Source organism: Triticum urartu, chromosome 3A (assembly GCF_056163025.1).
Source record: "Triticum urartu cultivar PI428250 chromosome 3A, HENAU_Tu73, whole genome shotgun sequence".
Lineage (NCBI taxonomy): Eukaryota > Viridiplantae > Streptophyta > Magnoliopsida > Poales > Poaceae > Triticum > Triticum urartu.
The window spans coordinates 627,913,701-627,985,789 of record NC_141875.1 but is presented as its reverse complement, the minus strand read 5'-3'; the positions used below and the strand labels follow the sequence as shown (position 1 = coordinate 627,985,789).

General features: G+C 44.9%; 2 protein-coding genes across 3 annotated transcripts; both read right to left on the bottom strand.

Moving 5' to 3' along the window:
* Positions 1-31,806: 31,806 nt before the first annotated feature.
* LOC125545551 (G-type lectin S-receptor-like serine/threonine-protein kinase At2g19130) lies at positions 31,807-35,058 on the bottom strand. 2 transcript variants are annotated; one of them, XM_048709544.2, is made up of 2 exons: positions 34,437-35,058; positions 31,807-34,314 (listed from the first exon to the last, which is right to left on the bottom strand). In XM_048709544.2, exons 1-2 carry the CDS (start codon positions 34,621-34,623, stop codon positions 32,006-32,008), a joined length of 2,496 nt encoding a protein of 831 aa, XP_048565501.2. In that variant the 5' UTR covers positions 34,624-35,058; the 3' UTR covers positions 31,807-32,005. The 2 variants fall into 2 exon arrangements, with proteins under 2 accessions (XP_048565501.2, XP_048565502.2); XM_048709545.2 differs by having other exon boundaries at positions 31,807-34,311; positions 34,437-35,056.
* Positions 35,059-53,904: 18,846 nt separating this feature from the next.
* Positions 53,905-56,615, bottom strand: LOC147980904 (uncharacterized). Its single transcript, XM_087515790.1, has 2 exons — positions 55,988-56,615; positions 53,905-53,915 (listed from the first exon to the last, which is right to left on the bottom strand). The coding sequence occupies exons 1-2, from the start codon at positions 56,610-56,612 to the stop codon at positions 53,905-53,907; spliced, it is 636 nt and encodes a 211-aa protein (XP_087371916.1). The 5' UTR covers positions 56,613-56,615.
* Positions 56,616-72,089: the final 15,474 nt, after the last annotated feature.

Sequence of the window (72,089 nt, the reverse complement as noted above, 5' to 3'; positions counted from 1 at the left end):
CATACTAGTGACACTCTGTTTGTCTATGTATTCACACATGTATTATGTTTCCGGTTAATACAATTCTAGCATGAATAATAAACATTTATCATGATATAAGGAAATAAATAATAACTTTATTATTGCCTCTAGGGCATATTTCCTTCAGTAACACTATTATCAATGTTCGTCTTCCTCTTGAAGATCCATTTAATCTCAATGGCTCGCCGATCTTTGGGCAAGTCAATCAAAGTCCATACTTTGTTCTTATACATGGATGTCATCTCAGATTTCATGGCCTCAAGCCATTTCACGGAATCTGGGCTCATCATCGCTTCCTCATAGTTCGTAGGTTCGTCGTGGTCAAGTAACATGACCTCCAGAACAGGATTACCGTACCACTCTGGGGCGGATCTCACTCTGGTTTACCTACGAGGTTCGGTAGTAACTTGATCTGAAGTTACATGATCATCATCATTAGCTTCCTCACTAATTGGTGTAGTGGTCACAGGAACATATTTCTGTGATGAACTAGTTTCCAATAAGAGAGCAGGTACAGTTACCTCATCAAGTTCTACTTTCCTCCCACTCACTTCTTTGAGAGAAACTCCTTCTCTAGAAGATTCCGAATTTAGCAACAAAAGTCTTTCCTTCAGATTTGTGATAGAAGGTGTACCCAACATTTTCTTTTGGGTATCCTATGAAGACGCACTTCTCCGATTTGGGTTTGAGCTTATCAGGTTGAAACTTTTTCACATAAGCATTGCAACCTCAAACTTTATGAAACGACAGCTTAGGTTTCTTGCCAAACCATAGTTCATACGGTGTCGTCTCAACGGATTTAGATGGTGCCCTATTTAACGTGAATGTAGCTGTCTCTAATGCATAACCCCAAAACGATAGTGGTAAATTGGTAAGAGACATCATAGATCGCACCATATCTAATAAAGTATGGTTACGACGTTCGGACACACCATTACACTGTGGTGTTCTAGGTGGCGTGAGTAGTGAAACTATTTCACATTGTTTTAACTAAAGGCCAAACTCGTAACTCAAATATTTTACTTCTGCGATCATATCGTAGAAACTTTTATTTTTTTTACGATGATTCTCCACTTCACTCTGAAATTCTTTGAACTTTTCAAATGTTTCAGACCTGTGTTTCATCAAGTAGATATACTCATATCTGCTCAAATCATCTGTGAAGATCAGAAAATAATGATACCTGGCGCGAGCCTCAATATTCATCGGACCACATACATCAGTATGTATGATTTCCAACAAATCTGTTGCTTGCTCCATTGTTCCGGAGAACGGAGTCTTAGTCATCTTGCCCATGAAGCATGGTTCGCAAGCATCAACTGATTCATAATAAAGTGATTCCAAAAGCCCATCAACATGGATTTTCTTCATGTGCTTTACACCAATATGACATAAACGGCAGTGCCACAAATAAGTTGCACTATCATTAACTTTGCATCTTTTGGCTTCAATATTATGAAAATGCGTATCACCACGATTGAGATCCAACAAACCATTTTCATTGGGTGTATGACCATAGAAGGTTTTATTCATGTAAACAGAACAACAATTATTCTCTAACTTACATGAATAACCGTATTGCAATAAACTTGATCCAATCATATTCATGCTCAACGCAAACACTAAATAACATTTATTTTAGGTTTAACACTAACCTTGAAAGTATAGGGAGTGTGCGATGATGATCATATCAATCTTGGAACCATTTCCAATACACATCGTCACTTCATCCTTAACTAGTCTCTGTTCATTCTGCAACCCCCGTTTTGAGTTACTATTCTTAGCAACTGAACTAGTATCAAATACTGAGGGGTTGCTATAAACACCAGTAAAGTACACATCAATAACATGTATATCAAATATACCTATGTTCACTTTGCCATCCTTCTTATCCGCCAATTACTTGGGGTAGTTCCGCTTCTAGTGACCAGTCCCTTTGCAGTAGAAGCACTCAGTTTCAGGCTTAGGTCCAGACTTGGGTTTTTTCACTTGAGTAGCAGCTTGCTTGCCGTTCTTCTTGAAGTTCCCCTTTTCTTCCCTTTGTCACTTTAATTGAAACTAGTGGTTTTGTTTACCATCCAGCTGAGTGTTGAGGGAGAGTTTCGCCAGCACGACGACGTGGTGACGATGATGATGTTTTACCGACGCAGGGCTTCGCCTAAGCACCGCTACAGTATTATCAAGGTGGACTATGGTGGAGGGGGCACCGCACATGGCTAAAAGATCAAAAGATCAATTATTGTGTCTATGGGGTGCCTCCTGGCCACGTATATAAAGGAGTGGAGGAGGGGAGGGGCCGGCCCTCTCTATGGCGCACCCTAGGGGAGTCCTACTCCCACCGGGAGTAGGATTCCCCCTTTCCTAGTAGAACTAGGAGCCCTTCCAAGTAGTAGGAGTAGGAGAGAAGGAAAGGGAAAAGAGAAGAGAAGGAAGGAGGGGGTGCAGCCCTTCCCCCTAGTCCAATTCGGACTAGGCCTTGGGGGCGCGGCCTGCCTCTCTCTCTTTCCCCTAAAGCCTAATAAGGCCCATACACTCCCCGGCGAATTCCAGTAACTCCCCGGTACTCCGATAAATACCCGAATCACTCGGAACCTTTCCGATGTCCGAATATAGTCGTCCAATATATCGATCTTTACATCTCGACCATTTCGAGACTCCTCGTCATGTCCCCGATCTCATCCGGGACTTCGAACTACCTTCGGTACATCAAAACTCATAAACTCATAATATAACCGTCATCGAACTTTAAGCTGCGGACCCTACGGGTTCGAGAACTATGTAGACATGACCGAGACACGTCTCCAGTCAATAACCAATAGCGGAACCTGGATGCTCATATTGGCTCCTACATATTCTACGAAGATCTTTATCGGTCAAACCGCATAACAACATACGTTGTTCCTTTTGTCATCGGCATGTTACTTGCCCGAGATTCGATCGTCGGTATATTCAATATCTAGTTCAATCTTGTTACCGGCAAGTCTCTTTACTTGTTCCGTAATACATCACCCGACAACTAACTCATTAGTTGTAATGCTTGCAAGGCTTATAGTGATGTGCATTACCGAGTGGGCCCAGAGATACCTTCATAACCCACAAGTATAGGGGATCGCAACAGTTTTTGAGGGTAAAGTATTCAACCCAAATTTATTGATTCGACACAAGGGGAGCCAAAGAATACTCTCAAGTATTAGCAGCTGAGTTGTCAATTCAACCACACCTGGAAACTTAATATCTGCAGCAAAGTGTTTAGTAGCAAAGTAATATGATAGTAGTGGTAACAGTAGCAAAAGGTAACAGTAGTAAAAGTGATGTTTTTGGTATTTTGTAGTGATGTTGCAAAATGGATCTGTTTATCATAAAGAGATTCATTGTTCCTGACCCTGCTTCACCTTAATTGTTATTTGAACAAAAAGATCACAATAAACTTTTGGTAAAAGTTCTATCTTGGTCGGAGTGGGGATAGCAATAGCAACGGAAAAGTAAATAAGTGAAGAATAATATATGGAAAGCTCGTAGGCAATGGATCAGTGATGGAGAATTATGCCGGATGCGGTTCATCATGTAACAGTCATAACCTAGGGTGACACAGAACTAGGTCCAGCTCATCAATGTAATGTAGGCATGTATTCCGAATATAATCATACGTGCTTATGGAGAAGAAGTTGCATGATATCTTTTGTCCTACCCTCCCGTGGCACCGGGGTCCTTACGGAAACTAAGGGATATTAAGGCCTCCTTTTAATAGAGTACCGAAACAAAGCATTAACACATAGTGAATACATGAACTCCTCAAACTACGGTCATCACCGGCAAGTATCCTGATTATTATCACTTCGGGGTTAACGGATCATAACACATAATAGGTGACTATAGACTTGCAAGATAGGATCAAGAACTCTCATATATTGATGAAAACATAATAGGTTCAGATCTGAAATCATGGCACTCGGGTCCTAGTGATAAGCATTAAGCATAGCAAAGTCATAGCAACATCAATCTCATAACATAGTGCATACTAGGGATCAAACCCTAACAAAACTAACTCGGTTACATGATAGATCTCATCCAACCCATCACCGTCCAGCAAGCCTACAATGGAATTACTCACGCACGGCAGTGAGCATCATGAAATTGGTGATGGAGGATGGTTGATGATGATGATGGTGACGGACTCCCCTCTCCGGAGCCCCGAACGGACTCCAAATTAGCCCTCCCGAGAGGTTTTAGGGCTTGGCGGCGGCTCCGTCTCGTAAAACACGGTGAATTATTCTCCCTGATTTTTTTCTCCCCGAAACACAATATATAGAGTTGGAGTCAGAGGAGCTCCAGGGGGCCCACGAGGTAGGGGGCGCGCCCCCACCCTCGTGGACAGTTGGTGGGCCCCCTGGCTTTCATCTTTTGCAGGTATTTTTTTATATTTTCCAAAAGTTGCTCCGTGAAGTTTCAGGTCATTCCGAGAACATTTGTTTCTGCACATAAATAACACCATGGTAATTCTGCTGAAAACAGCGTCAATCCGGCTTAGTTCCATTCGAATCATGCAAGTTAGAGTCCAAAACATGGGCAAAAGTGTTTGGAAAAGTAGATACGACGGAGACATATCAACTCCCCCAAGCTTAAACCTTTGCTTGTCCTCAAGCAATTCAGTTGATAAACTGAAAGTGATAAAGAAAAACTTTTACAAACTCTGTTTGCTCTTGTTGTTGTAAATATGTAAAGCCAGCATTCAAGTTTTCAGCAAAGATTATAACTAACCATATTCGCAATAACGCTTAGGTCTCAAGTTCACTCATATCAATAGCATAATCAACTAGCGAGCAATAATAATAAATCTCGGATGACAACACTTTCTCAAAACAATCATAATATGATATAACAAGATGGTATCTCGCTAGCCCTTTCTGAGACCGCAAAACATAAATGCAGAGCACCTTTAAAGACCAATGACTGACTAAATATTGTAATTCATGGTAAAAGAGATCCAGTCAAGTCATACTCAATGTAAACTAATAGTAATGAATGCAAATGACAGCGGTGCTCTCCAACTGGTGCTTTTTAATAAGAGGATGATGACTCGGCATAAAAGTAAATAGATAGGCCCTTCCCATAGGGAAGCAGGGATTTGTAGAGGTGCCAGAGCTCGGTTTTGAAATAGAGATGAATAATATTTTGAGCGGTATACTTTCATTGTCAACATAACAACCAAGAGATGGCACTATCTTCCATGCTACACACATTAGGCGGTTCCCAAACAGAACGGTAAAGTTTATACTCCCCCTTCCACCAACAAGCATCAATCCATGGCTTGCTCGAAACAACTGTAAGTGCATCTAGTGCCACCCCTAGTTGGTTTTGGAGTATTGACGACAAACCTGGTTGAGGGACTAATGTGTTTGTGAGAATTGTGGGATAACATAGGTAGAAGTCCCTCATTGATTCGGTTTTCCTACCGGAGATGACCCCTAAAAATGTATGAAGACATTGAAGTCAAAGGTGGTATGTGAAGACATTCACATTGAAGACTATGACAAGAGAAGACATCACGTGAAGACTATGGAGCGCGAAGACTTAGCACTTTCGCCGTTCTGTGTTTTTCCTTGTTGAGTCATAGGAACCACCGTACTGTTAAGCAGGGTCCAAGTGAACCAGTCAGAATGATTGAAGTGATGCTTAACCAAAATCCTATGTCTTCGAGTGAAGACTATGAGAGCAAATCTTGTCCAGAGTTGGATAAGTCAGCTTTGCTTGTAGCTCAAGTAAAGTCGCCGTGTGTGTTTGAAATCTGACCATTGGAACACGTGTCAGTTCCTTAGTGACCAAGGGTCATTTCGGACAAATCAAGTCGGGTTGCCTAGTGGCTATAAATAGCCCACCCCCTACAACCATAAACAGTTGGCTGCTCAGAGTTAGTGCATGGCTTTTGTCGTTTGAGAGCAACCCACCTCGAAGCCTTTGAGAGAGAATTCCTTGCGAGGATAAAGCCCTAAACACCCAGAGCCAAAGAGTGTTAGGCATCACTTAAGTCTTCCTGTCTGTGTGATCTGAAGACTTATTACACTTGAGGACTATGAATCCTCCAGCCGGTTAGGCATCATGTTCTGAGCATCCAAGAGTCATTGTGGATCGCCGGTGAACGAAGTCTGTGAAGGTTTGGAAGTCTACCTTGAAGACTTACCAGAGTGATTGGGCGAGGACTGGGTGTCCTTAGCTCAAGGGGAATAAGGTGAAGACGAGGTCTTCTGAGTTGAATCTCAGCCTCCCTAACTAGACGTACAGTTGTCACAACAACTGGAACTAGTCCAACAAATCATTGTCTTCAACGAGTCACTAGTTTCATCCTTCCCTTCCCTTTACTTACTATTGGTCCTTGTGAAGTCATTATATGATTGCTTTATCTTTTGTCTTCACTGAGTGACTGCTTGTTCTGATTGGCTTCACAATATCTTCCTACCTGATCTTTACTGCCTAGCTGCTATTAGTCATTGTGCTTTCACTCCATTAACTACTTGGCTATGGTTTGCCTAGTGTAGTCTACCTTCCGCTGCATGGTAATAGGTTTATTTCTATCGTTTGTCTTTGAAACGTCCATGTTTTGAAGACTTTCATAAAAATCGCCTATTCACCCCCCTCTAGTCGATCACTAGCACTTTCAATTGGTATCAGAGCAAGGTACTCCCTTGTTCTGTGTGATTCGGTTTAACCACCTAGAGTTTTAGCTATGTCGACTGCAGGGATAATTAAAGTCTCCGCTGCGTGCCCCGTCTTCGATGGAACTGAATATCCCTACTGGAAGAATAAGATGTACATGCATCTTGGAGCCATTGAGGTCGACCTATGGTATGTCGTCAAGAATGGCGTTCCCAAGGCTGGTGAAGGTGTCACCGCTGCTGATGTCAAGAAGTTTGTTCAACTGGACTCCACTGCCAAGAACATCATCTGTGGTCATCTGACCAAAGGACAGTATGGACGTGTGAGTGTTTTTGAAACATCTAAGCTAGTCTGGGACTGGCTCTCCAAGGTCAGCGAAGGCATCTCAACCCAGAGAGATCAGAGAATCAGTGTCCTTCGCAACCTCTTCAACCACTTCAAGAGAAATGACAATGAGAATGTCCAGCTCACGTTTGATCGACTCACTGACATCACAAATGAGCTTCAAGCCCTCGGCGCTACTGAGATCACCAAGCATGAAGTCGTCAAGACACTCCTGAGATCACTTGACATCTCGTTTGACACCCTAGCCCTGATGATTCAAGAACGTCCTGACTTCAAGACACTCGATCCATCTGACATACTTGAGAGGCTCAACACACATGAGTTTCAGCTTTCTGAGAAAAGAGATATCTACGGTCCCAACTATGGGCGAACTCGTGCCTTGAAGGCAAAAGCTGTCTCCTCATCTGAAGAAGAATCTGACAGCAGTTCTGATGATCCTGAAGACATTGGAAAGGAGCTTGTTATGCTTGTGAAGAAGTTCCAAAAATTCACCAAGAAGAAAGGCTTCATAAAGTCCTCAAGATCAAGCTCAAGGAATGATGAAGCTTCTGCTCATGACTACAAGAAGAGAACATGCCACAAGTGCAAGAAACCTGGCCACTACATCTCTGAGGTTCCGCAGTGGGACAATGAGAACAAGAAGAAAAAGAAGAGTAAGGAGTATGATTCTGACGACAAGAAGAAGAAATACTCAAAGTCTTCTTCCAAGTCTTCCTCAAAGTCTTCATCACACAAGAAGAGCTCATCTGGCAAGGCTCGTGCGTTTGTTGGCAAGGAAATGGATTCGGAGGAGGAGTCCGCTTCTAAGGAGGCGGGGGTGGAGTCTGAGGAGGAGTCCGATTCTGGTGTGGCAAGTCTGGCTACAGCCTACGTTGCCAAGTCCATCTTCAACACTGAAGACAATGTCACCAACGCCGATGCTAATGACAAGGACGACTCCACTCCCACCTACTGCTTCATGGCACGCGGTGCCAAGGTAAACTCACGCGCCACTCACTATCAAACATCAAGTGAAGATGACTCTAATTGTGGTTCCAAACCCAGCTACAAAACACTTGCTAAAATTGCAACTGAACAACAGAAAGCTATGGAACATATTCAAAAACTATTAGACAAAAGCAATGACCTGTTGGACGCTGAAATGACTCGATCTCAGTCCTTAATTGACGACATAAAAATCTTCATGTTAAGTATGAGGAACTTGAAAGTCGTCATGAAACGCTCTCAACATCTCATGAAAAGCTTTCTATGATTATCTTCAAAGGAAGCAAGACCTTGAAAAATTGAGAGCGGCTCATGAAGATCTTCAAAAGGAAAACGAGTCACTTCATGCCAAACAGATCAGTTCCGCTCAGGAAGGTTTTGAACCACCATGTCTTAAATGCATTGAGCGTGATAACGCTACTTCTGTTGTTGAATGTTCTACTGCTGCTACTGTTGCAATATCTTCAACTGTTGATGTGATAACTAACCCCTCTGTTGAGGATGCCACTGCTATTGCTGATGAGAATGCTAGGTTGAAGACATTTCTTGAAACAGGGATGTTCAAAAGTCTCAAGGGGCATCAGACACTATGTGATGTCCTCAAAAGGCAGATCCTGAACCGAAACCCTAGGAAAGAGGGTGTTGGGTTCGAAAGGAAAATGAATGCTGATGGCTCTTACTGGAAACCTGAGCAGTACCCCAAAACCACATGGGTTGCTGCAAAGGGACCTTTAGTGGATCCATCCACCCTATCTAGCTTCACTTGTGCTAGTCCCATTGTTATTGATGAACCCTTTGATGCAAACTATAAACTGTTTAAGAATCAGAATGGTGAAGTGTTTGCCAGGTATATTGGTACTAACTGCAGGAATGGGCTGCCTATGAAGAAGGTCTGGGTGTCGAAAAGGTGTTTGGAGAATCTTCCTGTGAATGTCATCATGACACCACAGGTGAAGAAGAAAAACCCTAGACCACAGGCTTCATACGGTCCAAAGGCTTCATATAGACAGAGGACTCACCTAAGTCGCACTAACGCAAATGTTTTGCAGGGAAGCCATACTCAGGCATGTGAATATGAGTGCGTTTCATCAAACCGCCATGTTCATAAGACCAAGAACTATTCTACTTATTCTTATGAGTACTATTGTCCACCTACAAGACTTTTTGCTAGGGCTCCAAAGCTAAAGTTCTCAGATGCTGCACTTAGACTCATTGCTTCGAAGCCACCCTTGAAGATGTAGGTGGCTAAGAAAGCTTAACTCTCTTTTGCAGGGAAAGGTCTCCAGCCGAAAACCAAAATTGTCTGAAGCTATTGCTGGGGACCTTAAACATCTTGTAGGGCGCAAGATCAAATGCCCAAATGGTCTTATTGTGTACTTTGTTCCTGAGTCGCTTGCTACTTGCCCTATCAGTCCTAATCTCGATCTAAGCTTTCATAATCCACTGCCTCGTCAAATGTTTTTGCTTCACAATTCTCTTCGTGAAGCCTATCCCCCTAACTGCACTGTAGGGTACGACATCAGCTGCTTCAGAATGGATTATTGATAGTGGGTGTACCAATCACATGAGTGGCAAGCAAAGCCTTCTTATGGACTCAACCTTACGTCAATCTGACAAAAGTCATATCACATTTGTTGATACTGGTAAAAGTAAGGTATTGGGTCTAGGTAGAGTTGCAATCTCAAAGGATCAACACATGGATAAAGTCATGCTTGTTGAATCCCTTAGTTTCAACTTAATGTCTGTCTCAATGCTTTGCAATTTAAACATGATTGTGATGTTTGGAAAATATCGTTGCCTTGTTCTAATGGAATCTGACAAGTCTCTAGTGTTTGAAGGGTATCGGAAAGATGATTTGTACGTGGTAGATTTCTCAGCAGGACCATAGCTTGTCGTATGTCTTCTAGCAAAAGCTTCAGAATGCTGGCTCTGGCATCGGAGGCTAGGGCATGCTGGCATGAGGAACTTGCACACTCTTGCAAGAAAGAAGCATGTCATAGGCATAGAGGGTGTCAAGTTCAAGAAGGATCACTTATGCGGTGCCTGTGAAGCAGGAAAGATGACGAGGGCCAAGCATCTCTCGAAGACAATCATGACAATGACTCAACCCTTCGAACTGCTCCACATGGATCTTTTCGGTCCCACTCATTACTCAACTCTTACTACTACTGCTTGTCTCTATGGCTTTGTCATTGTTGATGATTATTCAAGATATACTTGGGTGCATATAATCCTCTACAAGACTGAAGTGCAGGATGTCTTCAGACGCTTCGCCAATCGAGCAATGAACAACTATGGCGTCAAGATAAAGCACATCAGAAGTGACAATGGCACTGAATTCAAGAACACTGGCCTAGATACATATCTTGATACTTTGGGCATCACACATGAATTCTCAGCTCCGTACACGCCACAGCAGAATGGCGTCATCGAACGCAAGAACAGAACACTTATTGAGATGGCTCGGACGATGCTTGATGAATACAAGACTCCAAGAAAATTCTGGCCTGAAGCCATTGATACTGCATGCCATATCATCAACCGTGTTTATCTTCACAAGCTTCTGAACAAGACATCCTATGAGCTCCTTACTGGCAAGAAGCCAAATGTCAGTTACTTCAGAGTTTTGGTGCCAGGTGCTGGATCAAGGATCCACATCACACTTCAAAATTTGCACCAAAAGCACATGAAAGTTTTATGCTTGGATATGGAAAGGATTCGCACTCCTACAGAGTCTTCAACCTCTTTCACTATAAAGTGGTTGAAACTGTGGATGTGCGGTTCGATGAGACTAACGGCTCGCAAAGAGAGCACCTGCCAAATGTGCTAGATGAAGTTCCATCCAGTGAATCAATCAAACTTATGGGAACTGCAGAAATCATACCTTCTGAAGCTCAGCCTGAAGAGGAACTTATCATCTCCGCACCTGATCAACCTGAAGACAATGATCAACCTAAAGACAATGCTCAGCCTGAAGACAATCCTTCTAACGATGACAATGATCAACAAGAGCAAAATCTTCATCCTGTACATCCTCGTGTTGCAAATGAAGTACAGATTGAGAGAATAATTGATAGCATCAATGCACCAGGTCCACTCACTCGTTCAAGGGCAACACAGCTAGAAAATTTCTGTGGGCACTTCGCATTTGTCTCAATATCTGAACCCAAGAAAGTTGATGAAGCCTTCATGGAACCTGAATGGATTCAAGCTATGCAAGAAGAGCTTCAACAGTTTGAGCTGAATAATGTATGGGAACTCGTTAAGCGTCCTGATCCTCGCAAGCACAATATAATAGGCACCAAATGGATATACCGCAACAAGCAAGATGAGCATGGTCAAGTTATCGGAAACAAAGCTCGTCTCGTTGCTCAAGGATACACTCAAGTTGAAGGGATTGACTTCGATGAGACATTTGCTCCTGTGGCTAGGCTTGAAGCCATACACATACTGCTGGCCTATGGAAATCATCATAACATTCTTCTGCATCAAATGGATGTGAAGAGCGCTTTTCTCAATGGCAAGATTGATGAAGAGGTGTATGTTGCACAACCGCCTGGCTTTGAAGATCCAAAACATCCTGACATGGTGTACAAGCTCAACAAGGCACTGTAGGCCTCAAACAAGCCCCTAGGGCTTGGTATGACACACTCAAAGACTTCCTGAAGAGCAAAGGCTTCAAACCTGGTTCCCTCGACCCCACTCTAAGACATATGATGGTGAACTGTTTGTGTGCCAAATATATGTGGATGACATTATCTTCGGCTGCACCAATCAGAAATACACTGATGAGTTTGGATATATGATGCAAGAGCAATATCAGATGTCCATGATGGGAGAGCTGAAGTTCTTCATTGGTCTTCAAATACGTCAGCAACGCAACGGCATCTTTATATCTCAAGAGAAATACCTCAAAGATTGCCTGAAGAAATTTGGAATGCAAGATTGCAAAGGCTACACGACGCCAATGCCAGCCAAACATCATCTGGGTCCCGACGACAATGGTAAAGAGTTCGATCAAAAGGTATATCACTCCATGATTGGTTCCTTACTTTATTTATGTGCATCTAGGCCAGATATCATGCTTAGTGTTTGCATGTGTGCCCGGTTCCAAGCGGCACCAAAGGAATCGCATCACTTAGCTGTGAAGCGAATTCTCAGATATTTGGCTCACACCCCAACACTAGGATTATGGTATCCAAAGGGCTCAGAGTTTGATCGAGTTGGATTCTCAGATGCTGATTATGCTGGTGACAAGGTGGATCACAAGTCTACATCAGGCACATGTCATTTTCTGGGACGATCACTTGTATGTTGGTCTTCAAAGAAGCAGAACTGTGTATCTCTCTCCACTGCTGAATCTGAATACATTGCTGCTGGATCTTGCTGCGCTCAGCTTCTATGGATGAAGCAAACACTCAAAGACTATGGCATTCACCTAAAGCAAGTGCCACTCTACTGCGACAACGAAAGCGCCATCAAGATTGCCAACAACCCAGTTCAGCACTCGAAGACAAAGCACATTGAAATTCATCATCACTTTCTCAGAGATCATGTTGTGAAGGAAGACATTGATATCATACACGTCAACACTGAAGAGCAATTGGCAGATATCTTCACCAAGCCCTTGGATGAGAAGAGGTTTTGCAAGCTACGGTGTGAGCTAAATATCTTGGAATCCTCAAATGTCCTGTGATCAGGCACACATCCTGACACTTATGCATATTGATGACTTAGATGTGCAACACATGAAGTAAAGTATATCTTCAATCAATCAAGACTTACATTCTGAGTGTGTATACATTAACATAGAATTTGACTTCGGAGCGCCACGATAATTGTGCGCCGTGTCTGGGTCTAATACTTCCTATACGGTGGGTAACGCCACCACCAAATTCTTCTGTTTGAAGTGTTTTACCCATGGCGTTACATGTGCTATGTATTCACATTTTGTTTGTCTTCATTTTCAACTTGTCTTCATGATTATCTTCACTATGTTGACTTGATTGTCTTCTGATATATACATACTAGTGTTCTGTCCTCTACAACATTCACTTATAGCCACGTCTTCCTTGTTGAATCTTTTGAACTAAGTGAATGTGATCGGACCCTAATCTCTCTATGCTTTCTATCTCAAACTCTATCTGTCCAAATCATATGCATTCTATTGAAACTGTCGAATGTCTTCTCTGCGTCCTAGTCAGCAGAAGATACAGAGACAAACATTAAGTCTGTTTTCGATGCTAATTCCTTCACCTGAAACACGGAGAAGTGGGAACGACCACCCGACAATCCAGGTGTGCGTGGGAACGTGGAACAACCTCCGATATGTTGCATGATGGCCACGTGTCCTTCAGATGTGAATCGCCAGGGGCACCTGTGTAATAACACTGTGCCGTCCCTGTCCCTATAAATACACGCCTCACCACAGTCATTATCCTTTCTTCCACTCTCGCACAAACCCTAGCGCCACCGCTAGCCCTCGACGACACCAGCGACGAAGCGCTTAGCTGCCGCGACCTCACCGACGCCGTCTTCATGCCGGCCGCGGACATCGTCTTCTCCGCCGTCGCGTAGGTGTCCTCCGTCGCCAAGTTAGGGCACGGACGATCGAACTGCTCGGCCTCCTCTCCCACTCCGTCTAGCAGTTCTTCGTGTGGTAAATAAAACTTTCTTTTTACGGCCCCTTTGATCCTATAGATTCATCACTTTCTACCACAAGCAGTTTCTGTTCACACAAGTTGGACCTATTTCATACTGCATCTCATAATATGCCTAGTATGTTCACTTATGCTTCACAAAGTAGTTAGATTCCTCACGTGTACTGATCCGTGGATTCATACAAATCTGGAACCAACTCTCTATCTATGAGTGAATGTCTTCGCACTATGAGGTCAATGTCTTCTAAACTGATTTGTCTTCAAAATCTTTTGAGAATGCATATGACCTCTTCCCCTTCCCTTGCACCTTAATGCTGTCACAGGTACATGTCCGTGGGAGAATCCCTTGGTTCTCATAGTCTGCATTCATTTGCAGAATTCTTACAACATCATATAAATTCTCCCGAAGCCAGTTCCTGTTTGACCCGCAGGCGGAAGCCTTTGAAACCTTTGAACGTGTTGAAGCCATTCAGTTTGAAGTTCATGGCTACAGAGAAATCTACAAGGAAGGGAGGCAGACAGCGCCGTGGAAACACTGCTAAGGACCTGCCACCAGATCTCTATGAGCTATACAAGTCAGATCCAGAAGAAACCTATGGAGAACGCAAGAACCGAATCCAATGGATTCGAAGACATTGGGCAGAGGAATGGTTCAAGTATAGATTCGTCACCGACGAATATGCTAAGAAGAGTGCCATCAAGGGCCCATGGGGAGATATCATATACAAAGGTCTTCAGCCTAAATCACAGTCCGAAGCTATTGCTCAAGGCTTTTACCCCTGCATGCTTCGTGGACCTCAGCCTGCTAATGCCGACCCATCCTCTCTATTATGGTGTCGCGAAGACAATCTCTTCAAGCGCAACTATCAGTTTGCACAGAACTCTGCCAAGGAAAACAAGAAGTCATTGGGATTAGACTTCAACCCAGGCCCCTTTGCGCCACGTGCTGATGGCACACGAGAAGCTGAACCCAATCTGGTTGGGCCCTTCTACAACCTAGAAGGTCTCATCACTCATATTATGGTTCAAGGGGCAGTCGTGGATCAACCTGCAGATGATGCTGAATCTGACGAAGCACCTGCACCACCGAAGCCAACGAAGCTGAAGAAGCCTAAAGCTTCAAAGTCTGCCTCAGCACCAAAAATCTTACGGGTGAAGCCACTGGCTACTGCACCTCCTGAAGACAGTGTGCAGTCTGAAGATCTATCACGTATCTCCAAGAAGACTGAGATGAGAAAGAATATTGATCAAGAACTGACTGCTGCTGCTATTCTGCGCAACGACGCCATTGATCTTTCCAGCGATGAAGATCTTCCAGATGACGCTCTTGAGTAACTGATCAAGAGCAAAGAAGAAGCAGAAATCTTCAATGAGTTGCCTCTCTTTGACGTAGCAATCCTTCACAACTTCATTGATGAGTGGTTTGAAACCCCCAATCTCAGCTTTGATGATCTGCAACTTCCAATTGGCCTCAGCGTCGCTTTCACTGGTGCCATTGCTTCTGAGCTAGATCTAGCTCAGCGCATCGTTGAACTGAAGCAAAAGATCAACTATGAGAAAGCTTAGTTCAAGAAGCACATGGCCAAGCTCAGCATGCAAGATGTGAAAAACTTCAAGATTATGCTACACGAGCTCAAGGAAGCCTTTCTTAAGAAACGTGAAGAAGATAAAGGGTCTCGTGAGCGCATGAAGAGTCTGGCTGACAAGTGCGTGCAAGCCTACAATGAAGCTGAGAAGCGCAAGGCTCTTGGGCGTCCTGGCATTGACCCCAGAATGGCTGCAAAGAAGAAGAAGCCATCGACTGACACATCTGCACCTTCAAGGCAGGAAGAACCCAACATTGTCTTCCCAAGCAGCATGTCCGGCTCGAAGCCAAAGGTCACTTCCACTGCTTCAGACCTGAAGAAGACAAGGGCTGCCGAGGCTGAAGCCAGAAAGAGGAAAAATCATGATGCTTCTGATGTCGCCCCCCCCAAGAAGAAGCGCAAAACCAAGAAAGATCGGGCTGCTCCCATAGAGCCCCTTGTTGTCGAGCCCATCTCGGTTGCTCGTCCTAAATCTTTGCATCAAGAACGACGGATGATAGTTCATGAGCCTGCTTCCACAGAGGCTCCTGAAGCTGAAGACATTCCAGCAGTTGACCCCACCGCTGCTGAAGACATTGGTCACCATGACAATGTTGAAGATGATGAAGTCCTTCCTCAGATCGAGCACCAATTGGTATCATCGCCTGTGCTTACGCACAGCGAACTCATCAGCATTGGTCGTCCTCTGACGCCAACTGCTCAGAATGCATCGTGGGCTGATCACCCACAGAGACAAGACACTCCAAGCTCTCCCCAACCGCAAGCAACCCCATCAGTGCAAGAAGAGGATGACTTTGAGGCCCAGCCAACTCCATCTTCACAGGCGTCGCACGTCAGGTGTTCCCCGAAGCCACTCCTACTGTGAACGTTTCCGAGTCTGAAGCTAAAGTTGCTGAAGACAATCCGACTGCATCAGCCGAATAAAAACAAGCAGAAGAACGTGTCCCTACTTCCCCCATCACTGAAGAAGTTGTTCCTGAAGTGAACGTGTCAGTGCCCGACCCTCCAGCTCCTCAAGTGGAGGTTGAGAATCCTGAGGCTGCCACCACTAACACCACTGAAGCCAATGATGTGGTCATGGATGAAGACACTGTGGAGCCTGCACCTAACACTGTGCCAGAGGCCAATGAAGTCAATGATGCACCTGCAACAGATGTGCAGCCTAACGCCTCTGTTGATGCCACTGCTCCTGTTCCGCCACCAAGGCCACATACTATTGAGCAAGCATACAACTATGGTCAGCTCATCACTGTCAAATGGCCTCTTCTTGTTCCTCCACCTGCTGCTGGTCCCCAATTTGACTATCACGTCGAGCGCAGGCCTCAGGTTCAGAAGCCAATGCCAAGGCTGCCTAGGTTTCCAGGCACTGCATCTGCACCCGGATCGTTCAATATCAATGGCTTCAAAGCACACAACACCTTCTTCAATAGCGCCAAGAACCCCTACTCAAAGGCAAGAATATCTTCTGATCAGTTCTGGAGCTATTAGCAGCGCAATTATTACTCATGCATCTTGTACAATCAAGGTCGCATTTTTCCCCATATGCGTCTTGACATTGAAGCCATAACTGGTCTGCCCTGTTTGGAAGAAGTGCTGGATTGCTTCAGAGAATCTGGTTTGTTGCAGTTCGTCACTAACAAGGAGCACTGGAACGAAGAATTGCTGCTTCAATTCTATGCCACTCTTCATATTCGTGGCTACAACAGGGATCCGAAGACTTGGGTCCTTGAATGGATGACAGGCAATGTTCATCACGAAGCCAAAGCCTTTGATATCATTGAGCTCACTAGCCTGCCCACTCCAGGAGATCTTTATGAACCTGGTTGTCAGCTTCACAGTGCTGCTATGGAAAGCATTTTTCACAAGCCTGAACCCAACATGAGTCAGATGCTTAGCATGATGAAGCCTTTGCCTCTAGATGCTGAATATCCTAAGGAGTTCTTTGTTGAAGACCTTGAGTATCTTCCACACACTATCTATCACATCATAAGGCGAACTCTCTGGTCCATCAAAGGACATTCTGCACATGCAAAGCTGGAAGGTGCAATGAAGACTTTGGTCTTCCATATTCTTCACGGCAAAAGCTTCAATGCACAAGACTTCTTCATCCGCCAACTTGCTGCATCCGGATCTGATCTCTTTGGCTTGAAGTTTTACGCCCCATGGATTATGCGTCTGATCAAACTACACTCAGCTGTCACCTATCAGCCCTCTGCTCGCAATCATCGGATTTTTCTGCCTGACGTCGACATGTCAATTGAAGCCATCTATCCAGAGCCTGCCAAGGAGCACCTTAGTCTTCAGAATGCTGATAAGCAAAGTTTCTCTCAACACATTAAAGGCGACCCAGCAGTCACTCGTGTTTATCCTCTGGCTGGTACTACCCGTGCACCTCATTGTGCCCTCACTGAAGCCACTGAAAGCACCATTGCACAACGGCCCAAGAAGCGATCCCGTGTTCTCAATGACCGAGAGCTTCTGGTTGCCCTTCATCAGAAACATGATAAACATCATGACTGGCTGAAGCGCCAAATGCAAAGCCTCTTGGTGGACGTAAACAGGATTCGCAATCTTGCCACCAAGAATGCCTTTGTCGCCCATGAAACTTGTCGACGTACATGGAAAGGGCTGACTCTTATGTGTTCTGAAGATGATCTTCAAGAGGATGGTTTCTCTGAACGCTTCAAGTTTGACTCAACACCTCCAAGAAGGACCTTGTTGCAGCGTACTCCGTCTCTTGAAGACTCTGAGTTCTCCTCCTCTGCTACTTCACCACCTTCAGCGCGAATCACCACTGCACCGAGTTCGTCTACACCGCCAACCAACTTCGACGACCCTGCTGCTTCACCAACTCCTCATGGGAACGAGTAGGTGCTCTATGTCTTCAAACCTTTTTGGTCCTTACTGACAAAAGGGGGAGAAGCATATGAGTTTGATAGTCTTCAAGCGGGTCCATATGGGCGGTGGTTTTATATTTTGCCTAGTGTTTACAACTCTCGCATTTTGATACATTTGGTTCTTTGAGTTGTAACACTCAAACTCGATGGTCGTCTGCTACTTATTTGCTTTTCTGTGATGCAATGATAAATTCCGCATGTGCGACGCACTTAGATCATTTTGCATACGTCCATTTTTCATTATGCATGTCATTATCTTCACATACTTTTCATGCATGATGAATTGTCATCATAAGTTGAAGAGGATCTCCACAAGTACAACCTGCCATGTGCATTTGCATACCAAAAGCAAATTATTTATATGCACATCTTCAGGGGGAGCCTTTGCCACTTATGAAGACAATAACCTATCCTTTACAATTTCACATATTTTATTCCCCATTGAAAACTTCAACCAGTTTGTCATCAATCACCAAAAAGGGGGAGATTGTAAGTGCATCTAGTGCCACCCCTAGTTGGTTTTGGAGTATTGACGACAAACCTGGTTGAGGGACTAATGTGTTTGTGAGAATTGCAGGATAACACAGGTAGAAGTCCCTCATTGATTCGGTTTTCCTACCAGAGATGACCCCTAAAAATGTATGAAGACAATGAAGTCAAAGGTGGTATGTGAAGACATTCACATTGAAGACTATGACAAGAGAAGACATCGCGTGAAGATTATGGAGCGCGAAGACTTAGCAGTTTCGTCGTTCTGTGTTTTTCCTTGTTGAGTCATAGGAACCACCGTACTGTTAAGTGGGGTCCAAGTGAACCAGTCAGAATGACTGAAGTGATGCTTAACCAAAATCCTATGTCTTCGAGTGAAGACTATGAGAGCAAATCTTGTCCAGAGTTGGATAAGTCAGCTTTGCTTGTAGCTCAAGTAAAGTTGCCGTGTGTGTTTGAAATCTGACCGTTGGAACACGTGTCAGTTCCTTAGTGACCAAGGGTCATTTCGGACAAATCAGGTCGGGTTGCCTAGTGGCTATAAATAGCCCACCCCTACAACCATAAACGGTTGGCTGCTTAGAGTTAGTGCACGGCTTTTGTCGTTTGAGAGCAGCCCACCTCGAAGCCTTTGAGAGAGAATTCCTTGCGAGGATAAAGCCCTAAACACCCAAAGCCAAAGAGTGTTAGGCATCACTTAAGTCTTCCTATCTGTGTGATCTGAAGACTTATTACACTTGAGGACTGTGAATCCTCCAGCCGGTTAGGCATCGCGTTCTGAGCATCCAAGAGCCATTGTGGATCGCCGGTGAACGAAGTCTGTGAAGGTTTGGAAGTCTACCTTGAAGACTTACCAGAGTGATTGGGCGAGAACTGGGTGTCCTTACCTCAAGGGGAATAAGGTGAAGATGAGGTCTTCTGAGTTGAATCTCAGCCTCCCTAACCAGACGTACAGTTGTCACAGCAACTGGAACTGGTCCAACAAATCATTGTCTTCAACGAGTCACTGGTTTCATCCTTCCCTTCCCTTTACCTACTGTTGGTCCTTGTGAAGTCATTGTATGATTGCTTTATCTTTTGTCTTCACTAAGTGACTGCTTGTTCTGATTGGCTTCACAATATCTTCCTACCTGATCTTTACTGCCTAGCTGCTATTAGTCATTGTGCTTTCACTTCATTGACTACTTGACTATGGTTTGCCTAGTGTAGTCTACCTTCCGCTGCATGGTAATAGGTTTATTTCTATCGTTTGTCGTCGAAACTTCCATGTTTTGAAGACTTTCATAAAAATCGCCTATTCACCCCCCCCCCCTCTAGTCGATCACTAGCACTTTCAACAACGAGTGCCTCCAACTAATAAGAGTCCCAGGGGGAGTTTTGTTTGCAATTATTTTGATTTAGTTTGCATAAAGCATGGGACTGGGCATCCCAGTGACCAGCCATTTATCTCATGAGTGAGGAGCGGAGTCCACTCCTCTTGAGAATAACCCGCCTAACATGGAAGATACGGACAACCCTAGTTGATACATGAGCTATTCGAACATACAAAACAGGATATTTATTTGAAGGTTTAGAGTTTGGCACATACAAATTTACTTGGAACGGCAGGTAAATACCGTATATAGGTAGGTATAGTGGACTCATGTGGAATAACTTTGGGGTTTATGGAGTTTGGATGCACAAGCAGTATTCCCGCTTAGTACAGGTGAAGGCTAGCAAAAGGCTGGGAAGCGACCAGCTAGAGAGCGACAACAGTCATGAACATGCATTAAAATTAATCAACACCGATTGCGAGCATGAGTAGGATATAATCCACCATGAACGTAAATATCATGAAGGCTATGTTGATTTTGTTTCAACTACATGCGTGAACATGCGCCAAGTCAAGTCACTTAAATCATTCAGAGGAGGATACCACCCTATCATACCACATCACAACCATTTTAATAGCATGTTGGCACGCAAGGTAAACCATTATAACTCATAGCTAATCAAGCATGGCACAAGAAACTATGATCTCTAGTTGTCATTGCAAACATGTTTATTCATAATAGGCTGAATCAGGAACGATGAACTAATCATATTAACAAAAACAAAAGAGGTCGAGTTCATACCAGCTTTTCTCATCTCAGTCAGTCCATCATATATCGTCATAATTGCCTTTCACTTGCACGACCGAGTGATGTGAATAATAATAATAGTGCACGTGCATTGGACTAAGCTAGAATCTGCAAGCATTCAATAAACAGGAGAAGACAAGGCAATATGGGCTCTTTTGCCAGATCAATAAGTATGCATACAAGAGCCACTTCAACAATTTAATTATGGTCTTCTCCTATCGACCCCCAAAGAAAAGAAAAGAAAAAAAACTATTTACACGGGAGAGCTCCCAACAAGTAAAAGAAGAACATGAAATCTTTTTGGGTTTTCTTTTCAATTACTACTACAAGCATGGAAATTAAAACTAGCTAAAAGATACAACTAATATTTTTTGTTTTTTCCTAAGGTTTATCAAACACATAAGAAGAAAGCATAAAAAGGAAATTAAACTAGCATAGATGATACAATGAAAAAGTATGAGCACCGACATCTAGCAATGAGTGTGTGAACATAAATGTAATGTCGGTGGGAAATACGTACTCCCCCAAGCTTAGGCTTTTGGCCTAAGTTGGTCTATGGCCACGGCTGGCCTGGCGGATATCCATAATAATAGCTGGGGTCGTACTAAGATGCAGCGGCTATCGCCTCCTGAGCTGCAGCGTGGCGACGAGCGACCTCCGCTCTCCTCTCGTACTCATCTGCCTCCTCTCTGGTAATAACATATCTTCCTCTGGCCTGATAATCAAAGAAGGTAGGAGCAGGAAGAGTAATATGGACATCACGGCGTCTGTCAAAGATTAAGCAATACTGGAGAGCTGATTCATTCCTCTCGACAAACTGGTGGTGAACCATAGCATTAAAGTCTAGGTAAGCAGGTGGTAATTCAATATCATCTTCGCGTATGGCTACACCAAGAAAATTAGCTATGCGGGTTGCATAAATGCCTCCAAAGAAATCTCCATTAAATCTATTAAGATGCAACCTACGTGCAACAATGGCTCCCAAATTATAAGATTTATCTCCTAACACAGCACTCCTAAGAATACCGAGGTCAGGGACACACATATAACATGCCTCATCTTTACCATTAATGCATCTACCCATGAAGAGAGCAAAATAACGTATAGCAGGAAAGTGAATGCTCCCTATGGTAGCTTGTGTAATATCTCTAGATTCTCCCACAGTTATACTAGCAAGAAAATCTCTAAATTCAGATTTGCGAGGATCCCTTATACTACCCCATTGTGGAAGTTTGCAAGCAGTGGTAAAATCCTCTAAGTCCATAGTGTAAGAATTTTCATAAAGATCAAACAGGACAGTTGGAGAATTACGTGAAGATGAAAATTCAAACCTCCTCACAAAGGTACTAGTGAGATTGTGATACTGGCTGCACTTCTCTTCCTCGAAGCTCACAAGATCAGCATTACGCAAATATGCGTTGAATTCTTCCTTAATTCCCGCTCGATCCATAAAATTTTCAGAAGGCCACTCGCAAGGACGCATTGGAGCCTCTCTTGGTGGCTCATCATCAGCATCATGCAATGCAAGCCTGGGTCCTTGCTTCCTTGAAGAACCACCCTGTAACATTTTCCTAAGCATATTTCTTCCTCTGAAAAATTCTGATTTTTTTAGTAACTTCAAAATAAAAGTGAACCAAACTCAATAATATTGATAGCAACTACTGCTACAAGTGCCTAGGGCCTATATCATGCATCAAAACTACTTGGAAACCATATAAATTTGACATGCAAGCTCAAGAACAGGGTCACCTAAGCAGCAAAAAATTGCAATGAATAAAGCACTAGAACAAAAACTAATTGGACCAATGGAGGAGTCACATACCAAGGAACAATCTCCCCAAGCAGTTTTGTGATAGGTGCTTTGAGCAAGGAGATCGAAAATGGCAGCAAAACGAGCTTGGACTCGGGTTTGAGCTGGTTATTCGTGTTTGGGGGAGGAAGAAGGAGTGTGGGTGAAAGGATAAGTGGAGGAGGGCCACTGTGGGCCCACAAGGCAGGGGGCGCGCCCAGGGGGGTAGGTCCCGCCCTCCGCCCTTGTGGGACGTGGTTGACCCCCCTGCTGTGTTCTCAGTGCCAAATATTCTCAAATGTTCCAGAAAAAATCATATTTAAATTTTAGGGCATTTGGAAAACTTTTATTTTCGAGGTATTTTTATATTGCACAGATAATCAGATAACAAACAGAAAAATACTATTTTTATTTTATTTAATATAAATAATAGAAAGTAAAAGGAGGGTACGGCAGGTTGTGCCTTCTAGTTTCATCCATCTCATGATCATCAAAAGGAATCCACTAACAAGGTTCATCAAGTCTTGTTAACAAACTCATTCCGATTAACATGGAATCGGAGAAATTTTGAATAACACTATGTTACCTCAACGGGGATATGCACATCCCCAATAATAAGAATATCATATTTCTTCTTGACGATAGGAAGAGGAAATTCAAAACCTCCAAATATAATCGATGGAATTTTTCCAATAGAGTTGATACTATGAACTTGAGGTTGTTTCCTCGGAAAGTGTACCGTATGCTCATTACCATTAACATGAAAAGTGACATTGCCTTTAGTGCAATCAATAATAGCCCCTGCAGTATTCAAAAAGGGTCTTCCAAGAATAATAGACATACTATCGTCCTCGGGAATATCAAGAATAACAAAGTCCGTTAAAATAGTAACGTTTGCAACTACAACAGGCACATCCTCACAAATACCGACAGGTATAGCAGTTGATTTATCAGCCATTTGCAAAGATATTTCAGTAGGTGTCAACTTATTCAAATCAAGTCTACAATATAAAGAGAGAGGCATAACACTAACACCGGCTCCAAGATCACATAAAGCAGTTTTAACATAGTTTCTCTTAATGGAGCATGGTATAGTGGGTACTCCTGGATCTCCAAGTTTCTTTGGTATTCCACCCTTAAAAGTATAATTAGCAAGCAAGGTGAAAATTTCAGCTTCTAGTATCTTTCTTTTATTTGTAACAATATCTTTCATATACTTAGCATATGTATTCATTTTGAGCATATCAGTTAATCGCATACGCAAAAATATAGGTCTAATCATTTCAGCAAAGCGCTCAAAATCCCCATCATCCTTTTTCTTGGATGGTTTGGGAGGAAAAGGCATGGGTTTCTGAACCCATGGTTCTCTTTCTTTACCATGTTTCCTAGCAACAAATTCTTTCTTATCATAACGTTGATTCTTTGATTGTGGGTTATCAAGATGAACAACAGGTTCAATTTCTATATCATTATCATTAATAGGTTGAGTATCATCATGAACATTATCATTAATCTTATCACTAGTTTCAGGTTCATTACCAGATTGAGTTTCAGCATCAGAAATAGAAATATCATTTGGATTCTTAGGTGTTTCAATAATAGGTTCACTAGAAGCATGCAAGGTCCTATCATTTTTCTTTTTCTTCCTTCTAGAAGGACTAGGTGCATCTATATTATTTCTCTGAGAATCTTGCTCAATTCTCTTAGGGTGGCCTTCAGGATACAAAGGTTCCTGAGTCATTTTACCACCTCTAGTCATAACTCTAATAGCATTATCATTATTCTTACTATCCAATTCATTGAGCAAATCATTTTGAGCTTTAAGTACTTGTTCTACTTGAGTGGTAACCATAGAAGCATGTTTACTAATAAGTTTAAGTTCACCTTTGACATTAGCCATATAATCACCCAAGTGTTCAAGCATATTTGAATTGTATTTCAATTGTCTACCAAAATAAGCATTAAAGTCTTCTTGCTTAACCATAAATTTATCAAACTCATCTAATCATGGGCTAGCAAACTTAGTAAATGGGATTTCAGCATTATCATATCTATAGAGAGAATTTACATTTACTACCTGTGTCGGGTTATCAAGACCATGAGTTTCTTCAATAGGTAATGGATAAAGATCATATGTTTCTTCAATAGGCGGTAAGTTAAGACCATGTATTTCTTCAATAGGAGGTAAATTCTTAACATCTTCAGCTTTAATACCTTTTTCTTTCATAGATTTCTTTGCCTCTTGCATATCTTCAGGAATGAGAAATAGAATACCCCTCTTGTTCGGAGTTGGTTTAGGAATAGGCTCAGGAATTGGCTCCGGAGGTGTTCAATAGAATTTCAGCTTCATCTGGTGTTCTTTCCCTAAAAACAAAACCAGCACAACTATCCACTGGAGGCATCGGTTAGTCCATTATAAAAGATATCAAGTATTTCATTTTCCTTAAGAGGATGATCAGGCAAAGCATTAAGTAATTGGAGAAGCCTCCCCCAAGCTTGTGGGAGACTCTCTTCTTCAATTTGCACAAAATTATATATATCCCTTAAAGCATCTTGTTTCTTATGAGCAGGGAAATATTTAGCAGAGAAGTAATAAATCATATCCTGGGGACTATGCACACAACCAGGATCAAGAGAATTAAACCATATCTTAGCATCACCCTTTAATGAGAACGGAAATATTTTAAGGATATAAAAATAACGAGTTCTCTCATCAGTAGTGAACAGGGTGGCTATATCATTTAAATTTGTAAGATGTGCCACAACAGTTTCAGATTCATAGCCATGAAAAGGATCAGATTCAACCAAAGTAATTATATCAGGATCAACAGAGAATTCATAATCCTTATCAGTAACACAGATAGGTGAAGTAGCAAAAGCAGGGCCAGGTTTCATTCTAGCATTTAGAGATTGCTTATTCCATTTATCTAATAACCTCTTAAGTTTGTATCTATCTTTGCAAGCTAAAATAGCTAAAGAAGCTTCTTTATCAAAAACATAACCCTCGAGAATAACAGGCAAGTCTTCATCATCAATTTCATCAGTATTATCAAATTCAATATTTTCAATCTCTCTAGCCCTAGCAAGTTGTTCATCAAGAAATTCACCAAGTGGCGCAGTAGTATCAAGCATAGAAGTAGTTTCATCATAAGTATCATGTATAGCAGAAGTGGCATCATCAATAGCATGCGACATATCAGAACGAATAGCAGAAGCAGGTTTAGGTGTCGCAAGCTTACTTAAAACAAAAGGTGAATCAAGTGCAGAGCTAGATGGCAGTTCCTTACCTCCCCTCGTAGTTGAGGGATAAATATTGTTTCTTGGATCTTTCAAGTTCTTCATAATGATAAGCAGATATAAATCCCAAGTGACTCAAAGAATAGAGCTATGCTCCCCGGCAACGGCGCCAGAAAATAGTCTTGATAGCCCACAAGTATAGGGGATCGCAACAGTTTTCGAGGGTAAAGTATTCAACCCAAATTTATTGATTCGACACAAGGGGAGCCAAAGAATACTCTCAAGTATTAGCAGCTGAGTTGTCAATTCAACCACACCTGGAAACTTAATATCTGCAGCAAAGTGTTTAGTAGAAAAGTAATATGATAGTAGTGGTAACGGTAGCAAAAGGTAACAATAGTAAAAGTAATGTTTTTGGTATTTTGTAGTGATGATAGCAATAGCAACGGAAAAGTAAATAAGCGAAGAAAAATATATGGAAAGCTCGTAGGCAATGGATCAGTGATGGAGAATTATGCCAGATGCGGTTCATCATGTAACAGTCATAACCTAGGGTGACACAGAACTAGCTCCGGCTCATCAATGTAATGTAGGCATGTATTCCGAATATAGTCATACGTGCTTATGGAAAAGAACTTGCATGACATCTTTTGTCCTACCCTCCCGTGGCAGCGGGGTCCTTACGGAAACTAAGGGATATTAAGGCCGCCTTTTAATAGTGTACCGGAACAAAGTATTAACACATAGTAAATACATGAACTCCTCAAACTACGGTCATCACCGGTAAGTATCCCGATTATTGTCACTTCGGGGTTAACGGATCATAACACATAATAGGTGACTATAGACTTGCAAGATAGGATCAAGAACTCTCATATATTGATTAAAACATAATAGGTTCAGATCTGAAATCATGGCACTCGGGCCCTAGTGACAAGCATTAAGTAGAGCAAAGTCATAGCAACTTCAATCTCAGAACATAGTGGATACTAGGGATCAAACCCTAACAAAACTAACTCGATTACATGATAGATCTCATCCAACCCATCACCGTCCAGCAAGCCTACGATGGAATTACTCACGCACAGCGGTGAGCATCATGAAATTGGTGACGGAGGATGGTTGATGATGACGATGGCGACGGATTCCCCTCTCCAGAGCCCTGAACGGACTCCAGATCAGCCCTCCCGAGAGATTTTAGGGCTTGGCGGCGGCTCCATATTGTAAAACGCGATGAATTATTCTCCCTGATTTTTTCCTCCCCAAAACACAATATATAGAGTTGGAGTTGGAGTCGGAGGAGCTCCAGGGGGCCCACGAGGTAGGGGGCGCACCCTGGGGGGCAGGCGCGCGCCCCCACCCTCGTGGACAGGTGGTGGGCCCCTGGCCTTCATCTTTTGCAGGTATTTTTTATATTTTCCAAAAAGTTGCTCTGTGAAGTTTCAGGTCATTCCGAGAACGTTTGTTTCTGCATATAAATAACACCATGGTAATTCTGCTGAAAACAGCGTCAGTTCAGATTAGTTCCATTCAAATCATGCAAGTTAGAGTCCAAACAAGGGCAAAAGTGTTTGAAAAAGTAGATACGATGGAGACGTATCATACCTCTCTGACAATCGGAGTGACAAATCCTAATCTCGAAATACGCCAACCCAACAAGTACCTTCGGAGACACCTGTGGAGCACCTTTATAATCACCCAGTTATGTTGTGACGTTTGGTGGCACACAAAGTGTTCCTCCGGTAAACGGGAGTTGCATAATCTCAGTCATAGGAACATGTATAAGTCATGAAGAAAGCAACAGCAACAAACTAAACGATAAAGTGCTAAACTAATGGAATGGGTCAAGTCAATCACATCCTTCTCCTAATGATGTGATCCTGTTAATCAAATGACAACTCATGTCTATGGTTAGGAAACATAACCATCTTTGATCAACGAGCTAGTCAAGTAGAGGCATACTAGTGACACTCTGTTGGTCTATGTATTCACACATGTATTATGTTTCCGGTTAATACAATTCTAGCATGAATAAGAAACATTTATCATGATATAAGGAAATAAATAATAACTTTATTATTGCCTCTAGGGATTATTTCCTTCACCCCCCCCCCCCCCCCACACACACACACATTCATCTTCGGTTACTCAAAGGTGTATTCTAGAATGAAATAATCCTGGTCACCTACTTCGGTTAAGGAATCAATCTATATATGGAGTATCATATACTCAAAGGTGTACCTGTAATATATTGGAAATTAAACCTTAAATAAGGCATAAAATATACTCCCTCCGTCCCAAAATAAATGTCTCAACTTTGTACTAACTTTAGTACGAAATTGTACTAAGCTTGAGACACTTATTTTGGGACGGAGGGAGTAATATAGAAGGCATGTATCAGCTATTAGAAGACAAACTTCAGCAGGTCTGTGCAAGACACCACATCACTTTTACATGCAACGAAACAATAAACATTAGTAAAATCGTGAATCATAATCACCGGGAGTGGCATTTTCTTCTTAGGTGGCAAACAAAATATCAAGACTTAGTACTCTGTAACAGATTTCGTACTTCAAAGAAAATGCCAAGATTTAGTAATCGTGTACGTGCAAATGCATGTATCAAATATTGTACAAAATTTTATTGTCTGTAAAATAAAAAATGCACATAGTCAATTTTCAAGCTAATAATATTGTGTAGAGATCATAATAAAACAAGTATATCCTATTTGAAACTGTTACTGCACGCCGAAACGTCAAAGCAAAAGACATGTTTTCATTTATCGTCTATGTTTGGACACACCATGTTTAATACATGCTGCAAAAATATATTTCAAGGCAAGAAATTCAAATTTTGTGTGTGTATACAGCTTCATCCATACTGCAAAATCATCGATGTCTTCACTTGATTCCATGTAAACAACAACTACAAGAAAATAGTTACATTGTCTTGTGAAAGCATGTGAAATTAATCTAGTTGTATGAAGAAAACAGGTACCAATAATAAACTACATAGGTGCAAGTTTTCAGGGGAAACTACAACACAAATAGTTATTTCTTTTGCTAGTAGCAACATGAATCAAAGCTGAGAAGACCGCAAAAATCAAATGACCTCACTGTGATTCAAAAAGTCAGTGCATTGTATATCACCTTTTCAATATTTGCAACTAAAAGGTGAGAGCATTTCTCAAATGCAGCTCCCATATGCTTCTGTACAAAGGACAAGTAAATTTTTTGATCCCAAACAATATTTGAAAACAAAGGCAGGACATCAGAGAATGATAATAAAGTTTCAAGCATCCCATATAGCATGAGAAAAAAGATAGGGTGCTGCTTAACCTGATTTTCCATTAATATGTTTTTTGTCCCCATGATGTTATATCCAAAGTGTGCTCCTGAGACGCAAAATGGTAACCCCTGTTATCATGTATTGTGAACACATAAAAGTTCCATCCATGTATAACTCCGAGCAAAAGCAGTTTGTATGACAGGAAATGACATGTTTGGACAAAGCTCTAACAAGCACCGCATGCACAACATTCTAAGCCGGTGAGACAACAGAACGAAATCAACTTACCCATTAAATAGATAGAGTAGGTCGTCCGCACTGTATAGACTTAACAAATCAACTTAACAACTTACGAAATCAACACCACGCTTTGAGGACCATCTGCCCTGTATGGACAGCTTTGGCGCATGTCGTCCAATACACATAGCTTCGGCCCAAGTTGTCTATAAATATATGTAAAAACAGCCCTGATCACCGTTGATACAAGATTCTTAATTAGATCCATCTGAATTATCTTGCTCAGTAGTTCTTAGATTAGAAGACACCTATAATAAAACAAGTAGTACTCTTAGTTCCTTTAGTGATTTGAATCCTCACGAGTTGCAGAGATCCGATTTAGAAAAGTAGCATTGAGGAAGGAGCTGCAGCGTTCCCACGTCCAGGCTGGGAAGAGCCAAAAAACAGAAATCAAAGATTACTTGCAATAAGAACAACATTATCCAACGCCACACATACATCACAAATCACAAGCTAAATAATAGACGGATACGCCTGCTTACCCTCTAGACGGTGGTCTCAATCGGTGTTTAACTTTCATGAGCGGAAACTGGTCGTACCCTTGGATCTCTGTGAGCCACGCATAACCACATCCACCGCGGTCGCGCCATCACCAGACGACGGGGACGCACCGGTTGAGGCAACAACTACAACAAACAAGGTCGGCCGGCCGCAGTGGTGAATTCGGCATGGCGTCTCTGCTCACCTGAACATCGGGGCAGCGGCATGGACCAGGGCGAAGCAGCCGCGCATCAGCAGGAGAGCGGAGGAGGGAACTTACTGGCTTGTCGGGAGGCGTCGGCGTACCTGCGGCAGCAGAGGAGGAGAGGCAGGCGCACGACGGGCGGCGGCTCTCCCGTGGGAAAGGGTGGCGACCTGTGGCGGCTCTCCCCCGGCGCGCGACGTGCTGCGATTTGCCGGCGACTCCCGCAACGAAGGGTGGCGGCTCCGCTCTCCCGCAGCGAAGGGCAGCGACCTGCGACGGGGCTCCCCCGGCGCGCGACGGGCGGCGGCTTCGACTTTCCCGCGGCGAAGGGCGGCGACTTGCGGTGGGGCTCCCCCGGCGCGCGACGGGCGGTGGCTCCGGCGGGGCTCCGGGCGCGGGAGGTGGCTCCGGGCGCGGCGGGGCGGCTCATGCGGCTAAGGCGGCGCGAGGCTGTGGGAGTAACGGCGGGGGGCGGGGGGGGGGGGGGGGGGGGAGGGGAGAAGAGGGGCGAGAGAGCCGGAGAGGTCGTGCGGTCGTGTGCGGGCAGCGGATATTTTTAATCGACGGGGCAGATTAGCGATCGATAGATTCTAGTGGCGTAATGCGTGGTTGGTAGCGTTAAACACCGGATGATTAAAAGCCATTAGATGTTGATGATGAATGGATGTGATTGTTTGAATCCGCCCCTCTCTTTTTTTTATAGTGATAGTAGATAGTAGATTTACCATCAGTTTTACTATTTTTCATGTGCCTGAAAATAGGTTTTGTATCAGTCGAATTTCTTTTTTCTTCTAGCGTGTACCAGAACACGTGAAAAAGGCTTGGTTTTGTTTAACTTGTTTTTTCTCTAACCCGCAGAAGCCCACGTAAAAAGTGTACTGGCTGGCTGGAGCAGCCCAACGTCCACGTACCAAAATGTATCATCGATTATCCATTAATAAATTACTCTCTCTAAACAAAGTAGTGATCTAAATGGTCTTATATTTGTTTATACAGGGAGTATAAAAGAAAGCGGATCGCGTGGACATGTGCGCTTGCGTGGATGAATGTGTGTGTGCCTGTGTTGTGTGCGTTTCATGACATAATTCTTTTTTTGTCCTTGTTTGAACACAAAGTATAACAAGAAAGTGTATATATGAAGGTTACACTACTATATAATTATTCTTTTTTTTGTATGCAACTTTTTGTCATCATTTGCTTTTATGTTTTTCCTTCTTTTAGGTAACACAAATGCCCTACATTCATGTTACCTCAGGAAAAAATGTTTTGGTTTTTATTTTGTTTTATTAGATCTTAGTTATGTCCATTCCCTTTTCTGCCATTGGATATTCTTATATATTTCTGTATGCAACGGTGTGTTTAATGTTTGCAATCTTGTGACACTATTAATTTTGCTTAATTATTAGGTACTTCAAATGAAAACATTTTTTTTCATTTTTGTACTTAAATCAAAATAATTGTAACGCTTGTTTACATTTGTTTTTGCACGGTACATAATAGTACATGTTTTGAGTGATTTGTGTGCCAATTTTAGTTGTTCCAATTCTACGTACAAGATAAGAGTTTGACGACAGGTATTCATGATTGTTCATGTTAGTCATAGTTATACAATATTAATTCATTTTTTCTTTTTCATTTTTTTAGGGTTAAACCCCTCAGTGCTAATAACCGATTTTGCTTGCATGTATGTTACTTGACAAAGACTTGGTTAAATCTCAGTCGACTGAGACTAGCCACACCCTTACTTATATGTCCTATGAAAAATACGTGAATTTACTATATCTGTAAGACTGCATACACTAATTCTTGCCTAGTTCAGTACAACACATATACGACTAGGACACACCACTACAGTTGAAGAAGACCACCCTATATATACACAACTAGGCATGACATGAGTAGGTCATGTCGCTGATGACAAGGCTAAGCTAAGTACGTTTTGCTGCGTGAGCGATTTCACGTCGACGGCAACCCTGAAAAGAACTTGACGTAGTTGGCTGGATCCCCGAGCACTTTGAGCATTCTCGGGACAGGCGGCATGCCGACATCGACGAGCCCCTCGAGCGCCTGCACCACCGTCCCCATGCTCGGCCGCGCGCCCTCCTCGTCCTGCACGCACCAGCACGCCACCTTGCACGCCCGCTCCACCTCGCCAACCTCTGCGTCGCCGTCGAGCCGCCTGTCCACCGTGCTCTTCACGTCGCCATCCAGGAGCCGGCTCGCGGCCGCCGACGGGAAGAAGTCCACCGTGCCGTCCGGCCGCTGCTCCACGTTCCTCCTGCCGGACACGATCTCGAACAGCAGCATGCCGTAGCTGAACACGTCGGCCTTGGCCGTGATGGCCGTGCCGGTGATCCACTCCGGCGCGAGGTACCCCACCGTGCCCCTCATCGTCGTCAGCACGCGGCTGATGTCCCGGCCCATGAGCTTCGCGAGGCCGAAGTCCGCTACCTTCACGGCGAACGCGTCGTCCAGGAGGATGTTCTCCGGCTTGATGTCGCAGTGTATGATGCGGTCCCTGCACTTGTCGTGCAGATAGTCCAGTCCCCTCGCGACGCCCAGAGCGATCTGGTACCTCGTCTCCCAGCTCAGGACGCCATGGCCGGGGCCGGGGCCGGACGAGAAGAGGTGCCTGTCCAGAGAGCCGTTGGGCATGTGCTCGTAGACGAGCAGCCTCCGTGTCCCCTCGGAGCAGAACCCGAGCAGCCGGATGAGGTTGACGTGCTGGATGGTGCCGATGGTGCTCACCTCCGCGCGGAACTGCTTCTCCCCCTGACGCACGCCCTCGAGCTTCTTCACCGCGACCAGCGTCGCGGTCGCGTCGGGGAGCGACCCTTTGAACACCGACCCGAAGGAGCCGCCGCCGAGCTTGTCCGAGAAGTTGTTGGTCACGGACTGCATGTCGCGGTACGTGAATGGCATCAGCGAACCTTCCACGACTCTCCTTTGCGCCTTCAGCCTCCTCCTCCTCAGAACGAAGACTGACACGAGAACGGCAACGGTGACTGCGGCCACGGCCGCCGCGACGGCGACGAGTGCAATGATTAGTGTCTTGGTGTGCCCTGGGCTAGTGAACTCGGACGCAGCCAGCCGGATGAGGATGGTGCCACTGCCGCCTCCGGTGCCAGTGCTGCTGCTCGTGCTCATGTCTTGGAGGTTGACGAGGCCTCCGTGCCAGAGCCAGCAGCTACCGTTGTAGGAGTACGCGGTGCAGGAGCACTCCCCGATACACGCGAGCTCGCAGTCACGAGCGCTCGCCGCGGCCACGACACCCCGCGCGTCGCTCGGCAGCCTCACATCGGGCATGGCATAGAAACCGTCGTCGTTCTTCGCCTCCCGCGTGGCGCCCTGGACGCCGCCGCCGCCGCGAGCGCACTGCTGCAGCGCGGTGTCCCGGACGCAGCCCTCAGCGTGAGCACCCTGCAGCCATGCCAGCGGCCGCCGCTCGCGGAAGCCGCGGAGGCAGCGGCACGACGGCAGCTCGTTCTCTACGCACGCGGCGAAGGCCCCGCAGAGCGCGTAGACGTCGCACTGCGCCTTGGGCTCCGTCCAAAAGAGGATCCACTGGCCGGCTGACTCCACCCACGTCAGGAACTTGATCTGGCCCGTCACGTCGACCAGGAACCGCGTCACGACGGCCTCGTCCTTGACGTCGTAGAAGAAGTAGCTCTCGTCCTTGCCGTCGACGTAGCCGAAGTTGTACATGGACATCGGGGAGTTGCTATAGGCCTTCAGCTCCGGCACGCCGGTGAACCCGTCGCCGGTCCAGTTGCCGCTGGTCCAGTACTCCATGCTGCCGTTCCAGTTGAGCAGGTACTGGCTCGTGCCGTTCGGGTCGAGCTCCAGGGCGAACACGCCCGGCGCCGGGTCGTCGTAGCCCTTCCACGCGAACAGGCGCGTGACCTCGCCGGTGCGCTTGTTCCGGCCGAGCCTGCCGCCCGGCAGCCACGTGTCCCCGAAGTGGTCGAAGCTCTGCCACAGCACGACGGAGGTGTTGGACGCGTCCGTCAGGACGAGGTTGCCCGTGTCGAGCAGGACGCCGACCGTGGAGCTGCTGGGTGGAATGCTGGCGACGCCGGTGGACCAGAGTGCCGGGGACTTGGCACGGTCGCCGTGGAGGAGGACCATGTTGCCGTCGCTGGAGATAGAGAGCTGCGAGGAAGCCGGGTCGGAGAGCGGCGCGTCCCGGTTGGCGACCCACACCGTGGTGTGCTCGGAGATTTGGTTGTACCAAATGCCGAGGTACCAGTGCCGCGATGATTCTGCTAAGCATGCGAAATGGATGTCACACGACAATCATTCAGAACCATTCAGAATCTGTATCACCCGCAAGACCACAAGAACAGCTAAGGAGAGTCGGAGGGGTGGGTGTTGTAGGTGGGTTTACCAGGCTGGAAGAAGCCGAGCGCGAACTTGCCGCGCTTGGACACGAGCCTCTTTCGGCCTGACAGCGGCTGGCCGACGGCGACGGTGTTTGTATCAGCGGCGCGCGACGGTGCTCCTCGCAGAAGCAGGAAACCGAGGAGCAAAGGCAGCACAGCGGCGGAGAAGCACGGTCCAGCGTGCGTCGCCATTGCTCCAACCTCCGAGCGCGCGGCCGGACTGAGTGGCCTGGACGGCGCGGCAGGGGAGGTGGTGGCCGGCAACAAGACAACAGATACCTGAATTACTGACAGTGAAGACACGGATGGAGGGCGAAAAGGAGAGGGGGTCGAGCGAGCCACGCCTCCGACTGGCCGATCGTTCACAGGGGAGGAACAGCGGAAAGGTGGTCCGCGACCGAGCGGTCACGCCCGGCTTAAATGCGGCATTGAAGACGTCGTACGAGAGAATTAACACTTTGGTTCATCTCACCTCGTCGTCGTCCCGGGTCGGGCCGTGCCGTGCAGCGGCGGAGGAGGCCGCGTGCTGTTTCGCCAGACAGTCGTACCGCGACGCTCCACATGGACGGACCGGACGCAGCGTGATCGGTGGACCGGCGGTGAACTTTTGGGTGCAGTGGCGCACTGTTCTCCCTTAGCTCGATATACCCGGCCCGATCGGTCGGTTATGAGTTATGACGATGCGGGTAGCAGCCACTAGCTGGAGAGGGCAGGGGCATGGACGTGGACGAGCCGAGGGGAGGGTATCGGACGCACGGAGCTGGGCCATGCACTGCTCGAGTCAAGTGGGAGTGGCCTGTGGAGTAATCAAGTGTTAACTCACTCAAAAGGACACGGGCATCGTCCGTCAACATGCAACCGCCATCAAACCACGCAAATCCAGGGGGAGTTGAGTTGGTGTCGCATTGATCGCCGCTCAGGGGTGGTGGTGGTGGCGGCCGCAGTCCGGCCGGCCCGGGCAGTAAAGCGTGGGCAGTGGACGCGCGCGTGTTCCGGTCGGTGTCACAGTCACGTGAGGCCAGCTTAGCGCCAGTGGGAATCGACGGCGGAGCGCGACGCACAGGTCACGCACCCGGACGCGGCACAGGCTACCTGGAACAACATGCACGAAATATATCCAAAGTGCTCGTGCTTGTGCTTCCTTTTTTGTCTTCTTGATTGACAATCTCCCAACTAGCCAGCCTCGCCGGTCGCCATGGCCCTTGTTGGAAGTTTTAACTCTTTTTTTTTCAATATAAGGCTCCAGGGAGCAGCTCGGGCGATCCAGATCTCAGCTCAACCGCCGCCGTCGGAGGTGTTAAAGTATTTCCTTTTGTTCATATCACATGTAATAGGAATGTAACCCTACCGAATCCTCATTGTATATTTCATTTAGGATCTCTCTGATTCACCTTGATTAGCAAGGCATGTAATTCCTATATATGTGAATACAAGGCGCCCTTCAGCTGGCGTGAATTGCACACAACAATACTAGTTTTCTTGGTATCAGACTACACCACGATCCAACCCCCTCCTCTCAAGTCGCCAGCCTCCTGAACCCCCCCCTCCCCCGCTGCCACACCATGTCCACCTCGCCCAGCACCAGTAGCTCTCTCTCCTCCCCGACGTTCCCCGCCACCATCAACTCCACCACCGGTGCCATGATCTCGGCCGTCCTACCCGCTGCTGCATCGCCGGCCGTGAACGTCGCCAATGTGCGTACTCACGTCCCCGTCACCCTGGACCTCCATGCTTCCAACTTCACCAAGTGGAGGATGCTACTACACGTCCTTCTCGGCAAGTACGACCTGCTCTCCCACGTCAACGCCGTCACTGCCGAGGCGGACCGCACGCCGGACTGGACTCGCGAGGACTATATTGTCCGCTCGTGGCTTTACGGGTCCATCTCCGATGAGATTCTGGATATTATCATGGCGGAGGACCAAACTGCTCAGGAGGCCTGTGTTGGAAATATGCCCTAGAGGCAATAATAAATTAGTTATTATTATATTATATTTCATTGTTTATGATAATCGTTTATTATCCATGCTAGAATTATATTGATAGGAAACTCACATACATGTGTGGATACATAGACAACACCATGTCACTAGTAAGCCTCTAGTTGACTAGCTCGTTGATCAATAGATGGTTACGGTTTCCTGACCATGGACATTGGATGTCGTTGATAACGGGATCACATCATTAGGAGAATGATGTGATGGACAAGACCCAATCCTAGGCCTAGCACAAAGATCGTGTAGTTCGTATGCTAAAGCTTTTCTAATGTCAAGTATCATTTCCTTAGCCCATGAGATTGTGCAACTCCCGGATACCGTAGGAATGCTTTGGGTGTACCAAACGTCACAACGTAACTGGGTGGCTATAAAGGTTCACTACAGGTATCTCCGAAAGTGTCTGTTGGGTTGGCACGAATCGAGACTGGGATTTGTCACTCCGTGTGACGGAGAGGTATCTCTGGGCCCACTCGGTAGGACATCATCATAATGTGCACAATGTGACCAAGGAGTTGATCACGGGATGATGTGTTACGAAACGAGTAAAGAGACTTGCAGGTAACGAGATTGAACAAGGTATCGGGATACCGACGATCGAATCTCGGGCAAGTATCGTACCGATGGACAAAGGGAATTGTATACGGGATTGATTGAATCCTTGACATCGTGGTTCATCCGATGAGATCATCGTGAAGCATGTGGGAGCCAACATGGGTATCCAGATCCCGCTGTTGGTTATTGACCGGAAGTGTTTCCAAACTGTGCACCGTTGTGAAGGTTCCCCCTAAATAAGATGATCCCTCACTAAAATTTCAAGAAAAGTGTTCCCCCTAACTGTGCACCGTTGCGAAGGTTCGTTGTTTCGAAGAACCAGTGATGATCGGGTGTGATAGATTCTAACGTTCGAATACAACAGGTGTTGACGAGCCTAGCATGTACAGACATGGCCTCGGGACACATGCAAAACACTTAGGTTGACTTGACGAGCCTAGCATGTACAGACATGGCCTCGGAACACGGAAGATCGAAAGGTCGAACATGAGTCGTATAGAAGATACGATCAACATGAGATGTTCACCGTTGATGACTAGTCCGTCTCACGTGATGATCGGACACGGCTTAGTCGATTCGGATCATGTTTCACTTAGATGACTAGAGGGATGTCTATCTGAGTGGGAGTTCATTAAATAATTTGATTAGATGAACTCAATTATCATGAACATAGTCTAAATTGTCTTTGCAAATATGTTGTAGATAAATAGCTCACGTTCTAGCTCCCTGTTTCAATACGTTCCTAGAGAAAGATTAAGTTGAAAGATATTGTAAGCAATGATGCGGACTAGGTCCATAGTCTAAGGAGTGTCCTCACTGCTACACAGAAGGCTTACGTCTTTGATGCACCGCTCGATGTGCAAACCCCTACAACGTCGTCTGTGGATGTTGTGAACACTTGACAGACACATCCTGATGACTACTTGATAGTTTAGTGCACCATACTTTACGGCTTAGAATCGGGATTCCAATGACGTTTTGAACGCCATAGAACATATGAGATGTTCCAAGAGCTGAAATTGGGATTTCAGGCTCATGCCCGTGTTGAGAGGTATGAGACCTCTGACAAGTTCTTTTGCCAACAAGATGGAGGAGAATAGCTCAGCTAGTGAGCATGTGCTCAGAATGTCTGGGTGCTACAATCACTTAAATCAAGTGGGAGTTAAACTTCCAGATAAGATAGTGATTGATAAAGTTCTCTAGCCACTATCACTAAGCTACTAGATCTTCGTGATGAACTATGACATGCAAGGGATGGAGTTGATCCCGGAGCTGTTCGCGGTGCTTAAGACCGCAAAAGGTAGAAATCAAGAAGGAGCATCAAGTGTTGACGGTTTAACAAGACCACTGGTTTCAAGAAGGGCAAGGGCTAGAAGGGAAACTTCATGGATGGCAAACCAATTGCCGCTCTAGTGAAGGAACCCAAGGTTGAACCGAAACCCGAGACTAAGTGCTTCTATTGTAAGGGGAACGGTCACTGGTAGCGGAATTACCCCAAATGCATGGTAGATAAGAAGGCTGGCAACTTCAAAGTATATACGTGTTATTAATGTGTACCTCACTAGTACTCCTGGTAGTACCTGGGTATTGGATACCGGTTCAGTTGCTATTATTGGTGACTTGAAGCAAAAGCTACGAACTAAACGGAGACTAGCTAAGGGCGAGGTGACGATGTGTGTTGGAAGTGTTTCCAAAGTTGATGAGATCACCATCGCACGCTCCATCTGCCTTCGGGATTAGTATTGAACCTAGATAAATGTTATCAGGTGTCTACATTGAGCATGAATATGATTAGATCATGTTCATTGCAATACGGTCATTCATTTAAGTTAGAGAATAATTGTTATTCTGTTTACATGAATGATACCTTTCATGGTCATGCACCCTATGTGAATGGTTCATTGAATCTTGGTCGTGGTAATACACATGTTCACGCCAAAAGATGTAGAGTTAATAATGATAGTTCCACTTTCTCGTGGCACTGCCGCTTAGGTCATATTGGCGTAAGATGCATGAAGAAACTCCATGTCGATGGATGTTTGGAGTCACTTGATTTTGAATCACTTGACACATGCGAGCCATGCCTCATGGGCAGGATGACTAAGACCCCGTTTTCAGGTACAATGAAACGGGCAAGTGACTTGTTGGAAATCATGCATGCTGATGCGTGTGATCCAATGAGAATTGAAGCGTGCGGTGGATATCGCTATTTTCTCATGAAGCACAAGTCTGAAACGTTTGAAAAGTTCAAGCGATTTCAGAGTGAAGTTAAGAATCATCATAACAATAAGATCATGTTCCTACGATCTGATCAAAAGGGGATTTTCTGAGTTATGAGTTTGGCAATCACTTAAGACATTGTGGAATTGTTTCACAGTTGAAGCCACCTGGAACACCATAAGGTAATGGTGTGTCCGGACGTCGTAATCGAACCCTATGAGATATGGTGCGATCTATGATGTCTCTTACCAATCTACCGTTTTCATTTTGAGGTTATGCGTTAGAGACAGCTGCATTCACTTTAGATATGACACCATATAAGTCCGTTGAGACGACGTCATATGAACATTGGTTTGGCAAGAAAGCAAAGTTGTCGTTTCTTAATGTTTGGGGATGCGATGCTTAGGGCTTCAGCCGGAGAAGCTCGAACCCAAAGCGGACAAACACATCCTCATAGGATACCCAAGGGTGACAGTTGGGTATACCTTCTATCTCAGATCCGAGGGCAAATTGTTTGTCGCTAAGAACGGGTCCTTTCTCGAGAAGGAGTTTCTCTCGAAAGAATTGAGTGGGAGGAAGATAGAACTTGATGAGGCAATAATAAATTAGTTATTATTATATTATATTTCATTGTTCATGATAATCATTTATTATCCATGCTAGAATTGTATTGATAGGAAACTCAGATACATGTGTGGATACATAGACAACACCATGTCCCTAGTAAGCCTCTAGTTGACTAGCTCGTTGATCAATAGATGGTTACGGTTTCCTGACCATGGACATTGGATGTCGTTGATAACGGGATCACATCATTAGGAGAATGATGTGATGGACAAGACCCAATCCTAAGCCTAGCACAAAGATCGTGTAGTTCGTATGCTAAAGCTTTTCTAATGTCAAGTATCATTTCCTTAGACCATGAGATTGTGCAACTCCCGGATAAGGAATGCTTTGGGTGTACCAAACGTCACAACGTAACTAGGTGGCTATAAAGGTTCACTACAGGTATCTCCGAAAGTGTCTGTTGGGTTGGCACGAATCGAGACTGGGATTTGTCACTCCGTGTAAACGGAGAGGTATCTCTGGGCCCACTCGGTAGGACATCATCATAATGTGCACAATGTGACCAAGGAGTTGATCACGGGATGATGTGTTACGGAACGAGTAAAGAGACTTGCCGGTAACGATATTGAACAAGGTATCGGGATATAGACGATCGAATCTCGGGCAAGTATCGTACCGATGGACAAAGGGAATTGTATACGGGATTGATTGAATCCTTGACATCGTGGTTCATCCGATGAGATCATCATGGAGCATGTGGGAGCCAACATGGGTATCCAGATCCCGCTGTTGGTTATTGACCGGAGAGTTGTCTCGGCCATGTCTGCATGACTCCCGAACCTGTAGGGTCTACACACTTAAGGTTCGATGATGCTAGGGTTATAGGAAAGTATGTACACGGTTACCGAATGTTGTTCGGAGTCCCTGATGAGATCCCGGACGTCGCGAGGAGTTCCGAAATGGTCAGGAGGTAAAGATTGATATATAGGAAGTATGGTTTTGGCCACCGGAAGTGTTCCTGGCATCACCGATAGTGTACCGGGACCACTGGAGGGGTCCGGGGGTCCACCAGGTGGGGCCACCAGACCGGGAGGCCTACATGGGCCAATAGTGGGAAGGGACCAGCCGCTAGGTGGGCTGGGGAGCCTCCCACCAAGGCCCAAGGCGCCTCCAAGAGGGGAGGGGGGCAAACCATAGGGCAGATGGGCCCTAAGGCCCACCTCAGGTGCGCCTCCCCTCTCCCCCTTGTGGCCGCCACCCTAGATGGGATCTAGGGCACCCCTAGGGAGGAAACCCTAGGTGGGGGCGCAGCCCTCCCTCTCCCCCTATATACAGTGGAGGCAAAGGGGCAGCCCAACACATGAAGTTCTTTCCTGTTGGCGCAGCCCTACCCCTCTCCCTCCTCGTCTCTCGAAGTGCTTGGCGAAGCCCTGCTGGAGTCCCGCGCTCCTCCACCACCACCACGCCGTCGTGCTGCTGCTGGACGGAGTCTTTCCAACCTCTCCTTCTCCCCTTGCTAGATCAAGGCGTAGGAGACGACACCGGGCTGCATGTGTGTTGAACGCGGAGGCACCGTGGTTCGGTGCTTAGATCGGAATCAACCGCGATCTGAATCGCTACGAGTACGACTCCTTCATCCGCCTTCTTGCAACGCTTCCGCTTAGCGATCTACAAGCGTATGTAGATGCACTCCCCTTCCCTTCATTGCTAGATTACTCCATAGATTGATCTTGGTGATGCGTAGAAAATTTTAAATTTTTGCTATGATCCCCAACAGCCTGGGCGCTCATCTCCAATCTGTTCCTTGACAATCAGATGACCCGCGCGGTCTACCTCGAGGTGGAATTCCGCGGCCTCGTCCAAGGTGATCTCTCCATCACCGCCTACTGTCACCGTCTGAAGGCGCTCTCCGACGCCCTGAGCGACGTCGTGATAGGTGGGAACCCGATGAACGAGTTCACGCCCGAGGGTGGCCCGATCTTCATGTCGTATGATCGAATCGGGAGGGATAACTAGCTGCAAGCAGCCGGGATAACGAGCTTTATACCTGCCAAGGTTGTATGCAACCCGTACGTTGGGGATGGCTGACCGAAGCTACAAGAACTCCAACCCGCTGTCCGAACAATCGCAGAAGCACAAAACGGGACTAATCCACACAAAACGGCCGGAACCGTAGAGCATGAACTAGGGGGAACCAGAGGCTCCTTCTCGCGAATCTGAATGAACTCACAAGAGCAAAGGTAGCAAGATCTCTCGGATCTCTCCCGTCTTGCTACATAAGCTTGTAGCTGAATGGTTTTACAAAAGGTTTTCTAGAGGATGGGGGGATGGGGTTTTATAGCAGGGACAACCCCCCTTGGCTAGGTGTGAAAATGGTTTCAAAAGTAAACAGGTTTGCATGGCTTTCTTGGGGGAATAAGCAGTCAACTTTGGGAGTTATTGGAGAGCTCCTCGGAAATTCGCGAAGCCTTGACAGCCTGAACACCTTCCACGAGAATGACTACAACTTTTGACTCACAACTCCAAATGATGTGAGGTTTTTTGCATTGGAAAGATAATTTGATGGAGCTTCTGGTGATGTACCCTTATGGCCCCGTCTCTCCACCATATGGGTGTGGCACAAAGAAACATCAGAGGTAAAATCTGACAGCATCAACTTCACTTGAAACTTGTTTTCTCCAAAATTTTTCCTCCAAAGCGGTTGCTGCAAAAGCTCATAGGTTGTTGGATTTCTTCCATGTGATACCTAAGTTCAACCAACAACAATGGAGATGGAATTGCTGCCGTTTGGTCAAGATTGTGGTATGAACTTAAGTTAGCGTTCACCTGGCCATGTGTTTGCTTGATTCAGCTTAGTAATTCTTTCCAACTAAATTGTGAACTTTTCTGAAATGTCATGTATGATTTACCCATGTGCCCATCATCCTCCCTCCCTTGATGAAGAGTCATCCTCGACTCTTAGAATTGTGTTTCATGTGATCACGTATTTGTCCAGGGATGATTGGTGTTGTTTCAATGACCGAGATGTCCTCATCATCCCCCCTCTCTTGAAAAGGAGTCGTCCTCGACTCTACCTGGTCATCACACAAAAGAAATCATGGAAATACCAAATCATAGTGCAAAGGTTTCATGATATAGAGATTTTTAGTTTTCAACTTTTCTATCTTATGGACGATGCCAACATGATGTTTTGTTCGACTTAGGAGTTCCTTCCAGCAAACATTTCCATGGAGCACAAATATATAACCAACCATGAGCATGTCCATATCATCCTCCCTATCTTGGAGAAAAGTCGTCCTCGACTTCACTCGGTCTGCAAAATTGTAGCACGAGGACACTACAAAATAACTAGGGAAAGAAAAAGTTGAACATTTTTGCGTTGATCTCAGGTTTGCCAACTCCTTTGTTTTGTCTTCAAGGTGGAAAAAATTATATTGATGGATTAATGGCATGCTAAGGGATGTTCCCAGTAATTTTTCTCTTATTTCGTTTCGCCAATGTTTCAAGAGTTCATATGTGCACACCTCGGGGTCCATCAAAATGGAAGATCCTTTTTGTCTTACCTCATTGAGTACTTGAATGCCTTTCTGAAAATCAATCTTCACACACACACCTTGTGTAGTGGTACTCCATGTCCTCCATATTTGTGCTTGGATCTCAATCTCCCATCATTGTAAGAGAGCTGATAGGTATGTCTTTTGCACCTGCACATATTGCAAAGAAAGAAAACTTTGTGAAAGGTTAGTTACTGAATGTTCCTCTCTCTTTTCATTTGGTGGACTACTAATTTCCCATGGCGGTGGATCACTCAGCTTGCTATTCTCTTGTTGAAAAATCTCAACCTCACATTTGGTGGACTCATATAACTCACTTATCCTCTCTCACTCTTATTGCGTGGTATATTGGGTTGTGGATCGCTTATCTCTCTAATGATCTTGCATTTTGTGGACTCACACAACTCATTAATTCTCTCTCCCTGAATGTGTGGTATATCTATGTGGAGATCTTGCATTTCTCTAATCTCATTATGAACAATCTGATCCTCACATTTTATGGACTCACTCACCTCACTTTCCTTATCACTCTCAATATATGGAAAGTGGACACTCTTCCTCACATTTTGTGGCATCACTCAATTTATTTTTCTTTTCACTCTCAAGTGGTGGGATTTTTGAAAGTGTACACTCTTCCTCACTTTTGGTGGAGCCACTCAACTTGCTTTTCTTATCACTCTCAAGTTGTGGGATTTTGGATTGTGGGCTCTCTTCCTCAGATGGAATTTGTGGCACATGTCTCCTGGATGTTGGGATAGTGGTGGTGGCTGAGATGCGAACATCAGGAGTGAGCTTCTTATATGAACATGGGCTATGAATCACCGGAGTTGGTTCATCAACCATGGTCCTTCTTTGCGGTGGGTCGTCGGTGTGATGATGGGTGCCATAACTCTGTCGTCGGCCATGACGTCTTTGCTGCGATTCAAGAATAGCAGCAACACGCCTCAGGTCAGCAGTAGCTTGCCCTCGAGCGTGCCATCCTTGCCGCACTTCTTTAGTAGTAGTGACATGCCCACGAGCAACAATATCATGCCCTCGAGCATGCCTTCTTTGTTGCACTTCACGAGAAACAGGGTATAGTCGGTGTCGAACCCCGTCACCACTTGCTCGAAGACGCTTGTTAAGCCTCCTTTGATATTCTTGAACAATGTTCCGTAATTCCAGAAACTCAGCACGTGTGATCGGGGCGTCTTTTTCCCCTTGATTTTGTCCATGAACACTCGATGCAAATCCTGCCATGTTAGTAAGGCCAAAAGTGGAATAGGATAATTTTGTGGAATCACACAACCTCACCTCTTACTCACCAAAGTTCTTATGAGTTCACATCAGATTGTGCTTCTCCCGGATGTGTTAAAGCGATTGAAAGACAGGGATCAAAGAATTAGCTTCGGTTTTTGGTGGAGCTCGGTGGGGTAAACAAAAAGGGGCTTGTGCTGAAATCAAGTTGATGCAAACCAAGAAAAATATATGGATGGATCTGTTGCACCTTTGCACCAAGATTGAAAAAACACAACACACAAGCTTCTGAAAATTTTCTATCCAGCTGAAACTTTTGGATCTTACATAACACTTTTCTTTTTCTCTCTTGACTTTTTTTCCACTCTTTTTTTACTCTCTTTTTTTGATTCTTTTTTTGCCACTCTTTTTTCTCTCTTTTTCAAAAGCACAACAACCAAATCTGAAAGCAACTATGAAGATGAACTTGGTGCAGATCTAAAAGATGAAGAACATGCAAGGTATGAAACAACAAGATCTCAGCACCAACAAGGCTTGGATTTATTTTTGGTGGGGCTTTGGATTTCTAGGATAGAAAATATAGCATGAAAAACACTTGATCTAAATGGATGATAGCAAGATAAACTTCGATAATAGATCCTACCGTGTCAACGAAGGCTCTGATGCCAGATGATAGGTGGGAACCCGATGAACGAGTTCATGCCCGAGGGTGGCCCGATCTTCACGTCGTAGGATTGAATCGGGAGGGATAACTAGCTGCAAGCAGCCGGGATAACTAGCTTTACACCTGGCAAGGTTGGATGCAACCCGTACGTTGGGGAAGGCTGGCCGAAGCTACAAGAACTCCAACCCGTTGTCCGAACAATCGCAGAACCACAAACCGGGACTAATCCACACAAAACGGCTGGAACCATAGAGCACGAACTAGGAGGAACCAGAGGCTCCTTCTCGTGAATCCGAATGAACTCACAAGAGCAAAGGTAGCAAGAGCTCTTGGATCTCTCTAGCAGTCTTGCTGCATAAGCTTGTAACTAAATGGTTTGACAAAAGGTTTTCTAGAGGATGGGGGAGATGGAGTTTTATAGCAGGAACAACCCCCATGTGCTCATCACGTCGGCACCCCCGTCTCTGACCAAACTCTCGTCCTCAACTGCCTTCGTGGGCTCAATTCGCGCTTCTCGAACATCACGACTATCGTGACTATGCAAAACCCTCTTCCATCTTTCAGCCAGACGAGGTCCCTGCTCACTCTAAGCGAGACTCAGCTTGCAAACTCCACCATGATTGGGAACTAGACAACCCTCTATAACAGTGCGCCCTCCCCGGGACCGGCGGCTCCAACTCCTCTGGTCACCATCGCGGGTCGGACCGTGGCAACGGCGCTCAGCACGGCAACAACACCGGGGACAGCGCCTCTGGTGGGAGCCGCAACTGGAAGAAGAAGAAGTCCGGCGGCGGCAACACCTGTGCGGCTGGCGGCGGCGGCGGCGGGCCTTCATCTCCTCGGGCGGCGGGTGGCGGCGCGGGCCTTTCATCCCCACGCAGCGGGATCTCCGGCTGCTGCGGATCAGCTGTCCTGGACATCGAGGTGCAAGCGACGGAGGCAGACGCCGGGGCGGCGGCCCCGGTCATCTCCGTCGACTTTGGCGACCACTGTGGCCGCGAGGGCGGCATGCCGTCTGGGTTGGGGGACTCGGCGCGGCTAACTATAACGCCCCGGACACACCCGCCGGTGGTCGCTACTCCTGGCGGGATCTAGAATGGCCCCACAGATCAATACTAGCCTTTTCTGCGCACTTTGTCCTCACTCGTGCGCACCCGGGAGCAACTTCCCAGTCGGTCACCCATCCTGACACTACTCCAAGCTGAGCATGCTTAACTTTGGAGTTCTGTCTGAATGGGCTCCCGGAAAAGAAGGAATTCCTTATTGATATGAGTAGTCTATCATCCCTATTAAGCCAGGCTATCACACTAAGCCCCTCGTCTCCACGTGGTGCGGGTGGTCACGATGGTGTCTGCTCGGATTTCCAGCCTGCTGTTGGGAGCCGGCGGGTGACGACATGGGGTCCGTCGTTCTGCCTAAAAAAGGCGGTGGTCGTAGGGTTCCTCTCACGCCAAGACGAAGGTCTACTTGCTGCTTGTCATCCTTGATCTAGCCAGAGTGTCAAGTTTCGGATGGCTCCACCGGCGAACTCCCTTTGGCACCTCATGCCTGGAGATTGCTGAATTGGATGGGATTCGATCGTGCGCACCCATGTTTTTTCGACCGTTTTGTTTCTGGAGGGAGCGGTGAAGCTCTGCTATTTGTTGCCATCATAGGACCAGGGACGGATTAAGGGGGGGACGAGGGGGGGCGAGACCCCCCCAACGATCACGCAGTCCCTTGAAACAAAAGAGATGATCGCTACTCTTTTTTACCTGTATGCTTGCCTGCAGCCTGCTTCGCCCCCCCTATTCCCCCATCGGCCTTTGTATAGGCGTATAGCCCATGTAACTAGTGCAGCCCATCGAGCATTTACAGGCTAAAAGCAAAAAATGAGTCGAGCAGGCATTGCACACCACGACACGCTACGATTGATAGGCCCCCAAAGAATTATTAGATGACAACGCTAGCACGCTACGCACATCGTCAGTTTGTTCAAATCTTCGTCTCCAAAAAATTAGGGATCGGATCTCTGACTGGCGACTGCCTCCAGCGCTCCTCGAAGCCAGGTTGCCGGCGCGCCGCCAACGCCCGTCGAGAAGCCAGGATAGGAAGGGGACGCCGCAAGCCCGCAACGCCCGGACAGGAGCCGATCCACGGACACGTTGTCGGCAGCCCAGAGGCCGGAATCCTGGACACAACGACAGCGGACGACGGGCAGCTGGGCAGGAACACAAGGGGAAAAGTTAATTTATTTTCACATGGATTAGTAGTTCATGCCTTTAACAATTGTAGAAGTATAATCATCAAAACTACAGCCCTTAATAGTCAATATAAAATTTTCAATTGTTTTGTGCTTGTGTAGACATGAAGAGAAAGAGAGAATCAATTCATAATTTTTTCAAATCCGTTGGTTCAAGCTCTCGGCCATCAGAACATGATACTACTGCAAACAACGTTCAACCTAGCGAACAGAATCACCCAAATTGTACTGATGGTGATGCTCAAATTGATCATGATGTTTCTGTGCCAGAAGCTACGGAAGAAGCTACAATTATAACCACAAGTTATGACCGAGAGCCGGGGCGACGTCTTCAAATTTGGGAACTTCCTCCCGATGAGCATGATGCTGCTAGGCGTTTTTATATATCTAAAGGGGCTTATCAACCAATCTTTAAAGCCAGACGAGTATGAATTTACTGGGACAGGGGCTGGCCGTAGGTGATTCCAAAGTGATTGGTTCACGAATCATTGGTGGTTGGAGTATTCACCTCTAAAAAATTGTGCCTATTGTTTGCCTTGTTTTCTCTTCTCAAAGAAGCCAATTGGGAAGTGTGGTTCAGAAACATTCACAGTGAGCGGATTTCATAAGTGGAAGAAAGTTAACAATGGAAAAGAATGTGCTTTTCTCAAACATATGGGCACTACTCCCAGCTCGGCTCACAATTTTGCAGTTTGGTGTTATGAAAACTTGAGAAACAGAATTAATCATGTTGATGAGGTGATGAAAAAGCAAACTAAGAAGCGGGTTCTTGATGCAAGACTAAGGCTAAAGACTTCCATTGATGCCATGAGGTAAGCAAGAAGTATTTAATTTCAAACATTTAGAATTTCTTTATACTAGACATCTAATAATTATTCTATGTTGATTGCATCAGGTGGCTAATGTTTCAAGCATTTCCCTTTAGAGGAAATGATAATTCTGAGGATTCCAAGAACCAAGGTAATTTCAAGGAATTGATTAAGCTTTTGGCTTCTTATAACAAGGATGTACATGAAGTTGTACAGAATGCTCCAAAAAATGCAAAGTACACCTCAGCAACTATTCAAAAGGAAATTTCTAGCATATTTGCTGGAAAAGTGAAGACCTCAATTAAATAAGAACTTGGTAATAGCAAATTTTCTATCTTGGTTGATGAATGTAGAGATGAGTCTAAAAAAGAGCAGATGGCAGTAGTTCTTTGATTCGCAAACATAGAAGGGGTGATAAGACAACATTTTCTTGATCTTGTTCATGTTAGAGACACTAGTGCTTTGACTCTAAAGAACACAATTATTGTTGTCCTAGTTGATAATGGGTTGAATGTGCAAGATATTAGAGGCCAGGGATATGACGGGGCAAGCAACATGAGGGGGGAGTGGAATGGGCTGAAAGCTCTAATTCTCAAAGAGTGCCCTTATGCATACTATATCCATTGTCTTGCACATCAACTCCAATTGGCTCTTGTTGCTGCTTCAAGGGAGGTACATGAGGTCCATCATTTTTTTCAACATGCAAATTTCATTGTAAATACAGTTAGTGCATCTCCCAAACGCAATGATGAGCTGTTAGAAAATCAGGCTGCTGAAATTGCTAGTGAGATTGAATTGGGAGAGCTTGACACAGGAAGAGGGACCAACCAAATAGGTTCTTTACAAAGGGCCGGAGACACGAGATGGAGTTCCCACTACAAATCTATCAAAAGTTTGTTAAAGATATTTGCGGCAAATGTTACAGTGCTAAGAAGTGTAGCAGCTGATCGTTCAGCTACAAGGAACTCAAGAGGTGATGCTGGAGGTGCCTTGAAAATCCTACTAACATTTGATTTTGTGTTCATTCTACACTTAATGGAAAGAATCATGAAAATCACGGATGTCTTGTGTCTCAAACTTCAACATAAAATCTTTGGATATTGCAAATGCATTAGATTGTGTTTCTAACACAAAGGTGTTGCTTGGTGAACTACGAGAAGATGGATGGGACAACCTTTTTGAAGATGTGAAATTCTTTTGTGTGAAACATGAGATTGACATCCCAGACATGGATCAAAAGTATGTATCTTTTCCTATCTCTCTATGGTTATATAAATTACAATGTAGAGATTTAGCCACTTACATACTTCTCATCAATGTGTAGATCATGCAACTAATTCTTATTTTTTTAATATATATTAATTTTAGGTATGTTGATGTGATGAAATCTCGAAATAAACATGACAACACCACAGTTATCCATCATTACAAAGTAGATGTGTTTAATGTTGCAATAGATCAACAAGTGATAGAGTTGAATGATTGATTCAGTTCTCAAGTTACTGAGCTTCTAGATCTTTGCTCATCATTGGACCCGAGGCATGATGCCTTCAGCAAGTCAAATATATGCAGACTAGTGGAGAAATTCTATCCTGCAGATTTTTCTAGTCAAGAAAGAGATCGGTTGGAGTGCGAGCTACCACATTTCTAGCTTGATACATTCGACCATCCAGAGATCAAGAACTGCAAATCACTTGCTGATCTAACAAAAGGGATAGTTAAGACTGGCAAGTCTTCTGACTATCCAATGGTTGAGAGGTTGTTACGATTGGTGATAACTCTTCCGGTGTCAACTGCAACAGCAGAGCGAGCCTTTTCTGCAATGAAACTAGTCAAGACGCGGCTTCGAAGCAAAATGGGAGATGCTTTTCTTTGTCATTGCATGCTAGTTTACATTGAGAAGGAACTTGCAGCCAAGTTTAGCTCTGAAGAAATAATTGATATCTTCGATACTGGTGCTCGTAAAGCAGAATTCAAATTGATAGAAATGTAATTTATTCTTACTATTGAACAACAGACATATGTTTACTATCTAGATGCCCTAAATCCTATTATTTACTATGGTATCTTTTCATATATCCTATGATTCTTTTACGGCAAATATATCCTATGATTTTGAAGCTTTTGGTTCTCCCCCCATCTCATTTTTCTGGCTCCGTCCCTGCATAGGACATGTCTTTTTTGTTCCATGGTGAAGCCAGAAGTAGATAATGTCATGGAAGCTGTGATTTGAGGACTAGTAATGGTGGTTTGAATCTTTGCGGCGATGAGGAATTTGTTTGGTGTTTCAGGACTAGTAGCTGCACCATGCAAGTGGGGGTGACAGCACAGGAGAAGTTCAAGGTCTTATCTTTTAGGGAAAATCCAAGGTCTAGCCTTAATTGGTTGTTCCTGGCAATGCCCTTTTTGAAGGCATTGATTTGAGAGCATGTACTTTCTTCTGGATGAAAACCTATGATCTATGATCGATAAACAACGACGCTTATGCACTTTTTCCTTCTTGGAGGTCGCTTTTGGAGAATTTGGACTTCAAGTACTATAGCTGTACTTTTCCATTTTAGCTTCTTCTTATTTTTTTGGATGTGTGCATCCGTAGTGCCATTAAGGTATTGAGTTGTTGCAGAGGCTAGGTGTAATTGGTATCTCCGCGATATTAATATATTCCCTTGTAGGATCGAAAGTATGTCTAGAGGGGGTGATTAGACTACTTGACCAAATAAAAATCTAGCATTTTCCTAATTTTAAGTCTTGGCAGATTTTAGCAACTTAGCACTAGTCAATTAAACAACCAACACATGCAAGTCTAAGAGTATAGCAGCAGAATGTAAAACATTGCACATGAAGGTAAAAGGAGGAGTTTGGAGGGAGCAAACGCAATGTAGACACTGAGATTTTTGGCATGGTTCCGATAGGTGGTGCTATCGTACATCCACGTTGATGGAAACTTCAACCCACGAAGGGTAACAGTTGCGCGGGTCCACGGAGGGCTCCACCCACGAAGGGTCCACGAAGAAGCAACCTTGTCTATCCCACCATGGCCATCGCCCACGAAGGACTTGCCTCACTAGGGTAGATCTTCATGAAGTAGGCGATCTCCTTGCCCGTACAAACTGTTGGAAATATGAGCAATTTACCAAATGATTATATTAACAGAAATACTAGATAAAGCATGACTAATATAGTAGAGATAAAACAAGTCATGCGTTCTGACAGAGAGAAGGTAAATAACATCTGCATATATGAACTGTAGCCTAGCATATCTAGAGCAGACAGTAGAGCTAGTTGCATATATGGAGTAGAACCTAACACATCTAGGGCAAGTACAAGTACGAGAAACTATGGCAGGATATCTAACAAAAGGAGAAGAACACACACGTGACAGCAGTAGCAGTAGTACTGTACTTGGGGTCGATGTCCTCGCCAGCCATGTCGTTGAAGAGGTTGTCGCCGTCGGGGAAGTAGTCGTCGGAGTCCGGGGCGTCCGTGACGAAGAAGTCAGTAGTCGCGCTGAGCGCTCCCCCAAAACCTCACCCTTCTCACATACAGGACTCAAAGAGGTGCAGTTTCGGAGGCCTACTGTCCCGACTCGCGGTGCACACCGCAAGACGGGATGAGGAAGACAACAGCAGCTCAGAGATTGGAACCGGTGGTGAGAGGAAGGAGAAGTTCTGGTGCGTCTCTCTGAGAGGAGCGACCTCCCTTTTATTGGTGCAAGAGAAGGAGGCGAGAGGCTGCGCCAGGAGCTGAAGGGAACGCGGGAGACGAAACGAAGAGACAACAGCCTAAGGGTGCAGCGTTCATATTCAATATCTACTACAACAAAAACTTTCCAGCTCCCGAGTGACCGTTCGTATACCTGTAGTGCGTGGCAAAAATCGAGACATCGGCTCGGCTCATTCTCGCAACCAGAGGAGGCGTGGCGTGGCGGCCAGAGGAGGAGCGCGCATGGATATCCCTCTTGTTCTCATGCTCATACAAGTGGGGAAAGAACCTCCCTTATAAGGAGGTCCAACTCCCACTAAACTAGCAATGTGGGACTAAGCTTTAGTTCCACCTCTTGCCTTGCACGAATGGGCAGCGTGGGTCTCTAGGATTTATTAGGAATTTCTGAAACTGCTATTGGACTAGGCCCAAAATAGACAAAATTCCAGCAATCCCCCACCAGATCCCAGAGGCACACAAAATTTTCCTTTGGTTCCAAAACACTGTTTTATATACCGGTATTGCAGTGGAGACTGTTAAGTTGAATTTCCACCTAGAACTCTATGCTACACTAGTAGGCAACTTGAATAGTGGACTGGGCCTTGAACTGCAAGTTTTCTACTAATCTAGCTTCACACAAAGCCTTGACCGATACTAGGCTACCGTGGGTCTTCCCTGCGGATGGAGCTTATGCGTCATACTCCGTGAACTTTCATGAGTTTACTAGAGAGAACCCTACTCTCATAGATTGCGACGTTTGACAATCAGACTCATATAGGTGTGTTCTTCAAAAGATGTTCTGCAGGACAACATCTCTGCTTAAATGAGCCACTTAGAACACATTAAGATATACATCAACCTACCATGCAGATTTAGGAGAGTATCGCATCTTCATGGAGTGGTATTGTTAACAGTAAGGATACTCCCCTCTCAGTTGACCAACAGCTTGTCTTCCATATCTAATTCACGGGATCTCCGATCACACAGACTAGGTTACCACTGTGAACAACTCATATTGTGGGTCTCATACCCATCTCCCTCAATGCATTATCTATCACATTACGTGATAGACCCTTAGTAAAAGGATCTGCCAGATCTTTAGATGTTTGGATATAATCCAATGCAATAACTCTGGAGTTTCTCATTTTCCTGACAGACTTTAACCTTCTCTGAATGTGTCTTGATGACTTCATGTTATCCTTTGAGCTGTTCACTTTCGTGATCACAGGTTGATTGTCGCAGTTCATAAGGATACCTGGTACAGGTTTCTCAATAACCGGTAAGTCATTCAAGAGCCGGCGAAGCCAATCTGCTTTGACTTTAGCTGTATCTAGTGCTGTGAGTTCTGCTTCCATTGTTGACCTCGTTAAGATGGCCTGCTTGCAAGACTTCCAAGAAACAGCTCCACCTCCATGAGTGAATACATATCCGCTCGTGGCCTTTATCTCATCAGCATCTGAGATCCAGTTTAAGTCACTATACCCTTCAAGCACCTTTGGGTGCCCAGTGTAGTGCATTCCATAATTTGAAGTGCCTTTCAAATAACGCAAAACTCTCTCTAGATCTTTCCAATGCACATCTCCTGGTTTTGAGACAAACCAACTCAGTTTGCTAACAGCAAAAGAGATGTCAGGTCTTGTAGCACTGGCAAAGTACATAAGCGAGCCAATAATCTGAGAATACTTCAATTGATCTCTAGCAATTCTTCGGTTCTTTCGAAGTAACACACTCGCATCATATGGTGTTGGAGAGGGCTTGCAGTTACTATAGCCAAAGCGACTCAAGATCTTTTCCGCATAGTGAGATTGAAGTAATGTAATCCCACCATCATCGTCTCTCAATAACTTGATGGTCAGAATGACATCAGCCACTCCTAAATCCTTCGTCTCAAAATAGCAAGATAGGAAATACTTGACCTCCTTAATTACATTCAGATTTGTTCTGAAAATCAGTATGTCATCAACATACAAGCAAAGGATAACTCCCTCGCCCCACCATGGCAATAGTGCACACATTTGTCAGCTTCGTTTACAACAAATCCTGCAGTTGTTAAAGTTCTTTCAAACATCGCATGCCCCTGTTTGAGTGCTTGCTTGAGTCCATACAAAAACTTCAGCAACTTGCACACTTTTCCTTCCTGACCATCTAGTACAAACCCATCTGGTTGTTCCATATAAATTTCCTCATCCAACTCTCCATTTAGGAAAGCAGTCTTAACATCCATTTGATGAACGAGAATACCATGTGAGGCAGCTAGTGAAAGTAGAACTCGAATAGTGGTCAGTCGAGCCACAGGTGAGTAAGTATCAAAGAAGTCTTCACCTTCCTTTTAGGTATAACCCTTAGCCACGAGCCGAGCCTTGTAATTTTCAATGGTACCATCAGTCCTAAGCTTCTTCTTGAATACCCATTTGCATCCTATAGGTTTGCACCCGTAAGGACGATTAGTTATCTCCCAAGTTCCATTCACCAAGATGGAATTCATCTCGCTACGAACCGCTTCCTTCCAGCAGTCAGCATCTTCAGATGCATAGGCCTCTAAAATAGAACTGGGAGTATCATCTATGAGATACACAAGAAAATCATCACCAAAGGACTTTGCAGTCCTGTGTCTCTTGCTCCTAGTAGGAACTTCATTGTTCTCCTCCACAGGATTTTCAAAGTGTTCCATCGAAATGGCAGGTTCTGTAATTGTAACTGGTTCCTGATTCGATGAACTAGGCATCTCCTGCTTAGATGAGGTAGCCATATCCTTCATGGGAAAGATATCTTCAAAGAAAGTCGCGTCATTCGACTCCATGATCGTACCGACATGCATGTCAGGTACCTCAGATTTTACAACCAAGAATATATAGCTAATGCTATGAAAAGCATATCCCAGGAAAACACAATCCACAGTCTTTGGTCGAAGCTTGCGCTTCTTTGGAATTAGCACATTGACTTTTGCCAAACAACCCCAGGTTCATAGATAAGAGAGCTTTAACCTTTTCTTCTACCATTCCTCGAATGGAGTTCTCTCTTTGTTCTTTGTGGGGACTCGGTTTAGGACATGACATGCTGTCAATATAGCCTCCCCCCACCATGCCTTGGAAAGACCCGATGTGTCTAACATGGCGTTAACTAAATCAGTTAGAGTACGGTTCTTTCTTTCGGCCACCCCATTTGACTGAGGTGAGTAGGGTGGCGCCCTCTCATGGATTATACCATGCTCCACACAAAAAGCATCAAATTCATTGGAAAAATACTCTCCACCACGGTCGGACCTAAGCCTCTTGATTTTTCGATCAAGTTGGTTTTCCACTTCAGCTTTATAGATCTTGAAAAAGTCAAAGCCTCATCCATAGATTTCAGAAGATACACATGGTAGTATCTAGTGGAGTCGTCAATTAACGTCATGAAATATTTCTTTCCTCCTTTTGTCAAAACACCATTCATTTCACATAGATCTGAATGTATGAGCTCTAGTGGTGCAAGATTTCTCGTTTCCGCAGTCGTGTGAGACTTACGAGGTTGCTTAGCTTGCACACAAAATTGACACTTAGATGCCTTGACAGTGGTGAAACTAGGGATTAAGTTCAACTTCGCTAGTCGCGACATGCAACCAAAGTTAACATGACAAAGACGTGAATGACACACATTTGATTCACTATTGTTGCAATCATGATTAACAACTTTATTGCAAATGTTTGATAAGGATAAATGAAACAGGCCTCCTGACTCATAGCCTTTACCAACAAAGGTTCCATACTTGGATATTACAAATTTATTCGACTCAAAGACAAGCTTATAGCCATCTCTACATAGAAGAGATCCGCTAACAAGATTTTTATTGACGGAGGGGACATAATGCACGTTCTTCAGCCGCACGATATTCCCCGAAGTAAACTTCAGATCGATCGTGCCAACACCATGAACAGAAGCACTTGAACCGTTGCCCATCAGCACGGTTGAAGTCCATGCGGTCTGATAAGACGAAAACATGGAAATATCACCGCATACATGCACATTAGCACCTGTGTCAATCAACCAATCAGGAGAATAACATACTGAAAGAATAGTGAGAAATATACCGTGCCCAGCATCCTTCATGTCAATGTCTCCAATGACAACATTAGCAGTCTTGCCGCCTTTCCCAGGATGACGCTTGTCATAGCGATTAGGGCAACTAGGAGCCCAATGATCAGGATCCCCACACACATGACAAACACATTTCTTCTTGTCATTCTTCTTCTTGAAGTTCGTGTGTTGCACAACCTTGTTCTTCCCATCAAATTTTGCTTTACCATCAAACTTGCCCTTGTTCTTGAACTTGTGGGGCTGGAAGTTCTTCTTCTGTACCAGATTGGCACTAGATCCTCTCTCAATACCTCGAGCACGTGTGTCCTTTTCTCTCGCCTTTTCTTCGACATCAAAAGTACCAATGAGATCCGGAACGGAAAACTCCTGTCTCTTATGCTTTAGTAAGGTAGCAATGTTCCTCCACGAAGGAGAAAGCTTGGTGATGATACCTCCGTCAACAAACTTGTCTGGTAGCATACAGTTGAAGTGCTCAAGTTCTCTAGCAAATGACTGTATCTCATGAGCTTGCTCAACCACGGAGCGCTCTTCAGTCATCTTGTAATCATAGAATTGCTCCATGATGTACAACTCAGTGTCGGCATCCGAGACCCCAAACTTGGCCTCGAGTGCGTCCCACATATCTTTTCCATTGTCAATTGATGCATAAGCATCAACTATGTTCTCACCAAGAACACTCAAGAGAGCAGCCTTAAACAGAGTATCCATTTTCTAAAAAGCTTGTTCCTGTTGGCCATCAAACTCCCCTTGAGGCTTGCCAGGCATGGCGTCATAGCAACTCATGGTTTGAAACCATATGACTGCTCTCACGCGCCACCTCTTATAGTGGATACCCTCAAACATAGGAGGTCTCATGGAAGCAGCAAAACCACTTGGGGTAAATTGCCTATTATAAGATTTTTGGATTGTTGGAAATATGAGCAATTTACCAAATGATTTTATTGACAGAAATACTAGATAAAGCATCTCTAATATAGTAGAGATAAAACAAGTCATGCATTCTGACAGAGAGAAGGTAAATAACATCTGCATATATGAACTGTAGCCTAGCATATCTAGAGCAGACAGTAGAGCTAGTTGCATATATGGAGTAGAACCTAACACATCTAGGGAAAGTACTAGTACGAGAAACTATGTCAGGACATCTAACAGAAAGGATAAGAACACATATGTGACAGCAGCAGCAGTAGTACTATACTTGGGGTCGATGTCCTCGCCAGCCATGTCGTCGAGGAGGTTGTCAACGTTGGGGAAGTATTCGTCGTCAGGGAAGTAGTCGTCGGAGCCCGGGGCGTCCGTGACGAAGAAGTCAGTAGTCACGCTGAGCGCTCCCCAAAAACCTTATCACCCTTCTCCCGTACAGGACTCAAAGAGGTGCGGTTTCGGAGGCCTACTGTCCCAACTCGCGGTGCACGCCACAAGCTGGGATGAGGAAGACAACAGCAACTCAGAGATTGGAACCGGTGGTGAGAGGAAGGAGAAGTTCTGGTGCGTCTCTCTGAGAGGAGCGACCTCCCTTTTATAGGCGCAAGATAAGGAGGCAAGAGGCTGCGCCAGGAGCTGAAGGGAACGCGGGAGACGAAATGAACAGACAACAGCCGAAGGGTGTAGCGTTCGTATTCAATATCCACTACAACAAAAATGTTCCAGCTCCCGAGTGACCTTTCGTATACCCGTAGTGCGTGGAAAAATTTTAGACATCAGCTCGGCTCATTCCCGCAACCCGCGGCGTGTCGTGACGAGGCGTGGCATGGCGAGGCGGGCGGCAAAGGAGGAGCGCACGTGGATATCCCTCTTGTTCTCATGCTCATGAAAGTGGGGAAAGAACCTCCCTTATAAGGAGGTTCAACTCCCACTAAACTCGCAATGTGGGACTAAACTTTAGTTTCACCTCTTGCCTTGCACGAATGGGCTGCGTGGGCCTCTAGGATTTATTAGGAATTTCTGAAACTGCTATTTGATGACCCACAAGTATAGGGGATCTATTGTAGTCCTTTCGACAAGTAAGAGTGTCGAACCCAACGAGGAGCAGAAGGAAATGAAAAGCGGTTTCCAGCAAGGTATTCTCTGCAAGTACTGAAATAAGTGGTAACAGATAGTTTTGTGATAGGATAATTTGTAACGAGCAACAAGTAACAAAAGTAAATAAAGTGCAGCAAGGTGGCCCAATCCTTTTTGTAGTAAAGGACAAGCCTGGACAAACTCTTATATAGAGAAAAGCGCTCCCGAGGACACATGGGAATATCGTCAAGCTAGTTTTCATCACACTCATATGATTCACGTTCAGTACTTTGATAATTTGGTATGTGGGTGGACCGGTGCTTGGGTGCTGTCCTTACTTGGACAAGCATCCCACTTATGATTAACCTCTATTGCAAGCATCCGCAACTACAACAAAAGTATTAAGGTAGACCTAACCATAGCATGAAACATGTGGATCCAAATCAGCCCCTTACGAAGCAACGCATAAACTAGGGTTTAAGCTTCTGTCACTCTAGCAACCCATCGTCTACTTATTACTTCCCAATGCCTTCCTCTAGGCCCAAATAATGGTGAAGTGTCATGTAGTTGACGTTCACATAACACCACTAGAGGAGAGACAACATACATCTCATCAAAATATCGAACGAATACCAAATTCACATGACTACTAATAGCAAGACTTCTCCCATGTCCTCAGGAACAAACGTAACTACTCACAAAGCATAAAGATGTTCATAATCAGAGGGGTATTAATATGCATATAGGATCTGAACATATGATCTTCCACCAAATAAACCAACTAGCATCAACTACAAGGAGTAATTAACACTACTAGCAACCTACTAGCACCAATCCCAGACTTGGAGACAAGAATTGGATACAAGAGATGAACTAGGGTTTTGAGAGGAGATGGTCTTGATGAAGATGTTGATGGAGATTGCCCTCTCCCGATGAGAGGAGCGTTGGTGATGACGATGGAGACGATTCCCCCCCCCCCGGGAGGGAAGTTTCCCCGGCAGAACAGCTCCGCCAGAGCCCTAGATTGGTTCCGCCTCGTGGCGGCGGAGTTTCGTCTGAGAAGATGGCTTCCTATTTTTTTCCATTGAAATACTTCATATAGCAGAAGATGGCCACCGGAGGGCCACCAGGGGGCCCACGAGGTAGGGGTGCGCCTAGGGGGGTAGGGCGCCCCCCCCACCCTCGTGGGCAGGGTGTGGCCCCCCCTGGTGAATATCTTCCGCTGAGTATTTTTTATATATTCTGAAAACGTCTTCCATGAAGTTTCAGGACTTTTGGAGCTGTGCAGAATAGGTCTCTAATATTTGCTCCTTTTCCAGCCCAGAATCCCAGCTGCCGGCATTCTCCCTCTTCATGTAAACCTTGTAAAATAAGAGAGAATAAGCATAAGTATTGTGACATAATGTGTAATAACAACCCATAATGCAATAAATATCGATATAAAAGCATGATGCAAAATGGACGTATCAACTCCCCCAAGCTTAGACCTCGCTTGTCCTCAAGCGAAAAGCCGAAATCAAAAAATATGTACACATGTTTAGAGATAGAGGTGTCGATAAAAATAAAATATGGACATGAGGGCATCATGATCATTCTTAGAACAACAGCTTACATAATTCTTGTCATATGATTTCTTATGCTAGAGTAATAATTCAATCACAATTTTAAGTATGAATCGTAAACTTTATTGAAAACTAATAAACTATAATCTCAGTCATTGGAGTAATTGCAATTTATCATAACATAGGAAAGAGTCAATGTATAAGAGCTTTTCAGCAAGTCCACATACTCAACTATCATATAGTCTTTCACAATTGCTAACACTCACCCAATACTTATGGGTATGGAGTTTTAATCGGACACAGAGAAAGATAGGGGCTTATAGTTTTGCCTCCCAACACTTTACCTCAAGGGTAATGTCAACAATAATAGTTCATGAAAACTCACATCGAATTAGCCATATATATCAGGATCTTTCCAACATACTGTGCTTGCCAAAGGATAAAATGTAAAAAGGAAGGGTGAAGATCACCATGACTCTTATGCAAGGTAGGAGATAAAAGTAAAAGATAGGCCCTTCGCAGAGGGAAGCAGAGGTTGTCATGCGCTTTTATGGTTTGATGCACAAAATCTTAATGCAAGAGAACGTCATTTTATATTGCCACTTGTGATATGGACCTTTATTATGCAGTCTGTCGCTTTTATTTCTTCCATATCACACGATCGTATAAAGCTTATTTTCTCCCACACTAATAAATCATACATATTTAGAGAGCAATTTTATTGCTTGCACCGATGACAACTTACTTAGAAGATCTTACTCAATCCATAAGTAGGTACAGTGGACTCTCATGGCAAAACTGGTTTAAGGGTATTTGGAAGCACAAGTAGTATCTCTACTTGGTGCGATGAATTTGGCTAGCATGAGGGGGAAAGGCAAGCTCAACCATGTTGGATGATCCATGACAATATAATTTATCTCAGATGTAAGAAAACATAACCCATTACGTTGTCTTCGTTGTCCAACGTCAACTCTTTAGCATGTCATATTTTTAATGAGTGCTCACAATCATAAAAGATGTCCAAGATAGTATATTTATATGTGAATACCTCTCTTTCTTTATTACTTCCTATTAATTGCAACGATGACCAAAACTATGTTTGTCAACTCTCAACAACTTTTATTCATCATACTTTTTCTATGTGAGCTCATTACTCTCCATAAGACTCACATGATCTCTTTGTTTCTTTTTAGTCCTTTCTCTTTTCTTTTGTTCCCTTAGGATCATGGCAAAATAGTCAAGCCCTTGACTCAACACTAATCTTTATTATATAGCTCACGGACTCTATTACATAGAAGAATTATAAAGCAAAACTCACAACTAGATCATACTAAGAACTTTTATTCTACTAGATCAAGATATTACCAAAAGGATCGAACTAAGAAAAATAGTAAAAATAGAAGTGACGGTGATAGAATACCGGGGCACTCCCCCAAGCTTGGCAGTTGCCAAGGGGAGTGCCCATACCAGATACTCAATTCTTCTTTGCTGGTGGAGACGGTGGTGATTTTGTTGACGGCGTAGGCTTGTCGTCCTTCTTCCAAGGCATAGGCTCACCATCATAGAAGGATGACCGAGTCTCCTGAAACCTCAAATCTGCGGCCAAACTCATCCTCTTGAATCTATATTCATACTCACAGTTTTGATTTTGCAGGTCATAGATCTGGGCTTGGAGGTGCTTGTTTTTCTCATGAAGCTTGAAGATGGCCTCCCCAATGTCCTTGACGTCCAGCTTGTGGTTGTTGGTGAACTCCGTGATCATAATGTGATTGGAACCGAGTCCACGCTCCCCCATCTCCTGACACTTGAAAACTTCTTGCTCCAATGCCTCGAACCTTACCTCCGTGCTTCCGGTCTTCCTTGGTCCCTCAGCATCGCGGATGTGCAACAACCCCTCATGCATCTCAATGGTTTGAGGGTGTTGCAGCACTTCTGCGAGGTAGGGGTTGATGACCTTCTCGAAGAACTGGTCCTTGGGGGCGCTTGAAGACGACATGACGACCTGGATCTGTCAGAAAAACAGCTCCAAACAAAAACAGGAGATTTTTGCGTGATACGGGAGTCAAAACCTCCGGGAGATTATATAATGAATTTTTACCGACCAAAATACGTGTCGTGTACGAAAACGGAGTCTGGAGAGCACACGAGGTGCCCACGAGGTAGGGGGCGCGCCCAGGGGGTAGGGCGCACCCTCCACCCTCGTGGAGCCCTCGTGTCCTTCCCGGACTGCTTCTTATTTTTCTATTTTTCTAAATATTCCAAAACGGAGAAATATTGCCTTAAAAACTTTTTTGGAGTCGGTTTACTTACCGTACCACATACCTATTCCTTTTCGGAGTCTGAAACGTTCCGGGAAGTGTCCCTTATGTATTCCCCCGGGGTTACAGTTTCAATAACATTGGTTTCAACATTTATGGTATTACCTGAGATATAATGTTTGATTCTTTGACCGTTCACCACCTTCGGATTTGTGCCTTCGAAGTTGTTGATTTTTATGGCACCGGAACGAGAGACCTCCTTGATAACATTGGTTCTCCATTCATCAAGTGAGCTAATATCAAATAACCGCTTCTCACCGGCAAGTTTGAAATCATAATTGAGTTCTTTAATAGCCCAATATGCCTTGTGTTCTAGTTCGAGAGGTAAGTGACATGCTTTTCCATAAACCATTTTATACGGAGACATACCCATAGGATTTTTATATGCAGTTCTATAGGTCTATAATGCATCATCAAGTTTCTTGGACCAATTTTTTCTAGATCTATTAACAGTCTTTTGCAAAATTAATCTGAGCGCTCTATTACTCAATTCTACTTGACCACTAGACTGCGGGTGATAAGGAGATGCAATTCTATGATTAACATCATATTTAGCAAGCATTTTACGGAAATCACCATGAATAAAATGTGAACCACCATCAGTCATTAAATATCTAGAGACTCCAAATCTTGGAAAAATAACTTCTTTAAGCATTTTAATAGAAGTGTTATCATCAGCAATACTAGTTGGAATAGCTTCTACCCACTTAGTAATGTAATCAACAGCAACTAAAATATGTGTATATCCATTAGAGGAAGGAAAAGGTCCCATATAATCAAAGCCCCAAACATCAAATGGTTCAATAACAAGTGAATAGTTCATAGGCATTTCTTGACGTCTACTAATATTACCAATTCTTTGACATTCATCACAAGATAAGACAAACTTACGGGCATACTTGAAGAGAGTAGGCCAATAAAAACCAGATTGCAATACCTTATGTGCAGTTCTATCTCCAGCATGGTGTCCTCCATAAGCTTCAGAGTGACACTTGTGTAGGATATGTTCTTGTTCATGCTCAGGTACACAACGTTTAATAACACCATCTACTCCTTCTTTATAAATATGTGGGTAAAGTAATGCCTCAAATCATAGAAGAACTTTTTCTTTTGATGGTATGTGAAACTAGGTGGTATAAACTTAGCAACAATGTAATTAGCATAATCAGCATACCATGGAGCAGTATGAGAAGTATTTATGACATTTAGTTGCTCATCAGGAAAGCTATCATCAATAGGTAGTGGGTCATCAAGCACATTTTCTAACCTAGACAAGTTGTCTGCAACGGGGTTCTCAGCTCCCTTTCTATCAACAATATGTAAGTCAAATTCTTGTAGCAAGAGAACCCATCTAATAAGTCTAGGTTTAGCATCTTTCTTTTCCATAAGATATTTAATAGCAGCATGACCAGTGTGAATAGTTACATTAGAATCAACAATATAAGGTCTGAACTTATCACAAGCAAATACAACTGCTAAGAATTCTTTTTCAGTAGTAGCATAATTTCTTTGAGCATTGTCTAGGGTTTTACTAGCATATTGAATAACATTTAATTTATTATCAACTCTTTTCCCTAGAACAACACCTAGCATAATCACTAGCATCACACATAATTTCAAAAGGTAAATTCCAATCAGGTGGCTGAGCGATAGGTGCAGAGATCAATGCTTTCTTAAGTATTTCAAATGCTTCTACACAATCATCATTAAAACAAATGGTATATCTTTTTGTAATAAATTAGTCAAAGGCCGGGAATTTTTTGAGAAGTCCTTAATGAACCTCCTATAAAATCCGGCATGACCAAGGAAACTTCTTATACCTTTGATGTCCTTGGGACATGGCATCTTCTCAATAGCATCAACCTTGGCTTTATCAACCTCAATACCTCTTTCAGAAACTTCGTGCCCCAAGACAATACCTTCATTAACCATAAAGTGGCACTTTTCCCAATTCAAGACAAGATTAGTTTCTTCACATCTCTGCAAAACTCGATCAAGGTTGCTCAAGCAATCATCAAAAGAAGATCCATAGACAGAGAAATCGTCCATGAAAACCTCACAAATCTTTTCACAAAAGTCAGAGAATATAGCCATCATGCATCTTTGAAAGGTAGCAGGTGCATTACATAGACCAAAAGGCATACGTCTATAAGCAAAAGTACCAAAAGGGCAACTAAATGTAGTCTTTGATTGATCTTTGGCTGACACAGGTATTTGAGAGAAACCAGAATAACCATCTAGAAAGCAAAAATGTGTATGTTTGGATAATCTTTCTAGCATTTGATCGATAAAAGGTAATGGGTAATGATCCTTTTTAGTAGCCTTATTTAATTTGCGGAAATCAATTACCATCCTATAACCTATAATAATTCTTTGAGGAATCAATTCATCTTTATCATTAGGAATGACAGTAATACCTCCCTTCTTAGGGACACAATGGACAGGACTTACCCACTAACTATCAGCAACGGGCTAAATTATACCTGCCTCAAGGAGCTTTAGTATTTCCTTTCTTACCACTTCTTTCATTTTAGGATTCAGCCGTCATTGATGATCACGAACTGGTTTAGCATCTTCTTCCAAATTAATTTTATGTTGACATAGAGTGGGACTAATGCCCTTAGGATCACCAAGAGTATACCCAATAGCAGCACGGTGCTTCTTCAGAGTTTTCAGTGATCTCTCTTCCTCATGCTCTGAAAGGTTAGCACTAATAATAACAGGATATATCTTTTTCTCATCAAGATAAGCATATTTAAGAGTATCAGGTAACGGTTTAAGCTCAAACACGGGATCACCCTTGGGTGGAGGAGGATCCCCTAGGATTTCAACAGGCAAATTGTTTTTCAGAATAGGTTCATGTTTAAAGAATACTTCATCTATTTCCCTTCTTTCATTCATAAACATATCATTTTCATGGTCTAGCAAATATTGTTCTAAAGGATCACTAGGAGGTACGACAATACACTACAAAAAAGACACATCCGTGACATTTTGGGCCAAACGAAAAAAAATTCTGTCATACATATGACACTTCTATGACGATAATTGTGACAAAACCCGGTATCATCATAGATGTGGTGGGCTCCTACTTCTATGACAAAAAATCATGACAGAAAATGGGCTTTTCATCCTGGGAGGGCCGGAGACGCAGCTACATGACATTCTTTGGGCCGTCCACGACGGAAAAAACTGTGGTAGAAGCGAGGGCGAGGAAAATTTCGGGGAGTTCCCGGTTACGGTGGGAGGTCGGGGGCCAAGCAATGCGCGCTTCTCTCGTACACGTACGCGCGTGTGTGCGAGGCATTGGCTCTAACTGAACCCGAGCGAGGCGTTGGGCTCTAACTGAACCCGAGCGATTGCACTGCAGGCTACGCGTTACTGAACCCGAGCGATCGATCGATGGCTGTTAACTGAACCCGATCGAGCGATTCCTTCGCTACTGCTGCTAACTGAAGCTGATCGATGCTGCCTCTGGATGAACAGTGAGCGTTGCGGGGGGGGGGGGGGGGTTGGACGAACAGTTCCCGGTGGGGGTGGATGAACAGGACCCCGTGGTGTTGCCTCTGGATGAATAGGACCCCGATCGATCGAGCCGGTTGGGGTGGCTGAACAGGACCCCGTGGAGGGCAGGATGAACAGTAGACGGTGGAGGGCAGGATGAACAGTAGACGGTGGAGGGCAGGATGAACAGTAGCCCATGGAGGGGTGGTTGAACAGGAGCCCGTGGAGAGGGCTGGTTGAACAGTAGCCGGTGGAGTAGCACGCGGTGGAGGCTGGATGAACAGGAGCCCGTGGATGAACAGTCGCAGGTGGAGGCTGGAGGGGGTCGACGGTGGATGGACAATAGCTCGTGGAGGCTGGAGGGGGTCGACGGTGGAGATGAACAGTATCCCGTGGAGTCCCGTTTTGCGGTACGCCACACCCCTCCCGATGAACAGGACCCCCGTTTCGACCGTAGCGCTCCAACACAAGTCCGTTTCGTCCGTTTTGCGGTACGCCACACCCCTCCCGATCAACAGGACCCCCGTTTCGACCGTAGGAGGTCCGTTTCCTCCATTTTGCGATACACCAGACCCCTCCCAATGAACAGGATCTCGTTACGAACGTGGCCGGTCGAACACAAGGCCGTTTCCTCCGTTCTACGGTACACCAGGCCTCGTTTCCATCGTTTGTTCCGTCCAAGCCCTCCCAATGAACACGACACATTCCGTTGCCTCCCCATGAACATGACGCATTCCGTTGCCTCCCTATGAACACGACGCATTATGTTGCCTCCCCATGAACACGACGACGACGTTATTTCTCCATTCCGACCCAGCCATGTACACGAGCCCTGGCCGTACGTATGCGCGAGTAGGCGTTCGAGATCCCGCCCGTATGTACACATACGTGGCCGTATTTTCTTTCTTGCACCCTGACCGTTGTATGTACGTGTACATGCTACGTGCGCGCCTCTACTACGACACGTGCGCACCTATACATCAACCAGTATATATGTACGTACACATTCACGACCAGAATGACAACGCTACGTACGCTTCAATCAGGTGGGTCCCGACTGTCAGGCACTTCCTTGCGTGCGAAGATGTAGCTAGTGGGTCCCAGCAGTCAGGGGCAAACGTTTTTTTCATGAAATACAATGGTCTGTCCGGTGGGTCCCCGCTGTCAGGTGGAGGAATAATTATTTTGCACGTAATAAGGAGGCACTTCCATGCTGCGGCCATGGACCCAGCTGTCAGCGTCTCCACGCATAATACTCTTCCGATGGAAGTCGGTCGTTGACCACATTGACCACGCCGCGCCGAGAGCACCACGGCGGTGGACGACGGCGAGGCCTAGGAAGGGGACGACGCGGAGCCGGGGAAGACATGGCAGTGGAAGCCCGCGCAGAGAGGAGTACGAGGGTTCAGTGGTTCGGCTGCGGTGTGAGGCTGCAGTCGCCGCAGGGCCTGGCCAGCGGTGGGAATAGTAGGGGGCGGTGAGGCCTCCCGGCAGCACAGCCGGCCACGGGAGGCAGGAGCATGCGGCACGACCGGCGCTGCTTTGGGCGGCTGGAGCAAGAAGACCAGAGGTTGAAGAAGCACTATAGCCGTTGGATGGACATCGTACGGTCACTGGAGCTAGAATCGTTCATATTGACTAAGTTGACAAAGCCCTTTGTCCCTGTCAACTTAGTAGGCCCACAAGTCAGCCTCCCACCAAGGTGGGTCCCAGCTAGCTGGGGGAGTATTCATTTTTTGTGCGTAATAAGGAGGCACTTCCGGTGGGTCCGAGCTGACAGCGGGGGGAACGTTTTTTTCGCGAAATACGGTGGCCCGTCCGGTGGGTCCCAGCAGTCAGGGGGAAACGATTTTTTTCGCAAAATACTGGTGGCCCGTCCGGTGGGTCCCTGCTGTCAGGTGGAGGAATAATTATTTTCCGCGTAATAAGGAGACACTTCCTTGCGGCTTCCGTGGACCCAGCTGTCAGCCTCTCTACGTACAGTACTCTTTCGATGGAAGTCAGTCGTTGAACACATTGACCACGCCGCGTCGAGAGCACCACGGCGATGGACGACGGCGAGGCATAGGAAGGGGACGACGCGGAGCCGGGGAAGACGCGGCAGTGGATGCCCACGCGGAGAGGAGTACGAGCGTTCACCGGTTCGGCTGCGGTGTGGGGCTGCCGTCACCGCAGAATAACAGGGGGTGTGGGTGACTAGAGGGATACCCTAGCCAGCGGTGGGAGTAGTAGGGGGCGCTGAGGCCTGCGCGGCAGCACAGCCGGTCACGAGAGGCGGGAGTAGGCGGTCGCGCCGGCACTGCTTTGGCCGCTGGAGCAAGAAGATCAGAGATTGAAGAAACACGACGGCCGTTGGATTGACATCCAACAGTTACGTCTGCTAGAATCGTTTGTTGACATATATAATAACTAAAAAAATCTTGCATACGCGTCAACTAAACAGGCCCACAAGTCAGACCACTCCCTCTTTTTTTTTAATAATTTATATATAGCTCATGGCAACTTCTTATGCAATTTATTGCAGTCGTTTTTTTGGTTGGCCAGGCCCAATTTCGCATATTTCTGTGGGTTCCAAACTATTTTTAATACCGAAATGTCCAGCCAGATTTAAAGTACTTTGAAGATATATTTAAATTAGGTTAATGCCCAGTGAAATAGGAATCTGAAAATGTAATAAAATTCAGAAATTATAAAGTAATTGCCAATTTGTCATCTGTTTTTATATTTACAACCCATTTCATATTACTTTCAAGATTTGCAGGCGTCTTGAAAGAGTTGCAGCCCATCAGGGCGTAGAAAAATAAGTAGGCCTGGATTGGGTATTCTTCAAAAAAAATTGGGCTCGTTTTCACAAAGAAAAAATAGCTGGGTTGGTCACATGGTGAACATAAAATATAAGCCTGGGCTAGACAGGCCACAGCCCAGTTCAAACCCTGCTCCTTCTCAACAATACCAAAAAAAATACTGCTCGAGTAGCTACGTCGCAGGTGTCAGCCGATCTTGTGCTATTCTCTTGTCTATTGACTATATACGCTCACAATGTCGTGGGTTCCAGATGTCAGGAAAACACTAGGAGGAAACATTTTATTTTTTCATACGCTGACGTGGTGGGCCCCTACTGTCATCCTCTCCACGTACTTCTGCCGATTCCTGTTTTTTGTTGACCATGTTGACAACGCGAGAGGGCGGCGCCGCGGTGAGCGCACTAAAGCGTGCGGAGGACGTCGGCGTTAACGATTTAGGAGACGGTGGGGCGGCGATGCGTGTGCTGAGGCGCAACCAGCCGTGGGAGGCGGAAGCAGGCGGCCCCGTCGGCGCTGGTTTGGTTTTGGCGGCTGGAGGAAGACAGGACTCAAGAAACACGACAGACTGTAAAAGCAACAGGAGTACTTAACAACCTTAACTGAAACCAGCAGGGGCACTTAACAACCAAAGCTGAAAGCAGTATGAGTACTTATACAGGTTCAACCGTACAAAGCACGCCTCGAACATTGCTACTTTGCCTACGGTTTACCAAGGGTGAGGCCGCCAAGCCCCAGGACAAGGCCCAGGCGCCACTGTAAGTGCATCTAGTGCCCCTTAGTGATTTTGGTGTATTGAAGACTTATAGGTTAAGGGACTAATGCGTGTGTGAGTGTACACAGGTCTATAAGTCTATGAGGAGTTTGATATTTACAGGAAAAGTCGACCCCTAAAAATGAATATCTTCGACTGAAGATTTTGGTATTTCTGAAGACTTTCATGAAGACTTTGAAAGTGAAGAAATTGGTGTGTCCGTGAAGACTTGATATTCATGCGAGGAATATGAAGCTTGAAGACTTTCGTTTTCATAGTTTTTTTTTCTCTTTCTTGAGTCATAGGAAACACCGTACTGTTAAAGGGGGTCGAGGAAATACTAAGGAAAAAATTCCATGTGATGCACAACTCAAAATCCTACACCTACCAATCCCTTCGAGTGAAGCCATTGGAAATCTCATACAGTTCAGCCAATTTCTTCAGTGACAGAGACGAAGTTCTTCTGTTCTCTGGGGAATTTTTCCTAACTGAGGAGTTAGGAATTCGCCAGTGCGGATTGCCTACACAGTGAGGAACATGATAGCCCTGAGGATTTCGGTACTCAAAATTCCGACCGTTGCTGTGCTATGCGCCAGCTGTTCCAAAATATCTATCCACCTAACGGTCATATCATTGAAGGGCATTTATGTCTTATCATGTCGGGCTGCTCCCTAGGCTATAAATAGCCACCCCCTACAACCACTAGCTGCTTGGCTGCTCCGAGAGAAACCAACACTTGTCATTTGAGAGCAACCCATCCTTCGAGGACTTTGAGCGAAAATCATCAAGTGAGGAAAAACCAAAAACCCAAAACCCAAACACCTACAAACCCCAAGTGATTGAGCATCACCGAAGAGATTGATCCTGAGTGATTCCGACTCTTGTTACCTTTGAAGACTGTGCTTCTTCCAGATGGTTAGGCGTCATGGCCTAGAGCATCCAAGAGGAATTATGGATCGCCGGGTGACCAAGTTTGTGAAGGTTTGGAAGTCGCCTGAAGACTTACCACGAGTGATTGGATGAGGTCTGTGTGACCTTAGTTCAAGGAGAATACGGTGAGGACTGGGTGTCTTGGACTAAGTGTCCTTGACTGGGTGTCCGGGACTGTGTGTCCTCGAGTTTAAATACTCAGCCGCTCCAACCAGACGTACAACTGAGACAGCAGTTGGAACTGGTCTACCAAATCATTGTCTTCACCGAGCTTACTGGTTCTATTTCCTCAACTCTTTCATTTCCTCATAACTGTGCTGTCTGTTTGTCTTCATCCTGTGTTATCCTATGATTACACTTCCTGTACTCTGTGCCTGTCTTAATTTCATCATGATGACTATGCTTGTATTCTGTTATGTTTACCTTTGAGTACTTATTCCGCTGCTAGTAGTTCTTCGCTAAGGAATTTCCTCACCGGCAAATTCCTTAGTGAAGAATTTCATAAAAATCGCCTATTCACCCCCTCTAGTCGATATAACGCACTTTCAATTGGTATCGGAGCAAGTACTCCCTTGTTCTGTGTGATTTTGGTTTAACCGCCTGGAGTTTTAGTTATGTCGACCACAGGTATGAAGAAAGTGACATGCCCCATCTTTGACGGTCATGATTATCCCAAGTGGAAGGCCATGATGAGGAAGCGCCTCATGGAAATGAACAGCGAGCTGTGGACCGTCACTGAGATTGGTCTTACCGATCTATGCAAGATGGCAGACACTGATGATATTCGCAAGTACACTCAACTTGACATCATGGCGAAGGATATCATTTGTTCCTGCCTATCCAGAGATGAATTCAGGCGCATTATGCATCTTTGCAATGCGAAGCTTATCTAGGACCGAATCTCTGACGTCTATGAAGGTCATCAAACTTGTCATGATCTCTGGTTTGAGGATTTCAAGGAATCACTCGAAACGATGACTTTCGAACCTGAACCATCATCTTCTGCACCATGCCTCATGGCAAAAGGTGCCAAGGTAACCGAATGTTCCTCATCCGTGTCTAGTGATGATGAATCTGATGATGATTTTGAACCTAGCTATACAAAGCTTGTTTATATTGCCACTAAACAACAAAGGACTTTAGAAAAGGTTCAAAACATGCTAAATAAAAGTGATGATATGTTGGGTGAAGAAATGGATCGCACTGAAACTTTGACTAAAAATCTTCAGAGACTTCAGTCCAAGCTTGACAAACTTCAAAGTCATCATAACACTCTCTTATCGGATCATGAGAAGCTTTCTTATGAATTTCTTCAAAGAAAGCAAGATCTTGAGAAGCTAAGAGTGAGTTATGAAGATCTTCAGAAGGAGCGCGATTCATTACTTGCTCAACAAATCAGCGCGTCTCAGGAAGAATTTGTTCCTCCATGCTTGAAGTGCATTGAACGTGAATCTGCTAATTCTTCACCTGAATGTTCAAATGCTGCTTATGTTTCAAATTCTTCACATGCCTCTGCTATCACTAATTCCTCATCTGAGGACATTGCTAGTATCACTGATGATGCAGGGCTGAAGGAATTGTACACGACAGGCATGTACAAAAGCCTCAAAGGGCATCAGGCTCTTTGTGATGTGCTTAAAAAGCAGATCCTCAACAGGAACCCTAGGAAAGAGGGTATCGCCTTTGAGAGGAAACTCAATGCTGATGGTACATATTGGAAGCCTGAGCAGTACCCCAAAACTACATGGGTTGCTGCAAAGGGACCTCCAGTTGATCCATCTAACTTATGTAGATTTGCATGTGAATCTCCTCATTCTGATGATGAGTCAATTGACTGCAACTATAAGCTATTCAAAAAACAGAATGGTGAAGTATTTGCTAGATATGTTGGCACTAATTGCAGGAACGGCTCCCTGTGAAGAAAATCAGGGTTCCCAAAAGATGCCTTGAAAATCTTTAGGTGAATGTCATCATGACGCCACTTGTGAAGAATAGGAACCCCAGATCAAATTCTTCATATGGATCAAAGTCCTCATATGAACATCATCGTGCTAACCCGTCTGTTTTGCAGGGAAGATCTAAGGATTATGGATATGTGCATTATTATTCAAATCATTATGTCCATAAGTCCTCGAAGAATTTCTCTGCTTACTATTATGCTTACTCTA

What these genes read in the sequence shown, in the direction of transcription:
- LOC125545551 (XM_048709544.2), bottom strand. Translation starts at nt 34,623, where the DNA reads ATGGCGACGCACGCTGGACCGTGCTTCTCCGCCGCTGTGCTGCCTTTG. An exon ending in GCTCGGCTTCTTCCAGCCTG is followed by an intron (nt 34,315 to 34,436) that starts GTAAACCCACCT and finishes TCGCATGCTTAG; the next exon opens with CAGAATCATCGCGGCACTGG.
- LOC147980904 (XM_087515790.1), bottom strand. Translation starts at nt 56,612, where the DNA reads ATGGAGCAATTCTATGATTACAAGATGACTGAAGAGCGCTCCGTGGTT.